We start from the raw sequence: 72,089 nt of genomic DNA, 5'->3' as shown, positions 1-72,089 counted from the left end.
TTTTGCTGCCCTTTTTTCCCTATTTTACTGACTTTTCCTTGACTATGGAAATATAAATTTAAGGGGTTTTTGTCAGGGTTTTTGTCGTGTCTTATTGCCGCTTTTTTCACGTTTCAATTTTCAATTTCGTGTTTAGGTTTTTTTAAGTTGGCAAGGGACCAAACCTTCACTTTTCTAATGTTGCAAAAATGACTGAAATGCCCTTCTTATACCCCACACGAAATTGTTTGGTGTTCAATCACCATGCGGGCATCCACCGTATATCATTGTGTGTGGACGGTGGATATACCTTGTGTAGCGTACACAACCGATCTTTGGAGTTTAGAATTTAGGAAGGGGCGAGGGTAAGTGTGGTAAATTCCTTTTCCCATATTAGCCAACTTTTTAAATGGAGAATGAGAGAGAGAGAGAGAGAGAGAGGAAGGATTCAAAAAGTGTAAAAATGAGGAATTTTTTGATGGGAGTATTTTATTTTACATATAATAGGAAAGTCCTTTGCGTGTCGTGAGAAGTAAGATATTTTTGATTGTTTAAATGTGACAAACCTGTACATGATTGCAGCAGTTCATTACATGGGATGACACTTTGTATAGTGCAACCATTTTATTCAAATATGGGTGCGGTTTGTATAGAGCCTAGGCTCTAAGCAATCAAATTAGAGCCTACCTTCAAATCTTTGTGATAGAACTTAAAATGTGGTTTTACTATCGGAAATCTTCTTAATAGCTTTAAAATACTTTTTTACATTTATTGATAAAGTTCAAAGTTTCAAAAATAGGGTTAATCAACGTATTTATGAAAATATTGAAAATTGACGGTCTGAAAATGTATTGCAAAATACACTAGTTTCAAACCTTGAAATCCATTTTTTTCTCATGTCTATACATCTTGATGTCAAGATGATCAATTTGAAGATATTTGGGCATCAAAACAACCACTTCTAATAAATGTTTTGAGATAGGCTCAAATTTGATTGTTTAGGGCCTCAGGCTCTATATAAACTTTTCCGGGTGATGAAAAATAAATTACGGGGAATGATATCAGGTCGTTGTGCTATTATAATATAAATACAACAATTCTATAAAACAATGTTTTTTTGCATTTGTACAATTCTAAAGCTTGCACAAACTTTCTATTCATCCTAATAATCAATCTCAAAAAAATAAAAATTCAATTTGCCCAGGTCAAAATAGGTCCCCTCCACTATCGAATCTAGACCATTCATTTGGTGATTTTCAACATCTAAGTTTTTACAAACTCAAATCATTTTTTCTTTAACATTGTTCATCTAATGATAATAATATCATTTAAAGAAATTGGAAAAGAAAACATCCTTCCAAAGCCTAGATATAAGTATCTTATCAAAATGGACGGTTTATGTTAATTGAGATAAAAAAAACACTTTCTAGATTGTGTTTTCAAATTTTGTTTTCAAACAGTTTTTGTAAATTGTTTCATTATATTACTATACAACCGTTGCATGCAATCACTCCCCAATAAATTAATGTTGCATATAAAGTTTGAAAATACAGGTTAAAAAATACGGTTCGATGACCGAGATTGGCCCTTTGGAAAATTGTTATGTATCATAAGATTGTGGTCTAAATACGCGATCCGACTTAGTAAACTGGCAAATAAATTTTTGAAAATAATGATGGAATAGAACATAAACAAATACTAAGAAGTTAAAGCAGGAACATTTCACTACCCGAAGTGGCTAGTTCTGTCATCGAACTGGCCGGTTTATGGGGACAATTGGCCGATTTAGTAGGATTTAGATCGGGCTGATCGATCTCAATTCATATCAGCCGGTTCCAATCTAGATCGCCGATTTTCAAACCCTGGTTATGTGAGTTGCTACAATAATGCAAAGACTCATACAACTAGAGAGGGAGTGAGAGGATTTGAAAGATACCAACAAAATGCACATTGGTTTCCTGATTCTAGAGAGAGAGAGAAAAGGAGAGAGATGAATAATGTGAAGCTTGTGTTCATTAGAGAGAGAAAGAGAGTTGAATAATATGAAACCTATTTTTGTTTCTTTGTTATTTAAGTTTTTAAAAGATGCAGCACATGGTAGTTTCCAGTGAGATGATGCCCCCAACCATTTGAAGCACAGTTGGCTCAGACATGACATTGCAATATTTGATCTTCCTTCTTTGGTTTATAAAAGGGCCAGGGAAAAGAAAGCTCAAAATATGAAAGTGGGGCGGGGCGGGGCCCTATGCAATTTTCTCACAGCCTTAAGCTTTATGAGGAATCTGAGAGAGATAAGAAGCTTTGAAAGATAGCCTTTTGAAAATTGGTGCCTCTCATGTGCTTTATTATTGTTTACTTGCACCACATTAGGGGGACCAAAGTTATCAAGTCTTTGGTACCAATACCTCCAAACTAGTAATTGCATGCCAACCCAGAGAACTGACCTGACCTACTTACAGGTTAAAATGAAACCATCAAGTGCTAGAAATGATTAAACCGTGTTGTTTTTAATTGAGACATTCGAAATTTCGAATTTGTCTTTCAATATCTAAATCCAAGTTCTAAGCCTGTTTTTCCTAACTGCTCTTTGGCATTGTCTACACTTCTACTTTCCAAAGATCAACAATGGAATTATCATCTCGTTCTTGTCGACAAAAGGCTCGTCCCTCTGCTACAGTTTGACGTGCTAGACTGCCAAATTTTACCTTCTTTCTTTTACTTCATGATTTGACAGAGTAGGGTTGTAAAAATATGATTCGTATTTCTTTAGCTTTATTAACGAAAAATGGGTAGGGGAGTGACAAATATGTAGCTCGATGAGTCAAAATCAAAGCTAGGATCCTCACTCGTAATCATGTGAAATGCTTTTGTTGAACAAAGTATTTTAAAATCCAGTGAGTTTCCATACATACTGTCGATCTGGATGGGAATTGGTTAGGACCGAACTAGTTTCGAGATGGCTTGGTTCCAATACAGTTCTCCCCTAAAACCTCATTATATATGACTATATTTTTTTTCTAAGCTTATTTAATGTTTTTTTAGGCACCCTCTGTATCCCTACCCCATAAATACCATTTAAATTTTTATTTCATTTTATTTATTTTTAATTTTTTTTTGGATCATCTATATAGAATGATCCAATATCGATTTGGATCATTGACCTAGCGATCTGACTTAGATATGTGGTTGAAAGATCTAGCCCAGCGATTTGGGTTTTGAAAGGCAAGTTGTACGTGTCAATGAATCACTTGAAGGAAAAGGTTTATATAAGGTTTCAACCTTATAATGTACAAGTAAGGTGCACCTAAGAAACCCACTAGAGAAGATTGTTCCTATGCTAGAAAACCCTCAAATCGGTAATCTCAACCTCAAGATTCATAGGCATGAAAAAAAAAAGATGATTTCTAGTGCTAAAAATAGTTCATCTTCTAACACATTGTTTGGACCGTCCAATTTCAAGATTGTCAAGAGTTTATAAATCTACTAGATCCTCACCATTTCTGGAACTTTAAATTTCATAATTAGGAGAAACAATAGATTTTCATATCACTGCAAGGCTTTGCGGCACCGAAACTGTATTTTCAGCATAGTTTTGAGGTACACATTACTTCAATAGTATATTGTTGATACCTCATACAAATCTCACCTTCACTTGAAAGGCCATTCATTTCTTGACATTGCTTTCCTAGCTCACAACTTTTGCTAGTTTTGTCATAATGGGGAAATGAAAAGATGGGAACATGTAGGTATCACAATATGATGTGTTGAGTTTTTTTTTGTGGTGAATTAGTGGGGATATCGGGCCCTACCCGTTTTATTAACAAACTAAGAATATGTTACATGATCAATTCTTATACAACCTTGGCAAGGGAACACTAGCAACATCAGATAAAATGAAAGGCGTGACAAAGTCTGGGGGGGCGAATTGTTGCTTCATTCATAGAAACCACTGCATTCACCAATGAATCACCAACCATGTTAGCCTCTCTATAAGCGTGTTGGATCCTCCGTTGATGATCAACAAAAGATGTAAGCTTAGATATACAATTAACCAACATTATACATAATCTCCAAGGAGGTTTGCAATGGCAATTCATAGAATAAAAAGCAAGCTTAGAGTCACTTATAATGACAAGAGGTACATAGTGCAAGTCCCTTGCCAGGGTAATCCCCTTTTCAAGTGCATGGAATTCAGCTATGTTATTAGAATTGTTACCCAACGGAGTTGCAAATGCCGCAATGAAACCGCCTGCATCATTTATAATGACACCAATACAACCAACATTACTTGGGTTATGCTCGGAAGCCCCATCAATGTTCAGCTTGAAAACGCCCAGAGGAAGAGGCAAACGGGCGACATGAATTTGAACAGGGGGGGATACCAAACTCCATTGCAGGTTAAGATTGACAGCTATATTAAATTCTAAGGATTGAAATGCCAAATTTTTAAATTTTGCTAATGATTTAACCAAATGGAAATACGACGTAGTAGTAGCTCCTTGGGTGTTTTTGCCCCATCATGGATTTGAGAATTCCGCTCGGTTCCAAATGGTAATGGAAAAAATGCAATGTGTTGAGTTCTATTCTCACCAAGTATATATAGCTAGAGAATCCTCTAACAAGTTAAATATTTAGAAAACAAAAATAGACGTGAGTTTGGGTTGAGGGAGAAATCTCTAACAAGTATTGTGGGGAAAGGGTCTCTTTTTGAGTTGAGGGACAGATCTCTAACGTGTATTGAAGGGAGACAAAGTTAGACAATCCTCTAATACGTGTTGCACAAATCAGTGTTCCCTTTGGCATTGGGTCACAATCACTTCTATAAAGTTTTAAACAAAGATATTTGAACTTTTGAGTGCTCAATAGCCCTCCTCCAATGGGTCCAACTATCTAATTTCACATTAACGGTTAAATAATTTAGGGGTTGTCTGGATCTCAAGAAAAAGATTATTAGGAAATAGTTTTTCAAGGAGATTGCTCATTTATGCAATTTGGATCCAAAATTGGGCGGAATATTTTTTATTGAAATTATTTCTCTATTTTTAGCGCAAAATAAGAAATGATTTTTCTTTCCACAGGGTAAAAAATTAATTTCCTCTCAAATTTTCCTATAGAGTCGAACACAAAAACAATATAAAATGCCCATATATCAAGTTGGAGCTCAAACAAAAAAGGGCAAACTCTCTTCCCATCTCTTTTCCTCATCCCATACCATCTTCTCATTCTAAAAAATTATTGTATATATATTTTTCTCGTATCTCTCTGTGTCTTTTCCCATTCATAAAAATCTCTTTCTGCTTCCATCTTGCTCTAGCCACTCCTCTCTATCTCTCCCTCTCTCTATTGTGTTTTCCTCTGGAGAGTTTCCTTGCATTTAACTCTTCTTTTCAGGTAGAAATATATTTTTTAGGTTACATCCATATGCTATTCAAATAGTAAAAGCATTTTCTTAAGAAATATTTTTCACAAGAAACGTAACCATAGGAAATATGTTTTTTGGGCAACCTTTTTAAGGGTTCAAACATGGTCGTATTGCTTACTTTTATTTAAGGATTACTTTTATTTAAGGACACTGTTAGCATGCGACTAATTTTTAGAGAATATATAATATTTAACATGGAGATCATGAATATCAAAAAATAAATAAATTTTGAAAACTAAAAATAATAATTATATTAAAAAAACATTTGAATCAGTTTCAATTGTTTTTAGATGGCCCACCTATTTGCATACATCTTTAAGATGAATGCTTTATACCTCTGGACTGTATATTGTACAAATGCGGTCCAGCCCGCATGAAACAATTGTTATTTATGTAATATTCACTCCATGAGGCCAGTTTCGGTCACTTTTGAGGAAGTTTTCCAGGTCTGCTGCGTGTTGGCCCAGAAAGAGAATTGCTCAACATTTGGCTCATTCCAGTGAAGATGCATGGAGGATTTATAAGCAAAGATTTTGGCAGTTCAAAGGTGCCCTAGTGACATTGGAATGGTGGACCATGAAAGCTAATCAGCCCATCTAAGTTATGGTTACACATTGAAGGCATCCCCAGACATGTCTAGACTAAGGAAGTTTCTAAAGTTCTGGCAAAGAAATGCAGTAAAGTAGTGGAGGTGGGTTGGTTCACTTCTGCTGGACCAGCACTTAATACGTCGGATTCCTCCTCTGATGATCTTTCCCCTACGTCCAAGAATTGGAAGGTCGACAAATCGACCAAGGTTGCAGATGTTCATGCCCAAGCTTGGGAGATGATCAAGGTTATGAATGTCTCCTTCCCGGGCTCAATCGAGGTAGTGAAAGCCTGTGAGAGAATCAATGTCAAGAGAACCTGAGAAACAAAAGGAACAAATCGAACATAATGAGAGAGGCGAAGCAGTTAGTTGCTGAGGGGCCAGTGATCTCTTCTCTGCCTGACTCGTGGGGGACTAGGAAAGTTTCTATTACTTCCAACGATATTAATTTGCTACATAATGCAGAACAACAAAGTGGGGGACTCTCCGACGATCAAAAAGCTACTAGAGATGAGTACAAAATGGAATTAGAGAGAATTTTACTGTTGGAAGAAAGCTTTTGGTTTCAAAGATCTCACTCAAAATGGATTAAAAAAGGTGAAAATAATTCTCAATATTTTTATCCAACATCAAATTCGAGAAGAAAAACCAGTAACATCTGTGATATCTCCATTTCCAAGGATTTGAGAGGATTCTTGAGAAGAAAGGGAGTTAGCTTTACATCAATGCCATGCTTACCTTTTTCCATTGATGACCTTCCTTTCAAGAAACTCTCAGATAACAGTATTGTGAATTTGGAGAGTGAGTTCACTTTAGAAGTGATAAGAGGAGGCAATTTTTAGCCTTCCAAGGGATAAAGCCCCGGGGCTGGATGGTTTTCTACAACCTTCTCTTAAGGATTTCAGGATATTGTCAACGATGAACTAATGATCTTATTTCAAGAATTTTACCATGATGGGATAATCAACAAGGCCTTGACTCCACTTATTGCTTTGGTGCCTACAAAACAAAAAATTTCTCTGAGACATTAGAGCTATTGGCCTCCTCTAATCCACATAAAAGATACTTGCGAAGGTACTTACAAATGGACTTAAGAAAGTCTAGACTGAAGTAATACATGGCCCTCAAACTACTTTTATTGGAGGTAGGTAAATTATGGATGGTATTTTATAGCCCAAGAAGAAATAAACAACCTACTTTCTGGTAAAAAGGCATTCTTTGCAAGTTTAATTTTGAAACGTATATGACAAAGTAGAATGAGATTATCTTCCAAATGAAATCATGGGACTCATGGGCTTTGTATCCTTAGTGCACTTTTCCAACCTCATAAATGGCAAGTCCTGCGAGTATGTTTGATCCCCTAGGGGCATGTGTGAAAGAGACCTCCTCTCCCGTTTTCGCATGCTATGGTTGCAGAATCGTTCACACACCTACAATATGCTACTGACACTCTACTCCTAGTTGAGCCATATTGGACCAAGTTCAATAACTTGGGTTTTTCTGCAAGTGTTATGAACTGATTTCTAGGGCAAAGATCAACATGGTCAAGACTAAAATGATGGGTGTCAATTGCACTAAGGAAGAATTCCAGAGCTAGGCATACTGAATGGGCTATGGTGTAGGATCATTATAAAAGAACCCTGGTCAATCTTCCCTTATATTACTTCTATTCTCTTTCAAGCCCCTACGTACTTGGTGAAGTGACTTTAAGCTATTATAATAAATTTCTTTTCGAGTGGCTCAAAATAAGAAGTTCAATTTAGTCAAGTGGGGCATTGCATGCCTTCCAAAGAACAATGGAGGCTTGGGAATCTAAATGTCAAAATTCATTATTGAATCTTTGCTCATCAAATGATGGTGGAGGCTAAGTCAAAGCCCTGATCAACTGGGATGTTCTATTTTTCTAGGAAAATATGGCAAAGATGACAGTGGATTCATTACAATAAAGCTTTCAAGTGGGGTCTCGGCTTCATTCTTATGGAGCAATATAGAATCCATCAGATATTTTGGCCTTTAACAGGGCATTGGTTTATAACCGGGCTAGAATAACACTAAGGTCCAACAAGTGGATAGCAGATAGACCATTGAAGACCCCATTCCGTGAACATTATTCGCAAGCAGCACAAAAACATAACCTTTTAATTCCTTTTAATTGATGAAGTGAGAAACTTAGTGTGGAATATTGGACTAAGTTATAGGAAAATAGAAGTTGTGGTGAAGAGAAAACTGATGTTTCAAGGGTTCTTCTTCTTCTCCAGGAGAGAAGACAGATTAGTGTGAGAACTCATCCTTTGTGGACATTACTTTTTTAAATCTCTTTATGATCACATAATCAGGGATAGATAGTTTCTAGGTAAGCTGAGCTTGTCAAAGTTTGGTCCTTTAAAGTTTCTTCTAAGGTAAGTGCGTTTATGGGGCTTCTACGTCAGGTTAGATTTCTCTCTATTGAACAACTATGGAAGCATGGAATGATCCTAAGTAATAGTTGTCTACTGTACAAAATGGATATTGAGTCAAATCCCATTATCTGCTCCTTTTAGTGGAAGATACAAGAACAGATAATCTCCATCTCTCAGTGGAACTTGGTCCTTCTTGTTTCTTTGGATCACTTCTTTGAGCAGAGTGTGTCCCCCTTTTCTTTTCATACTGCATAATGTTGTGGAGGATTACCATGGCAGTAGCTTGTTGTCACCTTTGGAAGGAGATGAACATCTGGACATTTGATGCAAAAGTAAGGAACCTCCAACAAACAAAAAACTCATTAATTCGATGATTAGCCCTACAGGTACAGCAATGGAGCATTGCACGGGTATGGGGTCTATTCAGGGACAACAATGGAGCTACCCTATGCACCTATTAGGGGCATTTGCATCTGTGTAGAGTTAATGAAGCTGAGATTTGGACTTGAAGTATGGAGTCTTGAAGTCAAGAGCATCACAATGTCATCATTGAGGGTAACTTTGCTAATGTTGTTGAATAGTGTAACCATCCTCACTTGACCCCATGGATTTGGAGCCCCATAATGGATGAGATCCTTTTTTAATTTTCTGGAAGAGTGGCTATCTTCATGCATTTTAATAGAGAAAGTAATCAAGAGGCAGACGCTTTGGCCAAAGAAGCAACGGACCCATTGTCATAGCTCAACTTGTGGTTTGCTTATACTTGTGGAATTCCTTTTATTTTTTGTTTTGTTGTTCATTATACATTTCATCAGTACTCTTTCATTTACTCAATGAAATACAGTTAACACTTCAGTTTATAATCGAAAATGTCGGTAGGGAACTCGATTCCCAGCCTTGGTTTCAGGTGTAAACGGGTCAAAGAATTGATAGAAAAAGGGTCCCGTCAAATTAATTCCCAAGCGAGAGTACCGTATCTAGCTCGGACCGCCGGTAAAGCCAGCTTTCCGTAGACCTTAGCCTTAGAGTTCAAGAGGAGTTTTAAAATGGTTTAATGAAGAGAGAGAGATTTTAATGAAGATCTTTTTAGAAATAGAAAAAGTTACCACAATAACTGACAAATCAAAGCAAACCGAGCTAAGCTAAGAAATATTTAAATCATACTTATAAATAATGATAGAAGCATTAAAGATGGAGATGGATGAACCTTATGAATGTTTAAATTCAAAGTAAAAGGAGGGAGGGAAAATAATGTAACCTTTAATGGAAAATGTTAGAGAGAGAGAGATAGAGAGAGAGTGTGTGTTTAATGAGACCTTAAATGCTCATTAATGGAAAATAGAAAAAATATATGGATGACATGATTTAAAGTTAAAAAAAAGGAGATGAGGAACCTTAGGCCCGACACCCAGAGTCGGCGACGATTCAAAGCCGATAATTGCATGGTTGGACCCAATCATTCAGCTTAGGCAGAGCAAGTGAATATGGAGAAAATATGGCTTGGAAGGTCAAATTATCCGGGTTGCCTTCGGATTAAAATATTGTTACATGGGTTAAAAGTTCAAGTTTAAAAACATCGGTAAAAGTTCGGGTTTCATCTAAGTTGATTTGGGAAGAGCTTACGCATTTAATACGCAAAAATTACACACTTAACCTAAGGTCAATTGCCTTATTTATTGGCAAATCAGGCTCAAGATCACCATTGGATCGTTTTTTTGGTGCAATCTTGATTATCCATCTCTCGGTGCTAGTTGGAAAACCTCTAACGCCACTGGCAATGGTGCTGGAGTCATAATTACTTAGCATTAAATACATCCTCCAAAATTAAATGCTGCCTTAATTGCTATATAATCCATCTAATTGTTTTCAAATCAGGATGACTGGATTGGGTTCAAGTGTGTCAGGAACTGGGTGTCACTGGCAATGGCACCGATGCCATTTGGACTTACTCCACGAGCCAAAATGCCACATGTTGTGTTTTGAATACTTTGCCATACGAGGGATCAAGATGCATCGCTGCTTGGAACTCCTCTAGCAACATTTTGAGTGGTGACAGTGTCAAATGGCTGGTTGGGCCTGGATCTACCTCGCCCGGGCTCCCTCGGGGACCTGGGTTCGATTGACCCCCTCTCGAACAATTGCCTTGACCTCACGCGCGGATATGTATATCCAACTATGAGAGGATTTTAATGCGATGACGAGATGGACTCAAGCACCTAACTCACTGTGGTTTTGAGTTCGTGCGATAAGCCCGGGCAATTTGTCCTCTTAGATCAAATGAAAGCTCTCCGGCTATCCGGCAACGTGATTTGGATACGACCCCCTCTCTAAACTCAACACCTCACTTGGACTCTCACTTGAAAACTACTAATGAAATCCTAATGTAATATACTCCTCTTTGATGGGCTTTATGGTTTAATGGCTTTAGTTTGGGATATAGTGGAGTAGTAGAAGAAACAAGTAAGACAGAGAAGAAAGAAGATAATGAGAATAAGAACTTGCTGAGGACTTAGTTTAGAAGGGAAAAAGAGAAAAGATGAAGAAGCCAAAGTAAAAAAAATAAAGGGTGACCCAAAGAAAATTGGGCAGCCTCCCGACTTAACCTCTCCCAAGAGGTATAACCGGAAACAAGAAAAAGTACCAGGCACGAACCCTTGGTACCCATATGATTTGGAAAGTGGAGTTATAAGACTAAGCCTATAACTATGTCACTAAACCAAAGAGCCCCCTGAATGTGATCAAGAGAGAGAAGAAAGCGAGAGAGAGAGAAGAGAGATGAAAGCCTCTCACAACCCAAACATTGTGTGACTTAATGGTTAGAGTAGTGAAAGGGTTAGAACGCTAAAAAAAGGTAAGTCAGGATGACCTCAACCTGAGTGACCGAGTGTAAGAGAGTCAGTGTCTCTTATGACCCGACTTCACTATACAAGCTGATGGTTAGAGTCGCAATTTGAGAGCTAAAACCCTAGGGCACTATCTTAGGACTGCCCCAAATCGAGTGCTCAAGAGGTGAAAGAAGCCATGAGTAATGAGATAAATAAAAGAATAATGAAGTAAAAATGAATGATAAGTTGAGGTATGATTTAGAGAGAGAAGAGAGTGTTTAAAAGTGAGAGAGAATGGAGAAACAATGAAATGAAATGGAAATAGTTGAATGAGAAGTGAGTGTCAATTAAAAAATAGAGAAAAGGAGGAGGATAAGGTAAAAGAGGTGAAGAAGTGGTGAACCTGCCTTAGGTGAGGACTCAGGGGGACAAGAGAGGATGAGAGAAAATAAGTGTAGAGAGGGGGGAAGATGGACCCGCCTATGGCGCGGGTTCGTCAACTAATGGGGTAGAGAGGGGGGAAGATGGACCCGCCTATGGCGCGGGTTCGTCAACTAATGGGGTAGAGAGGCAGATATGATAAGAGAATAGAGAGGGAAGAGATGGACTCGCCTATGGCACGGGTCCGTTAACTAATGGGGGAGAGAGAGATGATGAGAGAATAGAGAGGGGGGAAGATGGACCTGCATATGGCGCGGGCCGTCAACTAATGGCGTAGAAGATACGATGAGAGAATAGAGAGGGAAGAGATGGACCTGCCTATGGAGGGGGTCCGTCAACTAATGGGGGAGAGAGAGAGAGAGATGATGAGAGAATAGAGAGGGGAGAGATGGACTTGCTTATGGGGTGGGTCCGTGAACTGGAAGAGAGGGGCGAGATGGACCCGCTTATGGGGCGGGTCCGTGAACTGGAAGAGAGGGGAGAGAGAACATAAGAGAGAAATAGAGAGAGGGGTAAGCCGGACCCGCCCTAGGTGCTGGTCTGTGAGAGAGAATGAGAAAGTAAAGAGAGAGAAGAAAGAGTGAGAGGCTCAAACCCACCTTGGGTCTGAGTGAAGAGAGAGAGAGGAGAGGAAGCTCAGACCTGCCTTGGGTCCGAGTAAAGAGAGAAACAAAGAGAGGAGAGAGAGGGATGAGAAAAAATAAGAAGAATGAAGGAGCAAGAAAGAGAGAAGGAAGAGAGAGGAGAGAGAAAGAGAGAAAGAAGAGGGAAGGAGAGAGAAAAAAAAGAGCGAGAGAAAGAGAAAGTGGACCTAGAATGAGCTTGAGCTTAGGTGCGCCTTCATTAGTCCCTTTGCATGCGCATGAGAGAGAGGTCATGGTCTTGGTGGGTCAAGACTAGGGTCCAAGGCTTAGGTATATGGTTGTAAGTAGGTTAGGTTGAGGTATGGTTTATAGGAACTAGTATGTATGGTATAGGGTAAGGTGTAGGATAACTAAGGTGTATATGATAAGCTAAGGCGTATGATGCATATGGTGTATGGTGTAGGGTAAGATGTAGGTAAGTCAAGATGGGTTGTATGGTGTATGGAGTAGGATTGGAAGCTAGGAGTTTTAGGGTGTATGGAGGCTAGGAGTTCTAGGGAGTATGAGATTGAGAATTATGAATCCTAAAGGTAGTTGGAATTTTGGAATACAAGGAAGTTTGGGGTAGTAGGGGTATTTTGTCTCTCCTCTCACTTTGAGTCTTGAACTTGAAAGCAAAGTAAAAGAACAAGCTCCAAATGCTTAAGTGTTCAAGAGTTTGATTACAAATAACCAAGAGTCCAAGATATAGAGCAACCACAAAACAAGGGTGGAATGCTCAAAAACACCTAAAATCATCAAAAAATACACATTTTATGAATTAAAATATTAATCTCATTTTTGGACCAAATGACCAAAATATCCCTAGAAACTTTTCAACAAATGATAAAACCATGAAGAGCCTCTTGCCATTATAAGGCCTCTTGCCATAGTTAGGCATCTGGAGCTTTTTTGGACGCTTACAGTGGTAATTCGGGCGATCAACCATCGTAGAATCGATGCTTGAAATATTGTGCACATTTCCATAGCCTTTGAAACAAATGTTTAAGGAAGAACCCAAAATTTGATCAAGTCCATAAACTTTTTAATTCTTCGACCATTAATCGGGCACGATCTATGACGTTCCAAGCCTTCATTTTTAATCCCAAATTGAAGACGACATTATCACGATCATTTTGTGATAAATTTCGTCCATTGTAGTCTCCGTTTGAGCACGTTCCAAGTTTAGGAAGTCGTTGGAAAATGAGATTCTGATGACCAGAAAAGTATGCCTTTTTTTACCTCAAAATTTGTTTCATCCGGCATCCAATCATACATAAAAGTTGTATCAAACTGTAGCTCTTCGAAGCACGGTCGCAACAAATCCATACTTGCGACGATATGTCATCGGGATCTTGAGTTATGACATCTCAAAGAATTGGATGATCTTATTTATAAAATCTGAATTTTTATGCTTCAAACCCTTTTTTCTCTAGAAATTCTTTCGTTTCAAGTCATGTCATGACACGTGCCATATGTTGAAACGAGTGGGTCATCGAGATCTAGCTCATGTCCGAATCTGAGCTTGATTGGACTTAAAACGAGCGAGTTATGAGCATTTGAAAATCATCTCGAAATGAGAAAATACTTTATGAAAATTGGTTTGTCGAGGTTGCATCGCAATAGTATAAAACACACCATTTTATGGTATGTTACGCCCAGAATGGTCTCGAAGGGTCCAATTGAGCCGAAATTTGATAAACGGGGGTTTTTAGACTTTACAGATCCAATGGAAGTGGTCGAATATTGTTTTGAGACCCATAAAATAGGTCTATAGTTATAGGGTCTATTTTCAGCATGATAGGAACTGGATTTGAAAACCAATTTCGTCCCGATCATGTCAAACTCGTCAAAACACAACGAAACTTTATGCGTATCGTTAGGGTATCCAAAACTACCCTCTCATGCAATTTGAGGCCATTTTGACACTTCTTCAAAGGTCGCTTAATTTTAAGCTTATTGCTACAGTGTTTATGTGGTCAAGCGGCTTCTTGAGCATTGACGAGACCAGGTTACCACCAGTTTTCTCATTATTCGCTTGGAGGATACAAATACGTAAAAGGTAACGTATAACAGTAACTATTTTGGAGCATCATACGGTCACCAACTAAAAGTCGACACGCATGTCTGCATTGGCATTAGGGGACATGTCTGTACGTCTTGATAGGTGCCATCTGTACTGACAAACATGATCACACAACTTTAAGTCACTTTCACAGACTACCGTCGTTTTTGAGGTCCTTCTTATATGGTGACAGTTCAAGGGGTGTCGATGCTACTGTGAATGGCACAGACCCTTCACTCTTCATTCGGGCTATTGCTTCTTCTTGTTATGTGGTTCACCTCTATGTCACCATTGCGAGTGGTTCTGGTGCCACTGGGAGTGACGCCGAGTCTCTGTGCTTCTGGATTGTGCTTCAGCTTGACTGCCTTGATGTCGGTTCTGATTTATCTCGCTTTTCAAGTGCCTTTGGCTTTGCTCAAATGCACAAAGGGCTTGTGGAGCCTAGTTTGCGGTTGGGTTAAGGTGGGTATGAGTGGTTCAAGAGTTGAGGTAGCTTGCCCAAGGTGTTTTGGTCCACTGTAATTTCCTCAATCGAGATCGGGGTGTTTACACATTCATAGAAAAAGAAAAAAAAGAAAGAAACTACCTCTACTATGACTAATTGACAACAAAATTTGGGCTCTTCTTCATTTTCATTTGTTCTTTTTGCCTCATTTAACTTAGTTGCTGATAAGGTCCACAGTTGAAGCTCCCTTATGCATCATCTTCCTACGACAGAGAATTATATGATCATTTTTTTTTGGGAAAATATCTGTATAGACATTATTTTCAACTTTTATTTTTGCATTGATCTAAGGTTGCAAAACCTATCTTACTACATAGAAATTTACTTTATTATAACTTCTCACCCTCTAAACATATTTTATTTATTTATTATTAATTTTTTTGGCTTAAATAATTAAAAAAGAAACATTAGTTTTAAACCCCTCTATCTCTTGAAATGATTCCCTTACTCTCAACTAATGGTTTAAAAAACGGATCGATGACCCGGATCGGGCACCCAAAAAAACGATCCGGATCGGCGAATCGGCGATCGTATCGGGAATCGGGTGAATCGGTCAGAATAAAGCTTAAAAAAAATCCGAAAAATTTATTAAAATTCATTATAAATATTGTTTTTTAGGAATTCAATAAGAAATGAGGGTACTCCATTAAGAATTTTCATGTTTTTGAATGAATATGCGAATATTGATATGTTCTTTCTCTGCATGAACCGCCATTCAGCATTTAATTTACATCACACAAAAGGATAAACATAGAATTATCATGGAATAAGTATATCAACATACATGGACTACAATAAAGCATAAAATTAGTAACATATGATCTAAAAATAAAATGATAGACGACGTTATTGTTCTTCTTGGTCACGCTGGTGCCATTGATTGAATTCGTTTAACAATTCATTGATTCGATCTAAAAACAAATCATCGATATTAGCAGGCGTCTGACTATTCTCAAATCCCTGAGTGTTAGTGTTTTGTTGTGTTTCCAATCTAAAATCCTCGAAGCTTGTCCATCCTTCATGCTCACCTGCACTGTCGTGCTCATCCCTACACTGTTGCTGTTGGGACTCGATAAGTGAATAATATGACTGGGATAGGGTAGCCTCAGAATCATCATCTCTCTCATTTTCTCTTTGCATAATATGGATTAAAAAAAAAAATTAACAAATTTTCAGTAAAATCGATCATGGATTAAAAAAAAAAAATCACAAATTTTCAAAAAATTCTATCATGGATTACAAAAAAAATTCGATCATGGATTAAAAAAAAAAAAAACAAATTTTCCAAAAATTCTATCATGGATTACAAAAAAAAAATCGATCATGGATTTAAAAAAAAAATCACAAATTTTCAAAAAATTCAATCATGGATTACAAAAAATTCGATCATGGATTACAAAAAATTCGATCATGGATTACAAAAAACTCGATCATGGATTACATAAAATTCGATCATGGATTACATAAAATTCGATCATGGATTACAAAAAAAAAAAAACATAAAAAAACATAAAATTCCATCGTGAATTACAAAAAAAGAAAAAAACAATTCGATCATGGATTACAAAAATTCAATCATGGATTACAAAAAATTCTATCATGGGTTACAAAAAAAACAAAAAATTCTATCATGGATTACAAGAAAAAAAACAAACACTTCGATCATGGATTACAAAAAATTCGATCATGGATTACAAAAAATTCTATCATGGATTACAAAAAATTCGATCATGGATTACATAAAATTCGATCATGGATTACATAAAATTCGATCATGGATTACAAAAAAAAGCAAACAAAAAAACACAAAAAATTCGATCGTGGATTACAAAAAAAGAAAAAAACAATTTGATCATGGATTACAAAAAATTCAATCATGGATTACAAAAAACTCTATCATGGGTTACAAAAAAAACAAAAAACAAAAAATTCGATCATGGATTACAAAAAAAAAAACAAATATTTCGATCATGGATTACAAAAAAAAAACAAACATTTCGATCATGGATTACAAAACATTCTAGGTTACAAAAAAAAAAAAAAAATTCAATCATGGATTACAAGAAAAAAAAACAAACATTTCGATCATGGATTACAAAAAATTCGATCATGGATTACAAAAAATTCTATCATGGGTTACAAAAAAAAACAAAAACAAAAAATTCGATCATGGATTACAAAAAAAAAAAAAAAAAAAAAAACCATACGGGACTCGCCGATTCACTGTACAGGGGACTCGCCGATTTGGTACAGTGAAATCGACGAGCTACTGTACAGAATCGTCTAGTTCTCTCTAAAACCAGACAATTCCCGTTTTTTCGCCGATTCGATCCGTGTATGGCGATTCCCGAGTCGAACCGGTTTTTTTAAACACTCCTCTCAAACCCCCAAACCCCTCTCTGTCTCTATCTCCCCCAACTCTCTCTCTCTTTTCTATTTTCCCCATCCCGTCAATCTCTCTCTCCACCCAAGAACGTCTCTCTTTTCTATTTTTCCCATCCCGTCTATCTCTCTCTCCACCCAAGAACGCCGCCCTGCTCCAAATCTGGCAAACCCTTGATGGGTTCTCCCTGTTTTTTCCCATTGTTCTCTGCTAAATCTGACTCCCCACTCTCAAAATAACGAGAGAGCTTCCAATTATGAGCAGGCCAATATCAGGAGAGCAAATGCTATGAGGCCAAGCATACCAACAAGGCCCCCAAACAAATAAGGCACATGACAGTGCCATGGAGAATGCACTGCTGAAGCAGCCGTGGTATTAAAGCTATTATCAGGACTCATTTCAGTAGAGAGAAAAAGTAGGGAGAGAGTTTTTCATAATAGTAGAGAGAGAAGGGAAAGGAATTGAACGAGAGAGAGAGAGAGAGGGAGAGAGAGAGAGAGAGAAAAGGAACAGACTCAAATAGGAGTACCCACTGAAATGCTCTCCCTTAAGTCCACATTGAAGCTCATGTATAGAAATTCAGCGACTTTCTTCTGTATTCATGTCGCTTCAACCCCAATTTCTATGACTTTTTACCAGCTCAGTGTGGCCTCTGGACATGTAAGTTCTCAGAGAAAGAACCCATGAATCCTCTTCTTTGTTTCTTGGTGGGTCATTTTTGTTTCTAATAATCAAATCCCTATGCTTTTTCTTACGTTTTTTGGATGCAGATGAATAATTTTTATCGGAGGAGAAAGAGCTAGAGAGCTGTCAATGTTGTGGTGGAAGGAAAGAGGATTCCTTTACATGGAGGAGGTTCTGGTTTGAGCAGCTCGGGAACAACAAAAACCAGTGTGGGTTTGAATATAACTTTTGAAGTGAGATCAATAGCCTATGTTTTGGGGAAATTGGTGAAACCCAAGTTCTATACTGAGGTTCAGTGCTGTGCGGTTCTTGATCAAAACAAATTGGGGACCCCTTTCTCTCTCAAGAATTCTTGTCACTATGATGACTAATTGAAAAGTTAACCTCTCTCTAAAAGCACAGTCGGAGCATCTCAACCCCACAAAGAGAGAGTGAGAGTTTTTAAAGAGAAATTTTGAAGATGCCATGGCTTTTCTTGTATCTGGTGGGGTTAACAGACTGGGCACGGGACAATTGGACTTTTTAGAGAGAAAAACTACGAGTTATGGTGTTTTTTTTCCATGTAATCTTTTTCTCGAGGCTGGATTTAGTTAAGTCTTTGTCGCTGATTCGGAGATTTTTTTTTTTTTTTTTTGGGAATAAAGATTTATTTATTGTTTCTACTTGGCCTCTTAGCTGGTCTTGTAGACCCACAGAACACATAATTATCAATCTTCATGTCATGTTTAAATATGTTCAGACTCTGGGGAAGCACGAGAGAGACAGAGAGGGTGGAGAAAAAGAACGAGAGAGAGGGGTTTGGGGAAGTAGAGAGAGAGAGAGGGGTTTGGAAGATTTACGTGGGGAGAGATTGAAACAAGTGAGGAGAGTGAGAGTTGGAAAAAAAGATGTTCGTTAAAATTTGTTTGAATTAAAAGTTAGAATAAAAATGGCCAGTTATTTGGGGAGTTTGAAGATAGGTTTAGAAAGTTTGGGTTAAAGAAGAAATAGAAGTTGAAAATAGGGTTTATGGTGATATTTTTTCTTTTTTTTTTTTCTTTTACAAACTTACAGTTTGCTCAATGAATAATGTATAACAGTAAATTAGTAGTTAGGATTTTGTGGCTTTTTAAATGTTAATGTTTTTTTTATTTTTTTATATGAACATAATATAGTACTTGCGACTAACAATAAAATATTGAATCTTCGTTGTTTTAGTAGGAGTGTTAAGCTCTATGAGATTTAAGGTGGCTTATTGGCAATGCCAAATCTAGCAGGCTCTCTAAAGTGCGAAAATTCTTCATGAATAGAGCTTGATTAACATACTCTATAGTGGCTTTTGATAACAGTTTCTCTTAAAAGCACCCCTACTGCTGACTTTCTTGAATTTTAGGCGATAGGTAAAAATTGGTAGCATGAAAGCTAGAAATTATGTTTGATGTGTGGTGCAAATAATATCACCTTTGGGCATTGGGAAAGCTGGAAACTGTTCATTTTTGTATTTCATTAATATGATGTTTAGAGTGTAATTTTTAAATAACGTTTTGTAAATAAATAAGGTTCCTTCCATCCATCCAATATAATACCAGGCATGTAAATAGATTCAAGGAAGACTTTATTATGCTTGGATATCTAATAAAAATATCAACCCCCTATGATGCTACCAACATTTACATAAATAATAAACGAAATTGATTTTCTTACTATCAAAATTTCACTCAATGCATAGACAACCTTCAAAAGCAAAAATATTTCAACTATTTAAGAAACATATATTTAAGAGTTTCAAAGCTAACCATTATATGTCGGGGTGATGACATTTTAATGGCACCTAAATTTACATTCATTTTAAACAGAAACAAACGATTACAACTACAACAATACTTTGTTCGTATTTTCAGCTTAACGTGGTTAATGAACAAGTGAAAAAATAATTGAACAAGTGAAATTCAATTCAACTATGGCAGCATGTGAGTTGGCAACTGGTTAATAATTGAGGTGAGTAGATCAAGTCACTGCAAATCCTTGCACTCGCCAAGTTGCATGACAGATACAATTACTTTCAAGAACAAAATACCAAACTACATCTCAATATGAAATGGCAACTATGCAATTTATTTTTAGTTGGGTAAGCAGCCAACCAAATTCACATAAACTTAACTACCTAGAATCATTTCACAGTTAAAACCATAGAAAATTGCTAATGGAGTTACTGACATGGCTATGGACATACGAAAAGACTTTCATGTAACAACCAACATTTCAATAATTTTCAACAATTTGCATAACAATCACAAGCATCAGAACACACAGAGCATGTGTATTATTTTCTTTGATAACACGATTTTTAAATTCAAGTACTCTGGAATGACATATCTTTATAATAACCAAGAATTTCATACAAAATTAAAACTAATAGATATAGACCATACAATTGTGAGTGAGAACTATTTTCAAATAAACAATAAAGTCAAGAAGTTTTTAAAGAGGTGGTTGACCTCTGCACTACTTTTGAGAGTGGAATATCTTTAGATACTAGAAGAGATGACATGTAAATCACTTGTGCCAGAGGAAAATGAATTTTCTATACATAATTTGCGCAGCACCAGGAAAAGCACAAAAAAGAAAAAAGAAAAAAGAAAAAAGAAAAATTTAAAATCCTCAGCATTTATAAACAGCCCTAACCAGCATTTGAAGATACAACATTGAAGAAAAAGAGCATGGCAAGCCACTAATGGAGAAGAGCACAGAATTATAGATTCTAAATTTGCTAAGGATTCTAAAGTTATATGATTGATAAATCAGTGGAAAATAGGGAGGGAAAAAAAAAAATCTTATTGGAAACAAACTGATGGAACAAACGATATGGCTACCAGAACCACTAATAGAGAAGAGCATAGAATTATATTGAATTACTTATACAATATATAACATCAACCTACTCAGAGGGAGTATCAAGTAGTGAAGACACAACACTCAAAATAGTAAAATTTCCAGAGTCTATGTGACCTCTGAAATTTTCACAGCAAAATTTCCACAGGACTATATCTTTTAGATCAGGCAAGAAGAGTAGTAATATATTTTAAAAGGGACCCAAAGCACTTTAGTATCCCCATTTGTTTTCTAATAGAGTTGGATTCATGCTATAAGTTTAGTTTAGGTCATAGTCCCGTCCCTACACAAATCTTACTGGAAGGGATTTCATGGGGCCCCTGTTGAGGCCACTGTTATTCTAATATGGTTAAATGGTTGAACCAGATGATGTATATGCCCTTGTGGATGGGGGCTTGTAAATACAATGGCTTAAAAACCTCAACACTATCATCCTTCAAGAATGCACATGCCTACGGATTAGTTAGTGGTCTAAGTTCCAGCCTTCATATGCTAGAGAGAGGACCCCCATCTCCTATATTGGTTCTTGAAAGTAGTAGGTAAAAGCCATCACTAGATATTGGCCGGAACGTGACTTGTCCTTCAGGATGCACCTATAATCCAAGGTAAACTTATGGACTATTTACATCTTTCTCAAGAGAGACGTGTGGGTCATGGGTTGTCGTCTTAGGAGGGTAGGTCATGAATGCAAAACTTTCAAAACTCGCAACGGGAAATGATGTTTTTAGTCCCATAACATGCTTGCATTTTTTTCAATGATATTTATAATGAACTTTTAGAAGTTTCATGGAAAATAAATAGTTTTTGGGGGTTTGTTGTAGTATTGTAATTAATGAAAGTTTTAATTAACAGGGGAAATCTTTCTTGTGCACTGGAACGCACTATGAGAAAGAATAAGAGGCAGATATGTGAGAATGTATCTAGTAAAGTATATGCTTTGTGCATAGAAGCATACTAAGACATAGCATAGGAGATGCGGTCTACCTGAGTGCATCTAGAGTATATGAAGGGAAAGGTTTATTAGCAATAAAGACTATCATGGCGTAAATTATATGCTGAGCCCCTAGACTATAGGACTGTCTTAGTATTGAACAATATATTATGGGCTCAATACTTAAGTTTCTATCTCGCATGAATGTGCCTGGTTCGCTTGTTGGGTGTGTTTTTGAGTCGTGATGCAAGGGCAATCACACTCGAAAAGCTTCACAAGTGAACTCGAGAGTGATATTTAAAGATAGAAGTCGAGTAGAACTAAGTCATATACGCTTGACAGATGATCGCTCATGATACAAGACCATGATTTCATGATATATTTGCAAGATAGACTTCAAATATAATAACAGGGTGTAACAAAACATGGACTTTCCATACAAGACACTAATATTACACTAATATGCCTCGAGAGCCTTGACAACCATATACATCTCGATGATCAAATGATCATAAAAAATACCAGACCATTTCAATTTGACACCAAACTTTAGGAATCATATTCCCATGACCCCTATATATATGTCTACACAATATTAGAGGAGTTTGGATACAACTTGATATGTCTTAAGATCTATCATAAATCAAAGAGGGGTTTCGAGAATTGATTCAAAACTTTTGGAAAATCATATATGGGGACGTGGTAACCCTCTCCGTAAAGTCTCTGGTTGTTTGGAGATGATTTGACCCATCGTCTGTACATGTTGGCAGGCAAGACTTATATCTATCATCTGTCAGGCGCATATTTTGTAGCCAGATGACCTCCAGTCACTAAAATTGAGATTTCTTCCAATCTACAGCGCGTTCTCTCATAGAATTAGGCCATCGTATTTTTTACTCAAAGCCTTATCTACTATTGGAGGGTGGTATCCTATGGGTCCTCCATACGAAAGTGGTAAACTTTGCAACAATAACCATAAAGCTGTGCTAAAGCTTGACTGCCAGTCCTAAATATCTCCTAAGATATTGCGCATTCTACCACTAAATTGTGTGGAGATGTGCATCATCGGCTCCTCTTCAAGATTATCAAGCTCCCAAGGTCAATAATCCCTTGAGAACAAGGTAGTTATGTATGAATGCTCAGATCTACTGTCACCATTTATAGCAAAAATATCTCAAATTCGACAGTCCATATCTCTTTTGTTACTAATTTATTTAAAGTGAGACTTGGACCATTGGATTTATATTTGAGTTATCTATCACCATCAAAGTTTAGGCTAAATGATTCATCATCAAGGAGCAGTATCAGACGGGCTCAGACATGCTAGGACTATAAACTGTCTTGACCGACGATAGAGCCTCGATAACTACCTTCCCTCGATTTTATCCTACAATCTCATGGAAAATGTTGTTGGTTTCGAGATAAATTCAAAAATCAGGATGTTTTGAGTTCAAATCAGATGGAATCTTATTAACATCATTTAGAGATATTTTGGATTTAAATTACAAAAGAAGCTCATCTCATTGAACCACTCTGCATGAGAGAGTTGGTTCTAGCCAGCGATTTGGATAAGCACCATGGTTATCATTTCCTAATATCTACTTAAACCCCACTTGTCCAGTGGAGATGGGGACTGATCTAGACTCACTTGAAGTCTAGAGCTTGAGAAGTAGCAGAGCTCAGGTAGTACCCCAGCATATATCTAAGTATATAGGTATGATATGCCTCTTGGCACTGATATTTTCTGTATTTTATCTATGTTTCCTTTCTTAAAGATTTGTGTATGCTTCAAGGCCAAATCAAAGGTGTTCAGCCTCGTATAGAAGTCTGATGTAAATGGAACATGAATTGAGAGTTCCTAGGACACTTCAAGAACCCTAGTTATATGTTAAAAAACCTATTATTTCTAATACATGAGATTTAACTGGAGAATTTCCCCTGGTTCCTTGTCTATGTTTTGAAGTGACGATATCATAATCTTCCTTGACACATTTTTAAGCGACCATCGCCTTAAATGTATTTTTGAAGTGGGTTTAGTCTTTATCAAAAATAGATTAGAACATGGTTCTGTTGAAAAACCACATAAATAGTAGTTTGTTGGACAAAGTTACTGTTGATCAAATAGAGAAGACGACGCGGTTAAGAAAGGATATTAAATAGTTCAATTTTGTGTAGTTGATATGGGACAATTCTCATAGCTTAATTGTCGCATTGAATGAGCATGGGCCATCAATGAGAGGGATATGTGCTCGGCATTAAATTTTATGATAAAACAAAGTATTAAAAATAATAATTGATTAATAGGGCCCACCACCCCTATCTTCCATAAAAAAAAAATTGAAATTTTCTTACCAAAAAATCAAAATAAAGAGACTCATACTATTAGGCTATTATCTCATAAGATTATTTCATTATATGATTAATATTATGCTATTAGTTAATTAGAATTAAAAAAAAATAGTACTAGTTCATAGGATATTAATAAAAGCAAAAAATAATACTAATATTAATTTATTAAATATTTTAAAAAAATTAGTTTATGGGATATTTTAAGAGAGAAAAATAACAAAAACTTATAACCCTAAAAATTAATTTTTAAGTTACTTTATCATTTACCTCACATTGCAAGTATGAATTATTATTTTTTTTTAATTTTATTAAAATATAATTGTAAATTTATATTTTTAAATTCTATATTTCTATCCATAGTAGTTATTTTATATTAGATTTATTTATTTGTGAGGGTCATATCCATGTTTTCTGAATCACGTTTATTATAATATTGTAATTAATAATTATACTAATTACAATGATAACCAAGTCTTATATTTGATTTATTAATTTATTTACATTATAAATTATACAATGTATTATTTTTTGTTATAGTTTTAAATTAGATTTTTTTAAATTAGATGATATTATGAGACAAATTTCAATTTTATTCTTATTTGTATAGTAAAATGATGATAAAATCATAAAATACAAACCAATAATTATAATTTCAATGTATAATATTGTATTTAGTTATGTTTTAATAAATGTTTGATGAGAATCTTCATACATGGAAAGAATATCTCAATATTAGCATATTGATGAAAAAAATAAAAGTTATTACTGCAGTGGGCAATGATTTCATGCAACCAGCTGTATAGTAATATGATGCAACAACCTTAAAAAACCATCTTATGGCCATTTCCTTGATCCAAATTTTGCAATATACACTTTTTTCATTCTAATGAACAATCACAAAAAAGGAAAAATTTGAAAACACAACCTAGAAAGTATTTTTCAGCCCAATTAACATAGGCCGTTCATTTTGGTGACATGCTTAGATCTAGGCCTTAGAAGGATTTTTTTTTATTTCCAATTTTTCTGGATGGCTTTATTAGCATTAGATGAACAATGTTAAATAAGAAAAAAATGATTTTGAGTTTATAAATGCCAAGATCTTGAAATTCACAAAGTGAATAGTCTAGATTCGTATTTGGAGGCGACTCATTTTGATCATATCTAGGGTTCAAATTGAACAATTTTTTGTTTGGGATTGATTATTGAGATGAAAAGAGTGTGTGTCAAATTTGAGCCCATACAAATACCGCAAACATGATTTTTTAAAAGTGTCGTTGCATTATACTATGATACAACTGTTGCATTATATCATTGCTCTAATGTAGTACCTTCATTTTTTTTATTGGATTATTTAAAAACAACATTTATAATGATTTTTAATAATTTTTTGATTTTTTTTAAAAACAAGAAGTCGACCGATTCAGCCGATTCCCGATCTGAAATGCCGATTCACCGATCCAGATAGATTTTTGGGTTAAACCCCTGGCTGCAATCCCATATAAAATTATTTTGTTATTTATTTTTTAATTTATAATCCCATGTACTAGTTTTAAATTAATTGAATCTCTATGGCAAGTGAACCGAAATGAGCATAAAACATCCGGAGCTTCACCCTTCACTGCCAATTAAAACCCCAACACCTGAAAAAATAAGAATCACAACCGCCCCAAAAAATTAGGATAAAGAGAAAGAAAAGAAAATAAGTGAAAAATAAAAGTGCGGGAAAGGATTTGCTCAAACCTCAAAGTAGAGGGTGTTGTGGATCCAACGTGGATGCTTCATCCACCTCCTCTCGTCAAAATGATGGGGCCCACCCCCTACCCAAACCGGTAAACCAAATCCCATATATCCATACACAGCGGCGAATTGCAGAGAGAGAGAGAGAGAGCAGTTAGGAGAGAGAAACTGAGTCTCAAAGCGAACACGCAAGCTCTTTCTCTCTCTACATGCGATCCTGCAACTGCAAAATACTCAACCCATGTGAGAGAATAACTACAGTACACCAGGAAGGGGGAGAATAACGACCTCTCTTTCTCTCTTAACATGCAACCTTTGAACACCAAGCACCATCTCTCCTACCATGTTTACCACCATTGTTACCCTTCTCCCCTAAAAAAATGGAGCAAAAACCAGATCCAATTCAAATCTCGCCGGCATCATTTCATTCAAAGAAAACCCATTAGGTTTCAGCCGATTTTGAGCAGGAATACGGGAGAGAAAACGGAAGGAATACATGCTTTTGAAGATGAAAAGTATATTGTTAATGGAATTTGCAGGCGCCAAGCAATTCTCAAGCCATTGCTCGCTGTGGGTTTTTGTTTTTTGCACTCCAAAGTGAGAGCAGAGGAAGCCCCATTAACTGGTTCGGCTACAAAGCAGGAAAGCGATCGGAAGGAAGCTCCATTAACTGGCTCCACTGTAAAACCAGAGAGCAATAGAAAGGAAGAAACCTTAAATTCAAGGATATATGATGCCAATGTAATTGGGGAGCCTCTGGCTCTTGGTAAAGATAAGAGCAGGGTTTGGGATAAGTTGCTCAATTCTCGAATAGTTTATTTGGGGGAGGCCGAGCAAGTTCCTGTTCGAGATGATAAGGTACCTTCTCTCTCCTCTTTCCAATATGTGAAGTGGGATATTGGTTTTTGTTCTTTTGGTGGTTATTGTTTGTTATGATGATTATTATTATTTTTTGGCTTGGGTTTGTCGAGGTCTTGGAGATTATGAGAACTGTGGGAATTTGTTTTCAAATTCTAATATTTAGAAACGTGCTTTGATCATTTTCATGTTTTGTTTTTCTGTGTGGACTTGTATAATGAGAATTATGCTTGTTGAAACAATTGAATACTGTTTCGGGCTGAGGGTCAGTTAGTTTTGCTTATTTTGCATGATACTTTCATAATTTCAAATAATTGGAATTCAGATGGATGTTAAAACTGAGGAATTATGATATAAGCCAGTTTCATTATCACATAAATGAATAGGCATGACTTCAGCAATATGGGTTCTGTGTAGATTTTGGTGCTTCTAGGCATGAACGTTCTAGCATGATGCTTATTGGGAAATTCGTCTTTTTCTTTGTGGTGGTCTAAATGAACTTAAATTAGGTTTGTTGTTAAGCTATGCTCAAATTTCTCTGCTAGTTTTTATAGGTTGGTCACCCCAAAGGACAAATGGTCTGCCTTTTCTTCTATCTACGTGCTGGCAATTTGCCGCGCTTAAGGTCCTATTAACTGGACTAGAGATCATTTTGAGGCAAACATTCCAAATAGTGAAATTAAATTATGGCATTTCATGTGTATAGAAACCTCTTGTTGTGTCAATGAAGGTTTCCCATGATCCTTGTTTCCTATTCTGAGGGCTAAGCACAACAATAGGTAATAAAGGAGGTGTTTTAAGGTTCATGAGTGAGGTTTGCTACAATTCTGAGGAATGCATGTACATTTGCTACCTGCATGTGTTGATCCTTGTATTTCATGATCTTGGCAGGGCTATTTCTCTCTGTTTTGGTAATATGATCGCAAAACCTCATGAAATTTATTTCATATGCATTTGTGGCTTGATAATAGGTTATGAAATTCTCTATTGGTTGATTTCTAAACTTGGAGGTGGTCTGGCACACATATTATTTGCTTCAAACTCATATGTCCTTTCAAAAGAAAAAGAAAAGAAAAATCACAGATATTCCTTAAATGTCATCTGGATTGCTTGAAGGTTCTGAATGTTTCCTTATAGTTGGAACTGATGCATTAGATGTAAAAGTTTGCACATATGTAATTGCTTATGTAGATTGTCTTGTACGCTCTTTTCACATATATGCCATAAAATCGAGCACACCATATGTCTCATGGAGGAATTAATGGTGGCATATTTTGAATTTCTTCTTAGGATGACTATCTTGTAATACTGTGATTGCATATTGGACTCAGGATCTAGAATTGGAGATTGTAAAAAATCTCAGAAACAAATGCTTTGAGCAACAACGTCCTATTTCTCTGGCTCTAGAGGCTTTTCCATGTGACATACAAGAGCAGCTGAACCAATATATGAGTAAAAGGTTTGTCCATTTGAACCTTAATCTCTTGTTTGATTTGTAGAATTAACATTAATGACTTCAAATGGTGGTCACATAAGTCAAATATGCCTAAAAAATACGCAATACTTGGCTGTTGAACTATATGAGTCAATTCAAGTTAGTGAATGCCCTTAATTGATCAACTTGGAGAGATATGAATGGCTTCATATATAATATGTTAAGTCATATAGTTACTTCTTTCTGATTATTTAGAGCTATTCTCTACTATTGTTTATAGGATTGATGGTGAAACCTTGAAATCATTCGTTCCTCATTGGCCACCTGAGCGTTGGCCGGAATATGAACCACTTTTGCGGTATTGCTGTGACAATGGAGTACGCCTTGTTGCTTGTGGAACACCACTTGAGGTAATTCACAGTAACAAATTACATATTATATTGTACATATGGTTTACTATTTATTCTTATCCTTGTTTTACTCTCTTCCATTGTGATAGGTAGTTAAGTGGTTTTGTCTTCTGATATTTTGTGTGTAATCTCATCATGTGAAACTACATTTCTAATATTTCAAATTTACATATTTTGTGTATTCATACGTGTATATGCCATCACAAATAGAGATATCCAGATCTCCATAATGAGAGATAGATATGTGTAGATAATCTCTCTTTCTCTCTCTCTCTCTCTCTCTCTCTCTATATATATATATATATATATATATATATATATATATATATATATATATCTATAAAACACTACAAACACCTGTAGGTGAAGTTCTATAGTACTTCACCTACACCTCATCACCATCCAAAGTTTATCACACGGTCATAGATGTCTGATAGCGTTTGAATTTTAATATTTATTTTACAAACCATAATGATCTGAAATTTTGTAGGTGTGTTAGCCTTAGTGAGATGCACATGAATAAAATATAAAACACATAATTTGAATAATAAAAATTATGCAAAATACCCCTATAAAGTTTCAGGGGTAATTTCATCATTTTATTTTATGTCTGTTATTTTTTTAATATTTTATTTTGGTGCGACTTGGTTATATGTACACAAGCCCCAAATTTTAGATAAATCTGATTAGTACAATAAATATAAAAATTCAAATGCTTCCAGACAACTGTGATTGTGTGATGAACTTTGGACAGTGATGAGGTATGGTGAAGTACTGTAAAACTTCACTTATAAGCGTTTTGTAGATGCTATATATATATATATATATATATATATATATATATATATATATATATATATATATATATATATATATATATATATATATACACTACATTATTAAGCCAAAGTTAAGGGGCACACACATGTCGTGAAAATAAGTAGGGACCCTAATTCTATAGAGATTGTAGGGCACATTCCCAACTTTAGGGGAAGAGAGAGAGAGAATATGCACCTGCTTTAGAATAACTAAGTTTGAGAGAGAGAGAGAAACAATGATTACGCACAAGATAGAGATTTCCATATCGATCCTTATCTCAACATTATTTTCATATCTTAATTTTAGAGAGAGAGAGAGAGAGAGAGAGAGAGAGAGAGAGAGAGAGAGAGATTTCCATATTGATGTTTATCTTGACATTGTTTCCATATCTTAATTTGAGAGAGAGAGTACACATAAGAGAGAGAGAGAGGAAGAGAGAGAAAGAGAGAGAAAGAGATTTCCATATCCATCCTTATCTCAACATTTTTTTCATATCTTAATTTGAGAGAGAGAGTATGTGCAATCTAAAATTTGAAAGAGGGTGGTACCATGTTTTGAAGTAATCTATGAAATTGATCCTTATCTAAAATCGTTCTAATAATCTAATTCATTGAGAAAGATGCTTACCATATTTAGGGGAAGAGAGAGAGAGAGAGTAAACACCTGTTTTATATTTTAGTAAACATATATAGGAGAACTAAGAAGTTAACTTATTTTATTATAATCCTATATATAGAAAAATAAAATTTATCTTTTTTATATATATATATATATATATATATATATATATATATATATAAATGTATGGGAAAACTCTTAAAAATATCTATGGGCGAATTTGAATTGTGTTTCGCCCCACAATATGTAAACATTAACCGTTCTCATTTCATTTGGTTTCCTTCTAGTCAATCAACAATTGATCGAAAATTGTAATTAATTGCAATCGGATCGATTGAATTTTGAGGCTCTTGTGGAGCCATTGCGGTTTATACTGAAAAACCGCAACGGCTCTACGACAGCCGTGGCGGAATCCCATGAATTTTGCATGAAGAAACAACCATAACGGACATGCTATGTCCGTTGCAATCGTTTTATCCACGCCTTCCAAAAATGTCGGACGGCGTATAGCCTTTGGGCAAAAATACTGTTCTTTTTTGCCCAATGGTATTGTATAGTGGCTTCCATAATGTATACACACACACACACATATGCCGCATGTGACCATTATATATGGATGTAAAACTTGTCCTTTGAAGCTGTTTACTTTACTTATATTCTAGGTTCTAAGGACTGTTCAAGCTGAAGGTATGCGAGGTCTATCTAAAGCAGACCGCAATAAGTATGCACCACCTAATGGTGCTGGTTTCATAAATGGTTTTACTTCCATCTCTCGAAGGTCACCAATCGACATGATTTCACCAAACCCATCTCTCTCTTTTGGTCCAAGTTCTTATCTATCTGCTCAGGCTCGAGTCATTGATGACTACACGATGTCCCAAGCTATCACTCAGGCAATGCAAGATGGTGGATCAGTGGGTGTTCTAGTTGTGGTAACAGGGGCAAGCCATGTTTTATATGGTTCAAGAGGAGTCGGCTTGCCTGCTAGAATTTCAAAGCAGCTACTGAAAAAGAACCAGTCGGTTATATTGCTTAATCCAGAAAGGCAACACATTCGAAAAGAGGGAGAAGCACCAGTGGCTGATTTCCTTTGGTATTCAGCTGCTAGGCCATGTAGCAGGAATTGTTTTGATCGTGCTGAAATTGCTCGGGTGATGAATGCAGCTGGTAGGAGGCGGGATGCTTTGCCCCAGGTTTGTTCCATAGGATTGTTTTTGGGTTTTCTGGTGTGTTTGATCTATTTCCCTTGCTTATATCAAAGTTTTTTATTTCTCTTTGCTTATATCATAGTTTATTTGAATCATTTTATAACTACATTGCTTATGGTTCAAAATTGATTTCTTCCTTTGGATGGATATTAGAATTGTGGCTACTACATATTACAATTTTCAAAAATTTCTTATCGTGAACAATATAACATCTACACATGACCCTGTATTGTCTGATATATTTATGACAACCAACACCTGCAACACACATCCCTGTTTGGATGCCTGGATACGCCACCACACAAGGCAGGCTTATCTGCTGTTGAGGCAAAAAGCCTTTTCAATGAAATGACCAAATTGTCGATATAGCCCTATTTGCACACAAAACTGAGGGAGATCTGTTGTTTTTGTTGGTAAAAATATGCCATGGAACTGCCAGCACGTATAAGCCTGTTTTATTGGTGTGTATACGCTCATACAGATAGGCCTACATCTTTTGTTCTAAAGAGTACCAAAGGATACTTGGTTCATGGCCTGCTTTGTGCTTTAGATCTTCAATTTGTGTAGATTGAATTCAAATGTAAAATTGGCCTGATTTATGAATCTGCTCCTTGGGGGCTTCTATGAATTGGCTACTGTCACATAGCTTTCTGATTGCTAAACTACATAATGTCTAAACTCATGGTTTGCTGTCTTGCAATACTTAGAAATTCAGCATAGGTGCGAACTTGAGACTGGAGTGGGGAAGTTGCCATGTTTAGATCTAGTTAAATGCAAAATTCACATTCAATTTAATTTATGACAGTAAAATATGATTTGTACTATGGATGGTCAGTGCCTTAAGCTGCTGATTCTATACATCGAGAACTAGCATGTTTTACTGGGTGTATGTGAGCTTGCATTTGAAATAAGTAGGAAAATGTTGGACTTTCAAATGGATAAGTAGGTCAGCTCATAGTTGTTCGAGGCGGGGGCACGTTCGGGAGTGGGATCAGCTCAGGGCACGCCGAACCACCATAGGATGGAAGCTCCTTGGGGCTAGGATAGATCTCCATACATTCAACAAGTTAAGGAGCTAGAACCTAGGAGATCTGAAGCAAGATCCTATGTCAGGTTTTGACTTGAGGGATCTAAGCTCAACTATACATAAAACGAGATAAATTAACGGTATATGATATAATTAGGATCAAGCTGATGCCTGCTCGATCCATCATTATACACCTTAGCTTTTTACCAATGCTAGAGTTATAGTACTCCAATTTACTACAATAATACAGTTCAATAATAACATAAATTGGCTTACTATGATATTAAACAGTAGTTTTTTTAATACCATAATTCTAGAATACCACAATATGATATGCACACAATTTAGCATATATTTTAAAGAAATAAATCCATAATACTAAGAAGAGGAACAGTAGTTCATGAGTATAGCTCCTCTCCTTGGACGGATCCTATGAGCATGTCCGAGATCCCATTTTATTTTGAGCAAGAGCCCTATTTCTCTAAACCCAGCTCCCTCTACGATCCCTTAGAGGAACCGTGGGATCGTGGCCTTAACACCAAGGTTCCCGCAACTATGGGTATGGTAGACCGCATCTCCTCTAAGAATTGTTTTGCAACAATTTATTGCATTGAGAAAGTCGAAATTGATCCTCTGAATTATTACCATTGCAAGCCTCGTCCATCCAAAGCAACAATGTGGAACAGGTATCCATATTTCTATTTAGTGTTCTGACATCTTTTTGGTGAAAAAAATTCCAATCTTATAATAAGTAAGATTTATCATTTTCATTATCCATGAATATTTTATTATAGCTTGGGGTCCCCATCGAAACTTGTGCTACTTCACCCAAAAGACATATTGTCATGTGGATTCGGGTTTTTTGCTGAAAGGGTTTCAAGAGGAAATGTGTTTGCACGATCTTCTGAATAGGAAATGTAAATCAATTGACTTACCCAGCAATGAGAAGTTGAACTGGAATAGATAAACTCCAAAGCATTATGAAGTTGGAACTTAAAACAAAACCTAATTGACTATCGATTGATTTTTGAGTAGCCGTGAAACATTAAATGTAAAGGAGAACATGTTCGCATCATGTTACATAACATTATATGAAAGTGAAACTCTTTTGGGATGTAAACCCATACATGTGGAACATCTATTAGTGGAGAGAGACAAGATCTTTGATATCAGCTCTGCTTTATCACACCTTTAGCCAAGATGCTCTAGCCCTGTTGGCCTACAAGAGGATTGGTGAAAGTATATTGCCAAACACCACCCTGACCCCAAATAGTTGGGATAGGGCTTGGATGATGATGACGACAATGATGATGATGATGATGATGATATTACCAAAAACCTGTTATATTAGTATGAGATCATATTTGTGGTGAAATAAATCACCTGATGCATTGAACATAATATATGTCAAGTTCCGGAGATAAAGTTACTAAAGATAAATTTGATTATATTTTGAGTGTTAATGTGATTAATGTTTCTCTTTAACGTTTAAAGGGATTAATGTTTCTCTCTTTAACGTATTTTACCAGGATATTCAAAAGGGACTGGATCTTGGTGTGGTTTCACCAGAAGTATTGCAAAGTTTTTTTGATCTAGAGCAGTATCCTCTTATTTCAGAACTCACTCACCGATTTCAGGTAAATAATGCACTGGTTCGTCCCCTCTTACCAAGAGCCATTTCCCTGTATCTCGACAACTACATCCATGTTTTTGCACTACATGTGTCTTTGTTGCTAAAGTAAAAGGGGATATTTCCATGCAATTGGTTATTCCTCTTTTATCAATATCCATTTTGCTTGATCTATAGAAGTAATTCAGCATTTGGCTCTAAAGATATTGGTCAGAGAAAGGGAATATTGGCAATTAAATGGTTAATACCTACCCATTTCCCATTATCTGAAAAGTACCTCAGCATCTTGCACCATGCATAGGTACTAAAGAAATAGGGATATTCATATTTAATTCTCTGTATGATAATGCAGGGTTTTCGGGAAAGATTATTAGCAGACCCCAAATTTCTTCACAGGCTAGCCATAGAGGAAGCCATATCAATAACAACCACTCTCTTAGCACAATATGAAAGGCGCAAAGAGAACTTTTTCGAAGAGCTTGACTATGTCATTACTGACACACTTAGGGGCTCTGTTGTTGATTTCTTCACCGTTTGGCTTCCTGCCCCAACACTCTCTTTCCTTAGTGTTGATGAGAACGTCACAACACCTGAAAATCTAGAAATCTTGAAAGGTTTTTTTGGGTCTATCCCTGATAATGCTTTTCAAAAGAGTAGCATTGCTAAAGACTGGAACTTGAGTCAGAGGTTTGCATCGGTGCTCATTGGGGGTCTGAAGCTCACCATTGTTGGGTTTATATCAAGCATAGGAGCTGTTACTTCGTCGAATATGTTGTTTAATGCTCGTCGTGTTTTTAATCCAGCTCTAGAAGTGACTGTCAAGCAAAAACGATCCCCAATCTTCAAGACGGCGCTTGTATATGGATCTTTCCTTGGAGTATCGGCAAATCTCCGTTATCAGGTTTAGAAAATGTCACTTTTAAGTTTAGTAGCTATTGGGAGAGTAGACTGTCTTCCAATGAACTATGACATATGGTATTGGCGTACCTTATGCCATTGTCAATAGGCTAGTGATATTATTTCCCTGGGAATAAATAGTTAATATACGTCTGAAATTCATTTTATGTGCAGATTGTGTAATAGCTGCTTATTAACTGCCCATTATGCTTGTTGGATGCTTGGTAAACCTGGTCACTGTAACCCAGGTTGTTTCATCTGTGGATTTCCATATGTTATCCCTTTACCTGTCCAGTTTAACTGTCCGCAAGCATGATGGATAGTTTAAGGTGCAGGTGCACACTACTACTTCGCAGTTTGCAGAAAGAATATGGTCTCTGTTAATAATTTGTTATTACCTTTTTCCCAGCTTAATTGTGCCAAAATTTATCTACTTTATTTCATATTTCATTTTGTGTTCTGAGCCTATAAGAACAGAAATAATTTTTATTTGTTTCTTTTGATTACATATTTCTTTTTTTTTTGTTAAAAGGTTTTGTAAAAAAAGATCTCTTGGATATAGGTTATTGCTGGCATTGTGGAACATCGGATTTCGGATGAGTTTCTGTCTTCCAAGCCCGTTCTGGTTAATATGTTATCATTCGCTGTGCGCACAGTGAACTCATATTGGGGAACTCAGGTTAGATCTCTGTCAATTTTTTTCTCATTAGTGTCGTGGCAATCTTTTCTTTTTGGATGTATCTTGCTTGTGAAAGGCAGAATTCGCTGAAATGTAGGTCTTCTTTTCTCATGCTGCTTATGCATAAAGGATCTCTCTCTCTCTCTCTCTCTCTCTCTCTCTCTCTCACATTATTCTAGGCTACAACATTCAAATGGTGAATCTAGAATTTCTTACTCCAAAACTTTTGACCATAAAATACCTCGTTCGTCTAGGCTGCAACATTCAAATGGTGAATCTAGAATTTCTTACTCCAAAACTTTTGACCATAAAATACACTTACAAAACTAGAAATTACATGAGGAATAGCTTGTATGAAAATTTTGCAACATGGTTCTGTGACTTGGCCGAGTCTACTCGGACTCGGCTGTGTTACTCCAACTTTCCCTATGAGCGAGTCCCCGTTGTGTGTGCAACTCCAGGCAGATAAAAAATTTGAAAAAATTAAAAAAAATTGTAAAAGATATGTGAATAGTATATAAATTTTTTATATGATTTGGATGTTGATGGAAATGATTGGTGAGCGTTTTTTGCCATAATCCATATTTTTATATTTTACTTTTTGGAATTTTAAAATCCCCCCATCTATAAATCAACTTTTTTGAGATCCAATTCTTTTTTATTTATTTTTTAGCTTATTTGGACTTTTAAAGTTGCTTTTAGTTTTATTTTACTTTTGCTACATTCATTATATTTTTTTATATATATTTTTTAATTTTTCCGGGGCTGTTTTTGCCCTGTAGAGGACTCAGGCAAGTCCACTTGGACGTGTCCAAGTCACTCGGCTTGGCCAAGTGCCGAGCAGCTTGGCTGAGTCAAGTTTTTTGAAAACTGTTTTATAATTTTAAGTTGCTTCAAAAAAATCAAAATTTTAGAAGTCAAAAGAATCTTTTTAAAATTTGAAGTTGATTTTTGGAGGGATTTTGAAATGATTGAAATACCTTTCCTAAAATACGAGATCGATGTATAATCAAACATCATTTTTGAAAATATGAGTATTTTGTGGCAAAAAATTCTGGAGAAGGAACTTCTAAGTTCATCATTAGTGTGGTGTAACCTAGAATAACAAACCCCCCACCCAACAACCAACAGAAACAAACAAACAAACAAAAAAATAAAAAAAAAAGGTGGAAAACAAAACATGTGTGTGTATATGTAAAAGGTTTTCAAAACTTTAAAATGGTAGTCTGGTCATTTTGAAGTGTGGTTGATAATTTCAGCAGAATGCATGAACATGTTCTTTGAGGATCTACTATTATTCTTATGTATTTTTCGATGACATATGCCCAACTTAAATATAGAATATCTTTCGTAGTGGTCATTTTGAAGTGCGGTTGATAATTTCACTTCAATGCATGAACATGTTCTTGGAGGATGCTACCATTATTATTTTCTAATGTTATGTTATCTTTTTCTAGATTCATGATGACATATGCGCAACTTAAATAGAGAGTATCTTTCGTAGTGTTTATGAGCGAGCATACATAAAGGGGATGTTCATGGACATTCTGGAAAGAGAAGTGCTATTTTTTATTTTTATTTTCCTTGAAAGCCTAAAATCTTCATTACCATGGCATTTATTTCTCATTTTTGGAATTCATCTTAATATAATCACTAAATAAGAACGATGACCCTGTTTTCTTTCACACTTTGACAACTTTCGTTATGTCGAGCTATCTTTGTTATGTTAAAGGGAAACTATGCCACACGCCTGTGGTGTGTGGTATATGGTACGTTGTAATCCACTCTCCATTCCTGACAGCTGACTGTGGAGATAATGGTACCTAGGTGATCACCGGTCATCAGGAATTTATGGTTAAGGTCATCAGTCTATCACCTGGAAGGAATGTAGGTGTCCTGATATACCATATACCATATGACACATGTATACTTAGTATTTCTAATGCTATATCTGTGGGGATAGATTGTCTAATTGCATGATGGAGGAAAGCAACCACCTTCAATTCTATGATTGTGTTATCCGCACATGTTTCCTCATTGTCAAGCTATTCTCACTCTAATTTTATTTTTCATTCTTTTTGGCAGCAATGGATAGATCTTGCAAGAGCAACAGGAATACAAACGCGTAATAAAATTAACGACCTCCCTTATGAAGCTCAGGACATTCCAGTTCCCTCTACATTGGAAAGCAGTGCTGCCCAAGCCAGCAATGTTGAAGAAGCTAACAACAATGCAGGTGACAATTCTGTGAAATAATATGCGCAAATTTTGTACCAATGCCACTTGAAAGCAAAGGGAGAAAATTTAAGAAATGTATCTATAACCCATTGCTAAGGGCTGTGAAAAGGTCGGGTCTTTCCTTTTTCTTTTGAGGGGTTTGGAGGGGAGAAAGAAAAATCTGTAGCGTAAGAGCAGTTAAAAAGTTCTCATCAGAAGAAAAGTCGGTCGAGGGTTAAGATATGCTTATGATGGGATAGCTTAACTTATTTCAGTCACGAGATAACATGCCTGGCATTAGCTCTGGTCATTTGTTGAGGCATTGAAGGTATCTCTAATTGGTTCATTTTAAAGAGGGACATACAACTAAGATCGGGGTAAAGCAAAACCTACAGAAAGAGATCAGAAAGTGCATCGGAGGTATGTTGTCCTCTCTGTCTCTCTCTCAACATCACTGCTTGAAAGAGTTTCAAACGGTGCAGGTGCATCAATTTATTAATTGATATAAATATGAATATTTTATCATGACCACAACAAATTCTTTTTGATTAGGTAAATCAATTGCCGATAGTGTGAATGTTGTTTCCTTTAAGTTTCATAATTATGTTTTTTGTTTTTGTTTGTTCAGTTGCCATCAGAATATGGATTTGTTTGTTCAATAGCCGTCAGAATGGGCCTTGGTTGGGTTTAGGCCAGTTCTGTATGACTTGAGAAGTTTTATTATTCTTATGTGAAACTGAGATGGTCTTGGGCATGGGTCTAGCCTTGATAAATCTTGATGGAGTTAAACCTTTAACTTCTGATTAATTAACTTTTGATGATTTCACCTGTCCAAACTAAAAGTTTATTCTAAGGCTTGTTGTCCTTAGAAAGAAAGATTGTGTAAAGTTTTCTTTTAGTTCCTTTTCATCAAACACCAATTCTTGCATCATCTGAATAAAACAAAGAGTAACTTGACATTCACTGTTATTGTTGTGAATTAAATAACTGAAAAATGCGTAATCTATACTTCGTCAACTTCACTAACGGTCTAATTACTCTCATGCTTCTTATCCCTGAGAAACTTTGTTGTCACTGCGTCAAGTGCATGGTCCTTATCCTTGAGCAACTTTGTTTTTACTGCTTCAATTGCATGCTCCAATCTCAGCCACTGCACCAGAGTTATTGTTTCAATATGCAGCTTCACATGAGAGAGAGAGAGAGAGAGAGAGAGAGAGAGAGAGAGTACCTCTTGGATTGCAAACCTATTATGGTTGAACAGGCCAGAATAGAGATCGAAACTGTCCTTCATTGTATTATCTCTCTGCTAGAGCGAACCAGAATAGTGAGGTAACGCCACAAAGGAGATTAAAATACAGCTTACTTTCAAGGAGCGAAAAATTACCAGAGCTAGAAGTGATTGAAAGCCTTTTGTATCAACTGGGGTAGGCTTAATATCCAATTCTGACAAAATCCTACAAGAAAATGTAATCTATTGTGCACTCCTTTGTGGGTAATTAATGAAGCCATTGAAAATCTGTTGAAAAATAAAAAAGAAGGCGTTCTATTGATGCAAACAAAAAGAAGATAATGTTGCCAACTTGACAAATAATAAATCCAAATAAATACTTGATTATTTGAAGCCCAATTTAGTTGTATCAAAACTTATGGAGATAATGTCCCTCATTTTGAATTCCCAACATAAGTCTCAATAAATAAGTTTACTACCTGCCCATAGTGTGAGTAATAAATTGTGTTTGAGCAGCCAATTGATCATGTTCCTCGCAAGACATTTCCACCATTCTGCAACCCTGCAAATGCTACCATCACCCTCTTAGAACCCCACGACACTTTAATAAACCAACAAACAAAAATGGCCTCGATTTGGACAACATCCTATATGTTCTGAACTAGACTTCAGAGCTGCTTTTACATGTTAGATTTTATACTCTTAAGATACAAAAGGAAGCTATAAACACACAAGTACACATTACATATGGTGGCCACATATCCTCATCCATGTTTTTGCTAGCAGACCTTTGATATTTCTGCACATGTTTTGGATGAAAATACAAAAAACAGACTGACTTAGGAGCCCTGAATATGTGTGCTTGAACGCGTTTTAGCTGGGACTTGAACTCAAAACTAAGTGAAAAGGCTGAATGTGAAGTAAAACTAATCATAGTGCTTGAATATCATGTGGGTGTTCTTCCAAATGTATTTCTTGATTGTGTCAGTGAAGAGCTTCCATAAGAATGGACATCTTTTTATTTCTTCTCTATATTTTCCTCCTTAAACAAGGACTTGTTGTTATTGCTCTACCATTTCTTTTATTCATTTTTCTTCAAAAACAGGACTTCTTGTTTTTGCTCTACAGGGTTGGATCTAGTCCCTCTGCTCAAAAGCTCAGCACTCCACATGTAAACACTCTACATGTAAAACACGAAAACCTTAAGCTTCATGTGAATCATGAAAAATAACATTTGAGATTAGCTGAAACGGCCATTTTTCATATACACTTTTCTCCAAAAATTTTTACCTCCAATTTGAATATATGAAGGAAATCATCACAAATCTTTGATCGATGGTCGTCTTTGCTGATCCGGACTTTATCAAACATGAAAGGTAGACCACTCCACCCATTCCGCCCGCTCTCTGGGCCGAACATGGGATGGGTGCATAAAATATCGAATTCTTGAGACAAAACCTACATTTAAACAACATATAAATCATTAATAAATGTGGACTTTTTTTGTTCGACAAATCATTGATTTGGGTCGATGCAGGCCCACAAAAATAGCAAAAAAAGCTCAAGACTATAACGATAATGAATTCAAGAGTTAAATGGAAGGTTTGTGTTCAAGCTTGAGACTCGGGTGTTTTCATGCACGTGCATATTCGACTTTTATTCTCTAGGTTGGTGGCAATAGGTTGAGTGGGTTTCATTACTAATTGTAGCTAGGTTTTCGATTCCGAGAGTGAGTGTACAATTTTACCTTGTAACATAATGGAATAGGTATTATCAGTATTATCATTTTTAATTCCGAACTCCATGCAAGAAAGATCAAATAAATGTTATAAAACCCGGTAATTTCCTATCTGGATCCGATTTGGATGGGATTGAACAGTTCCAGGATGGTATGGTGTAGACCCAATACAATACCTATTAAGGGGTGTAAGTTAGTTCAAGTGGAAGACTAAAAAAAACAACGAGTAGGTCTAAAAGAACATGGTTGGAAGTAATAACAGAAATAGAGATTTATGACATTATTGACGGTATGACTCTTAATAGAGCAGAATATCGGATCTTGACTCATGTAGTCAATCTTAATTAGTTGGAAAAAAGCTTTGACGATGATAACAATGAATCTTATTTAGGATAGAGAGAGGCTGTGGAAGAGAAGTAGTGCTCAAAGGTTCACTTCACTTTAGTTCTACGCTTCTTTGGTTCCTTTGAGAAAAATAGAGAAAGTGAAAATAATGCGGTAGTATCACTTGAGCCTCAATTAAAAATCACAATCACTAGCGCTTTTAAAAAATTAACTCTCTCCCCTCCCCTAAAAATAAAAAATAAAAATAAAAAAAGAAAAAGAAAAATTTACCTGTAAGAAGTGATCGCGAGGGAACTCCTTTACGGAGAGCACGTCCACCATGAGCATTGGCTTTGGTATACAATGGAATGGGATTAAATTTAGCATGTCCCCAAACGAAAGGATGGATGTGGAGATGAGGATCACATCGTGCTCAACCATACAAAATTGATCAATTTCTCTATAAAAAATTGTCCATGTAACATACAGCATGATTAATCACCATACACGGTAAATACAATGCACAACTCCTATTTTCAATTCCGACCTAAAAGGTGAATTTTGTAAAAAAATAAAATAAAATAATACATCATTACTTTTTGTCATAAAGTTATAATTACTACTAACTGTTAAATATGAAACCGAGTGGTTAGAAATGTGGCATTGGAAAAGTTTATACAAGGTTGCACCCTTAAAATGGAGAATTACAGATGCGCCTCAAAAATCTATCAAAAATGTTGTTTTAATGTTGAAAACCCTTTATTTGATCATCTCGACATCAAGATGTATGAAAATAAAAAATAAAAATTTGAGTCTCAAAAATAGTGCATCTTGTAACACATTATCTAGGTCGTCCATTTTCAAGATTTTCATATACTTATAGATCTCATTGATTTTAACTATTTTTGGAGTTTAAAATTTTCTAATTAGATATGAAAATAAATTTTAAGATAATCCTAAGAATTTTTTACAACAAAATTACATGATAAAATTTGGAGATGCGCTTTAATTGGATTGTTTAAGGTTGCAACCTTATAGAAACCCCACCCTTAATAAAATCTTCAAAATGAATTTGTCCAAGCCTTTGACGTATTTCTACCTGCCAATTTTCACATTCAATGTCTAGGGGTGATTTTGACTGTCTTGTACAAAAAGTAACGAATCATAGTACACATCCCAAAAATATCCCAATAGCATTATAACAGTTCTTTTCTCTAAACATTAAAGCCATGTTTGTTGGGATTGTCTATATAAGAGACCATTTATCTTTTATATAGGGAGGTTATAACCATTATTGTCCTTTAAATTTCAAAATAAGTGGTAGTAAGAGTATCATTAAATAGACATAACGTTACAAATTTTTTTTTAGTTTAAAATATCTAATTTAACATCTAATGAGTGAGTGAGAATAATTGTGACCTTCTTGTACAAAAGAAAAATGGTCTCTTTATAAACAACCCCGTGTTTGTTTACCAAAAAGTTGTGGTTTCTATCACTATTACACTTCGCACATTTGTTTTCGGAAGTGGGTCATTATTTTAGAAGCAGCATCTGAGCAATATATTTTGGGGAAGCCACGGCTTCCAAAGCCTCCAAACAAATGCACCCTAAGGTCCTTATTCATGACCTCTTTTATGGAATAATGCGAACTCACGATGGTAAACGATTGTAAGAATATAGAATAACACCCTTTACAATACAAAGGTCACAATTACTTTTAGTCATGAAATTATATTTTTGATTTTGTACCCAATCAATGATACACCACTAGCTATCCGATTTCACATTTAAATATTGATGTAACTTCCTTATACTGAAATGTAAATTGTTATATTATATATATTTGCTAAATATCAGCATTTAAAAAAACAAATTGGTGACACGAATTGGTTACCCCAAAAACTAGGTCAAATCGATGGTTTGGCGATTCTAACGGGTGAATTGGCTAGTTTGGGCCTAAAAAAATCACTAAAAATCCATAAAATTAGTGTTTTTTGAGTTCCAAAAAATTGGGGATAATGCATTATATATTTTTGTTATTTTGTAAAAATACGTGAAAATAGAGACCGTTTCTTGTGTGTATCTATTGATTTTAGTTTTAATACTATTTTTATACTAATTTGATATAATACCTTTACAACTAATATTGTTTTTGTAATTTGGCTCGACACAATTAAGCATGCCACATTATCAAAATGTCCTAAATTGTTACATATCCCATCCCTGAGAATTTTAATTTTTTTAACAATTTCAAGGAAGTATCTTTATGAAATAAGACTTAAAAATAAATTTGAAAATTGGAGGAGCAGTTTGATCATCTATTTTTACATAAAATAATTTTATTTTATTTTTTTTAGGTTTGCACTAATTTTCTGATGGTGTGCCCAAAGTTTCATCAAAAAATGTTTTGTAGAAAAAAACAAAAAATGAAATAATGTTTGACGTTACATTGTGCTATGGATATTCATAGTCGTTTGATTCAAATCAGCTAAGAAGTAGGGTCGCGTATAATTTATATGCAGTTGGTCACATAGAAACATTTCCCTCTTTTAAAAACTTGAACAATACATCGTGATGGAGAGAGGGTGAGACCCACCATTAAAGTCGAGATTCAATATGGGCCGTAGGCATTTACCGTAGCAATATGCACCTGAGTACACATCTTTTCCCATATATATATATATATATATATATATATATATATAGTAATGATCCTATAGGATCCATCCTCCCCCATCACGTAGGACTTCAAAGGATCACTATTAAAATTGGCACAGATCTTTAAAAAAATTATCAAATGGGTGTGGGACTTGATTTTTCTATAGATCCATGCCAAATAAGACAATTTCTCTCATATATATATATATATATATATATATATATATATATATATATATATATATATATATATATATATATATAAATAAAAGAATTTCTACTTCCGGCACTTAACTCCATTTTTTTTCGACTTCCAGCACTTAACTCCATTTTTTTCTCATATTTATACATCTTGATGTCTAGACGAATTTGAGGATTTTTGGCATCCAAATGAATTTTTTAGGCACCTCTAAATTTGATTGTTGGATTTGACCAGTTGCCGATATTTTGTGAGAACTGGATAGGCCTTACCGATTCTTGGTCACATAGAAACATTTCCCTCTTTTGAAACTTTGTTAAATATAGCAAACTATACACCATGATGAGAGAGAGGGGGTCGAGTCATCCTTATCTCTCTAATCAACGGACCATGGTTTTTCCACGGTGGTTATGGACCTTACTTTTTCCTTTGTTGAAACTTCAAACCAGAAGAAAAAAATGGCGAAAAGTTCTCCCCATCTGGAGAGGGAGAGAGAGAGAGAGAGGTTGAAGATGTTATCCCCATTTGTGGCGAGAGAGAGAGAGAGAGCCCGAAGCATATAATCCTTTTCCGAAAAGAGAGACAGAGAAAAGGCCCCTTTTGATAGGGAGAGAGGGAGAGAGAGTACCTGAAGTATGTTATCCCCATTTGTGAGCAGATCAGAGAGTAATCAGATCTCGAATAAGCAGAGAGAGAATGGCCCTGTTTTACAAGAGTCTTCGCAATGAATTGACCGAATGCGCCAAAACCTACTATCCCAATCCTTAAAGAACATGGAGATGAGCAGGAAGAAGATGAAGAATTTGGCGATGAAGAGAGAGAAGCAGCCATGAGAGTCTCCAATGAACCTGATGCATGCATATGGTTTCTCAACAACTCCACCGCACCGAAAAGGTATTTAAAGGATAAGCTTAAAAAACACGCAAAAAAATAGCAAGAGTGGGGTTGTAGGGGGGAGTTGGTCCTGTCCCGTAATGATTCCTTCCTAAAATTGCTTGTGGGCTTACTCCTTGTCAAAAAAACTGCATTGACGATTCTCCATTCACTTCATCTAGTTTAAAATGCTTAACATAACTACTATTTAAAAACCGTATTGGTTGATCCTGCATACATCAATCATGAACCGGATCTGCTTGATCATTGATCTAGCAATAATATATATATATATATATATATATATATATATATATATATATATATATATATATATATATATATATATATATATATATATATAGGTATGGTTTCGTTGCAGCTTTAAAAGAAAAATGAAACACTACCGGACAATTGTAATCATGCGATGAAGTTTTGATGGTGATAAAAGCAGGCAAAATCACTGTTTATTTTCGCCTATAGGAGTTTTGTAGTATCTTCCTTTATTTATATATATATATATATATATATAAAGTTTTGTAGTATCTTCCTTTATTTATATATATATATATATATATATATATATATATATATATATATATATATATATATATATATATATATATATATATATATATATATAAGTGCTAGAGTAAGCCAGTGGGCCTACAATACTTATGAGTCCAATGACCTAGATTCACTTGAAATTTTAAGTGTCTATTCTTCTCACCAAGGTGCACTTAATAAAAATATTTAAAAAACATTCGTAATATATAAATTAACCAAAATACCCCTAAAAAGTTTTGGGTGGTCAATTTATTTCTCACGAATATTTTTTTGATATTTTTATTGATTATCCTATTTTTAAAGAACTCATGTACAAAATTTCAAGTGATTTGAATTTATATAAAAGAATTAAAATTAAAATACGAAATGCAATCGTGGTCATTTGATCTGACGATATTCAATCTGGGCTATTGGACTCAAAATCATTTTTTTCTATTTTAACATTGTTCATATGATGATAATAAAGTCATCTAAAAAAATTAGAAAAGAAAAAAAATCATTCTAAAGCTTAGATCTAAGCATCTTATCAAAATGGATGGCTTATGTTAATAGGGTTAAAAACATACTTTTGAGGTTGCATTTTCAAATTTATTTATTTATTTGTGATTGTTCATTAGAATAAAAAGAGTATATATTTTAAAATTTGGATCAAACAAATGGCCTTAACATGATTTTTGAAGATTGTATTAGATGAATAGGGCATATGTGCACAAGGGGGTTGAGTAGTTTTCTTAGCATAGGTTGCTCATGAAGGATTAGTTAAGACCCTCAATCTGGTGCGGCCAAATGTGGTTAAGGCAAGTTGAAGTATTTTTTAATAAGAGATGAGTTGTTCTATGCTAATTTAATGAAGTATTAATGTGGTTTTCTCTACAGGGATGCATTGCTCCTTAAGGTCTCATGGTGCATTTCAAGATAGAGTATAAGAGTCTTTTCGTATTTTGATATATCACTCGATGATAAATATTTGGACAAATATATGGTTTTGTGTACCCATTTCGTGAGATGTTGGATTTGGAGCCCACTTCTTGCGGGTACAGGGACCTCAATGAAAGTTGCAACATTCTTAATAGCTAACACAGAGAAGGATGTCCATGGTATTGCTGAACTTGGTCATGGTTAAGAGAGAAAAAACGGGACTTCCATGTCATATGGAATTCCTAATTGAGGATAAAGTTGACTAAAAGGAGTATTATCCAAAGTGAAAAAATAACTCATCGTTTGGATGTAATTTCTTCATAAGATAGTCTTATATGAAGGGCGAAGAGCAAAAAAAAAAAAAGGAAAAGAGTAGAGATTTCCTAATTGGATTTACATGCCTGTCAAACAGGGTTTCTCTCTACACCTAAAGCCTCCCCACATACTATTATTTTTCTCTATATAGAAACCCTAGACTAAAAAAACTCATATTGATGATTCAAGAGTTCTAAATCTCTCCATCAAATATTCAGATTTGCATGGTACATACGATACTTTTAGTTCTTATAACTAATAGTCGCCATGAGGTTGTAGACATCGAACTCTCGATCCAGAGGAGTCTTGTGCAAAACGAATAGAAAGATAGCACCAACTGCAAAAAGGAAAATTGAATTAGAAAAATGTATATAATCTATATCCGATCCAAATATTTTTGTTTCTTCACAGCATTGGGATTCACCGATGAATCGAAAACATATTTAGCAAGGAGAGAGGTAAAAGACGCATATGAGCCATTAAAGAATGTGTTAGAAGGGAAAGTCTTCTGGGGTATTTGATTTTTGGAAGTGACGGTTTTTGATACCTCCACCTCTTAGTACTGTAGCATTTATCTGGTTAATAATGGGGAGTGCTACACATTTTTTTGGGAGTCATTGTAACCACAGCACCAAAAACAACATTAAAGTCAGGAAGACGCGGCTTCTATAAGGGACCATGTAACAAATTCCGCATCCTTGGAAGATACAGTTTCCACAGCCATGTGCTCCAAGAGTCAAACACGCCCTTCGTGTTTCTAATTTGAATGTGCAGGAGAACGACATATTATGTTACCATTGTTCATTTCACAGAGTATAGCAGCCAGGTCAATTCTGTAGTGTTCTTTGATGCACATCAATTTTGTAATATCTCTCGATGAACAACTTTAATTACCAATGAACTTATGTTGATATAAAAAATGCAATCTCTGTATCACTTTCAATGTATCTTGTAGCTTAACTCCAGTGCTTACACCTTAACTGCGAACCATCAGTTAAGCCTTAACTGCAAACCATCACTTTCAATGTTAAGTCTTAACTCCAGTGCTGACACCTTAACTGCAAACCATCACTTTCAATGTATCCACTATGAGAAATGTACATTCTTAGCAACAGGATAAATGGTAACCCCTTGTTCACTGCAGATGACAATAAAGAACACGGGTTTCGACTTGAGAATCGGGCTCATACCTTATCTCAAAATGAACACAAGGTTCAGAATAAGCTTAAAACTTGAACTTTCCAATATGAACAGAGGCTCAAAAAGGAGAGAAGAACTCAGACTTCTCCAAAAATATAGCAAAACGACTATGATTGACCTAGAGGCATGAGATGTTCATTCTATTGAAGATATCAAATGCCCTTGACTTGAATTACCATTATGATATGCCCTTGACTTGAATTACCAATATGTCTATGGGTTTCTTCATGAGCATACCACCAGAATACAATGAAGCCCAGTGAAATGCTGTAAATTCTTCTCTGATTTGCTTTATCAGACATGCTTCAAGATAATACAGGACCATATTTATTTACCTTCTAAGATAGATTAAATTTGAACATGAGAAGGAATTGATGAGATTAGGGCAAAAAAACATTGTTTTTAGTTAATGTAGATGAAAATGGAGCAAAAAAAAAATGGGTGCGGTTTGTATAGAGCCTAGGCTCTAAACAATCAAATTAGAGCCTACCTTCAAATAGTATCGAGAAATGTGGTTTAATGTTGGAAATATTTATGATAGCCTTAAAATATATTTTTATTTTTATTTGTAAAGTTTAAAGCTTCAACTATAGTGTAGATCAACATATATATGAAAATTTGAAAATTGACTGTCCAAAAATGCGTTATAAAATACACTATTTCCAAAACTTCCAATCCATTTTTTTTCTTATGTCCACGTATCTTGATGTCGCGATGATCAATTTGAAGATATTTGGGCATCAAAAGAACCTCCTCTAGTGAAATTTTTGAGGTAGGCTCAAATTTGATTGTTTAGAGCCTCTCTATATTTAACTTTTCCCAAAAAAATATATAGGTGAGTTTGCTCTCTTATATACCTTCCCAAGGTCTAAAATGATTTCTATTGATGGTTGAAGGCTAGGGATACAAGTGACATTTAGATCACCTTAAACACAATTATGAGACCATTTATTTTTGGTACAAGAAGGTCACAATCTTATTTAGCTTTTGGATGTGAAATCCCAAAGCTGAAATTGTATCACAATATTCGAGAAATTTTGTTTTGGACTTTGTGCCTAAACAATGACACAACTTCAACCACCCGATTTCAAATCCAATGGTTAATAAGAGCATAAATAAATTTGCAATCACGACATAAGTTTTTTTTTTCTCTATATCTGCATTTTTTATAACTGCAAACCATCGGTTTAAAGGTCCAACTGTCCCAAATATGTGAAAGCCTTCGCCCTATCTAATGTCCTTTATTTTCTAAGAGGTCGAAAAGATATTCTACTCCTCGGTTAAAACCCCAATTAGGATTAGTTTTAGGATCATAAATTTTGGGGATATAACATCTAATCTCTTTAACACAGATTAACCTCAATAACTTTTTTTTTCCTAATTGCACATTTTAATCATTTGAAAAAAAATAATGTCTTCAGATTAAATAGAAACCATCCAAAATTTTCAGGGTGAGATCTAAATATTAAAAAAACCCAAATTTTTATTTTTATTGTTTTTTATAATAATCATCTAGCAATTATGAGCGTTCACAAAAATTTTAAATTGAAAAAATCCTCTCAAATAGGCCATTTGAGAGAGGGAATAGAAGTAAACAATGCTCTCAAAGGAGCATAGTATTCATGCTCTTCACTGAATAAAAAACAAAGCCCATGGCCATGAGTGAATATTAGAAAATCAAACCAAAATCCAGCATTCTCAGAGTATATACAACATTCAAAGAAATATTCATAACACACAGAAAAAAAGAATGAAGAAATAAAGAGGTAAACCAATTACAATACAATGTTATTTAGATGTAAGCCTGGCGCGTTAGCTTGTAGCCAGAAATTAGTGCAGAGATGGCAAGAGCTGTGAAAGCAAAGAATGCCATACTTATGGAAGCACTAGACATGTCTGTGAACAGATTATCCACATTTTTTCTCATACTGTTGGTGAGGGGTATTGCAGCCGAGCATGCAGAAATAAGTAAATACGCCATCACCTGCTCCAAAAGTATCATATGAAAAACATAATTCCAGTGAAAAACTACATGCATATTTTATAGTATTGGAATTGCTGCGGCAGCGTTGAATAGTACAGTCTGATTTATGGAATCGGATGACTTTCGCCGTAAATTTTCCTTATTTGGCCCATTGAATGGATTTCGACCAAGATGGTACCACAATAATCACCCTCTGTTCCAGGAGGAATTTCCACATCCAATAAAACAGAAGCGAAAGCATCATTACAAGGTGTATATTTTTTTTTTCAGAGAACTGCATCCAGGAGTGGGTATTGATGGAGAGTCGATTAAGGTCATCATATAGTATAAAGGGGAGCAAATACATAGAGGATGAAGATTTAAAATTAGGCCAAGTTGACTCGGACTCGGTTGAATAACTCAGCCCCGGTACCCTACCAGGTAGTAGCGCACGTACTCGGGAGCATGGGCACATGTTCTATACTTGTGCAAGAACTGTACGGACACGCCTGAGTATTGCAGAATTCTTGCAAACATGCAAGAATTCTAAACCACTCGGGCAAGTTTGTATGGTACTCGCCTGAGTACTATTCACATGAAAATCCGGCCTCAATTTATTGATTTCCTTAACCATTTTTGCCTCAGAACCCTTACTTTGATCCAAGTTTATGAAATAACGGAGAAAATTATTTGATCTACAAATTAGAAATGATGAAAATAGAACCCTAGCCTTATCTTTCTTTTACTTGATCCCTTGTCTTTGTTTTCTTGATCCCACAAGTTGGTTGTTCCAAAGGTGAAAAAAAAAGACCATCAAATTTTATAGATTTTATATTCAGATTTTCTATTAATATAAAAATTTGAGAGCCTTGGATCCCTAAGATACGAAGACAGAACCAAAATTTGTTTTGGAGGTTTTGTTTGGGGCTGCATAAGGTAGCTTTGGCAAGGATTTTAAGTCAAACAAATCCAGAAATTGGTCCACAAATCCAGAAATTGGTCAAGAAATTTTAGAGCTTGTGTTCCACTTGGTGTGACAGTAAAAAATCTCAGGTAGCCAATGACCAAGGGCGGTCACTTAGTGCATAAAAAGTCAAAGATTAAGACCGTTTCTATCTCATCCCTCTTAGCCTTTTTATTTCAAAGCCATTATGCACACGATATTTAGCATTACCTTTTAATCATTCGTATTACTTTTTTTACATGATTATATTTTCTGATTTTCACTCCAAATTTCACCCTTTTTAATTGAATAATCCCTAGCACTTGGTGGACCCAAGACATATCCATTCAAACTCACCCTAGTAACTCGTCTCAGACAAGACCTGAGTCCCAAGCCCGAGCTAAGTTTCCGCGCATTGGGCCAAAGAATGTGTTCGAAAGCAACATGGCTAAACATTGCACTAGGAGACAGACCGGTTTAGTTAGTCAATAGGTTTTGAACGATTTATAGTACTCTTGACATCTCGTGTACAACTAAAATTTAAAAGTATTAATGAAAAAAAAAAAAAAGAAAAAAAAAGAGGGAACCAAAGTACTTGCCTGATCGCCAACAAAGTCAACATAAAAAGACGATGGTCGTGTGATTATGTCTTTTCCGGTGAGAAGCCGATGAATATCTCGTGCAACCTGACATGCGGTGTACAAACATGCCAGAATTGCAATTCCCAAAATGTACCTGCAGGCCATCACCACATCATCATACACAAATTCAGTGTTCACAACCAGGACGGGATTGGGCTCATGCCTGGGAGGAGTAACTCGGGCCAAGTTAAAGTTACTCGGCCCGAGTTGGGTAAGGTCCTCGCTAATCCAAAAAGTGTTAAGAAATAAAAAAAGTACAAAAAAACCCAAATAAATAGAAAAAATAATAAAATTAAACAAAATACATCTAAAGAAGTTAAAAAAATAGTGAAAATATAGATTTTGAAAAAAATCAATTTGTGACGTGAGTATTTTAGAAATAATCTAAAACGAAGGAAAAAAATCTAAAAAACAGTATTTATAGGCAAAACACTTCTCAATCTTTGTCAAAATAATAGAAAACATTTAAAAAAAAAACCAAATTAATTTCTTATTTTTTGTTTTTTTTTAATATTTTTTTTTATATCCCCACCAAACTCTTGGCTACTCGCCTCACCAGAAGGATGAGTCAAGTTACTCAAGCGAATCCGAATTGGCTCTCCTGACTTTTTAAATATTACACAAAATAACCAACAATAAATAGAGAGAGAGAGAGGGAGAGGTGGATGAGACGGTACACTCACCAACGAGAGATGAAAAAGTTAATGGGAAAAAAAAACAAACGGGTGAGTGAGACCTCTCCATATACAAAAGATAAACAATCTTTTTATCAAAAAATCCCATATACTTTTCCACATGAGAATAGTACAAGAGAATCATGCTGAATAAAGGTGTGGTTTCTATAAAGTTGCAATCTTAAACAATTCAATTACGGCGCACCTCCGAATTTTGTCATAACATGTAATTTTGGTGTACAAAATTATTAGGATCATCTCAAAATCTATTTTCATATCTTACTACAAAATTTTAAAATCCAAAAGCGGTTAAAATCAAGTAGATCTATAAGAAAATATTAAAAATGGATGGTCTAGATAATGTGTTGCAAGATGTACTATTTTTTAGATGCAAAATCATTTGTTTTTTCAAATGCATATATTTCGATATCGACATGATCAATTAGAGGGTTTTTCAATATTAAAATAACTTTTTTCGATGGATTTTTGAATTGCACCTATAATTCTACATTGAAAAGTTGCAACCTTATATAAACTTCTTCCGCTACATAAAGATATGTACATGTCTACATCTAGGAAGGAAGAGAAGTAAGAAGGTCAGTTTTCATGTATCCCATTACGATCCTCTTACATTTGCAGACAACCGGAGTCATGTTCAAAGATAAGAAGTGATTCGCTAGGGAGAGATACTTTATCATCATCAATGCAGTCACGGGCACCCCAATGCGATGCAATCTCTTAGTGTTAGATGTAGTGGTTTAAACTTGGGATATGGTGTATAATAAAATAATATTTCGTTGTTGCATGTATAATAATTGGGAGAAAATTACTTAACATTCATTTTCCAAAAGGGAAAGCATTGATACAAGTGGTCACATTAATCTTGACTATTGGATGTGAAATTGGGTGGCTGTAATTATTTTATCGACTAAGCTCGAACTTCAAAAGAAATTTTTTCAAACTTTGTGACACATTCAAGCTATCAAATTTCATATCAAATGGTTGTAAGGAATTGTGACCACGTTGTATCAAATATGAATGATCTCATTGTATACAATCCTTATTCAAACTTATTATGCAATTTACTATGAGGTCTTTTTTTGTGATAGATTTTTTTTTTTTCTTGAAATGCCATTAGTTAGTTTGGTACTTAAAAGGTTGGAAAGACATTAATTTTTAAAAATTTGGTCCAACACTCAAAACTACCTTACCCACTTCTTCATAATATTGTTGGTCTTTATCCCAAGTGCTTGGCCAACCTTTGACAAGTCGTCAAAAGTCGGTTTGACACTTGAATTACAACCTTGAAGACTTAAAGGGCAAAAAAAATAGTATGTAAGTGGGAATTTGATCTCCGATCTGTTGATGAGAATGGAACCAGAAACTTCATTTTAGAACTCGTTGGTACTACTACCAAAACCGACTCAAAGAAATACTCAAAGAAATAGAAGCTTAATTGTGATTGAGCTTTGTTTGTCTTGGTAGGCTTTAGAGAGAGAAAAAAAAAAAAAAAAAAGAGGAGGTCGGACCCAACTTATGGCAAAAAAAAAACTTGCCAAAGGTCAGCCCGTGTTGAACTGACATTACTCTAGAGAAGTTGCTACAAGTGTCTGGCCCACTTCAAGTATTAGGCAATTAGGGTGAAAAATTGCCTGACAAAGAAAAAGGACCTCGACATAAAATTCATAAATATTGGGATTGGTTTTGAATTATGAAAATAGAATGTTTAAATGAATTTCCCTGATAATAAATACAGTCATATGTTGAGGGCACAACGATAGCCTGCATGAATGGACATAGGATGACAAGGCAAAGGATTCATTTGTGAGGTTGGGAATGGGCCGGGTGGCGGAGCCCGACAAACTAGGGCCTACACCGACATCACCGAGCTAAAGGCCAAGGCGCTAGATATATATTGGAATCACAAAGACGGACTAAAAATCTCGAAACTTGCAAAGAGGGAGTATAAGAAAACAGCAGTGGGGAGAGGAGAGAGAATACGTCGAAATCCACATACCATTCATTCCATATGCCAAAACTTAGAAAACAGAGAAGTACCATTACAAATGTAATTTTAGATTATCGGAGAAATCAGTGCCAAAACTTAGAAAACACAGAAAACAGGGGACTATTGCAAGATGATTAAGAATAAACATAACTATTTAGAGGAAAATAGGATGCACAAATTGTGAGTTACAGAGAGAGTGGCAGAAATTTTCCCAAGGTAAATAGTTGACAAGTAATTCATATGATGTACATTTCTCCACTTGCGATTTGCAAAGGGAAAGGGAAAGACTTCAAATTGCAGCTTGCAGGCCACGGAATGAGAATGACAGAGGGCGAATTAATTAAAATTAAGAGAAGCATAATCTGTAATGCGTATGAGAAAGTCGGATCAAATGTTAAAAGATATCAGCGAACAAAAGAGAGAGAGAGAGGAGACAGACCTGTACTCGTCGTAATGGTCGAATTCCATCCAACCCCCATGTTGGTTGGTGGCCATGATCAAGAAGGAGAGCAAGGCGAATAATAGAGCTAAACCCCTTAACACAAGCCCACTTCTCTTTATCAAATCCTCTCTCTCCCATCTGCTCAGAATCGAAGAAACGGCAGTCGAACCCCGAATTTCAGTGTCAGTGGCCGGAGCTGGGGTTGATGCCTCAGATTCTGTGCCTTTCTCCGATAAAGGGGGTAATTTTCCGGCTGTTTCATCGCCGGAATTCGCCATCCAGAATTTTGGAGGGAGAGAGGGGAGCGCGTGGAGAGAAAATTGGGAAAACACTCTGTCCGGCCTTCCCCGACTTAGAGAGAGAGAGAGAGAGAGAGAGAGAGCAGTTGGGAACTGGAACCAGAGAGGAGAGAGAGAGCCTGGCTGGCTTTCGACTTGGTTTAGAGAGAGAAAGAGGGGGGTTTGGTCAAATAACCCAATGCGTCGGTAGATCCTATACTTGGGCCTAAGACACCTTGCCTCGCGATGAATCCCATGCCTCTGCTGCGCGGAAAGTATAATAAGAGAGTTAGACTTGGAATGAATGATGTATGAGAGATTTTAGGACCAATTGGAAAGGATGAATTCTGTGAAGGAAAATTTTTTTATAGAGGCGCGAGGCTTTAAATAATTAAATTATATCCTACCTCAAAAATTTCATTAGAAGAGGTTGTTTTGATGCTCAAATATCTTCAAATCGATCATCTCGACATCAAGTTGCATGGACTTCATAAGAAAATGGATTTTAAGTTTTAAAAATAGCGCATCTTGTAATTCATTTTTTTACCGTCAATTTTCAAGATTTTCAAGTTTGTATACATATTCTTTATCTACACTGTTTTTGAAGATTTAAATTTTATAATTAATGATAAAAATATATTTTAAGGCTATCACAAAGATTTTGAATGTTGAAACCACATTTTCGACACTAGTTAAAGGTGGGCTCTACTTTGATTGTTTAGAGCCTTAGCTCTATGCAAACCGCACCCTTCTAGAAATACAAATTTTAGGTAGGGGTGGTAATGGACCCGGACCCGACTCGGGACCCTGTGGTTATACCCAACACGGGTTCGGGTATGGATCCAACATTTGGACCCACGGGTCGGGTTGGGTCCAAAACCTGGACCCAAATACTATTCGGGTCTGGGTCCAGTTGGACCCGACCCGTACCCGTAAATTGTTGGAGATACAATACTTCAAGCCCCATTCGTTTGGATGTATTAAGGATCATATACAATAATAATTTGTAGTCATCCTTAGCCATTAGACAACAAATCAAATGGTTAGCAGGTGATTGTGACATTGTTGTCAATATTATGAGTATAAGATATTAAAAATAACAAAAAAAAAAAAAAAAAAACTCATAGTAATGGTTACAATGGATCCAATGAGATAAACCCGAGACCCGACGGATATAGGTTCAACTTTGGGACCCGACAGATCAGGTACGAGTTCAAAACATGGACTCAAATGCATTCGGATATGGGTCTGGCTCCGAATCCGAATATTGCCCATTGCCACCCCTAATTTGAAGGGATAGAGAGGGAGGAGACGGTATAAAATGGGGAATTCTACAACTGAATGACTAGGTGAGAGAGAGGCAATGTTACATAGAGAGGCATGGTTCCTAAGTCTTGGATAACATGATATGAGATCCAGGAATCTAACGAGCTGTAGAGGGAAAGGTGAAAAACTCTCGTGCTAGCAGGAGAGAAATTTATGGAATCCGTGACCACGGGAGAGATGCTAGGAATCTAATGAAAAAGGAGTATAGACTTGTGTCATTATATTTGCACATCTCGGTCAAGTGTTGTATACGCAATGAAGTTGTAGAACATTACGAAGAATAAAGTCATAAATCCTTCATTCATAAATATAATGGACAACAATTCACATGAATATAAAGGACAAAGAGAGGGAGAATTCGTTGTTGGAACTTTGTGGTACTATAATCACCCATTTTGAAATTTAATAGATAAGAGTTATTGGTGTCTTTGTATAAAAGACAAAGGCTGCCGTTTATATAGAGTCGAAGTTCTACACTATTAAAATAAAGTGCACTTTGAAATGATGTCGAGAAATGCGATTTTAATACAGGAAAACTTTGTGATAACCTTAAAATATAGTTTCATTTTTATTTATAAAATTTAAAACTTAAAAAATAGTGTAGATCGAGTAGATCTATGAAATCTTGAAAATTGATGGTAAAAAAATATAGTACAAGTGCATATTGATGTCGAGATCTTCAATTTGAGAATATTTGGGCATCAAAACAACCTGTTTTAGTGAAATTTCGAAAGTGCACTCTAATTTGATTGTTTACAGCCTCAGCTCTATATAAACTTTTTCCAAAGATAAATGGTCTCTTTCTATATATACTGGACTGCATTTCCGCAAGTCCAGAGGTACAAAGCATCCATCTTGGTCTATCTAAAAACAATTGCAATTAACAGTCCAAATGTTTGCTTAATGTAATTATTATTTTTAATTTTCAATTTTCTTTTCTTTCATATTCCTGTTCTCCACGTTAAATATTATATATACTCTGAAAATTAGGATCAAAATATTTTTTAAAATATAATTATTGTCATGCTCGTATTTCTACAATATACGGGTTGGCCCCACGCTAATCGCGTCCTATATATATGTAAAGAGCTAACAAAACTCTTGGCAGCTATAATGAAAACTAATATAGGTAGAATCTCTGTTGTCAGATTTTCATTGGGTTGTTCAAAATACATATCACTACATGAATTTCAATCTTTTTTGTAGAAATTTGATCATGATGAAATTTTGGGCATGTGTACTAAAAAATAGGGTGTGAAAGAAAATATATAAAACAAGTATTTTATAAAAAATAAAATGACCAAAATATCCTTAAAAATGACAAGGGTAATTTGGTCATTTAAAATTTAAAAATATTTTATATATATATATATATATATACGAGAAGATTCTCAATTAGGCCAATGGAAAGAAAAATTTATTGCTGGTCTACCCTATTTATTTGCAGAAAAAGTCAAAGATAGACTTAGAAAGAAACATAATGGAATTATAGTATATTCAGCCTATACACTTGGAGAACTCTCTGCAGCAATATGTGCTGAAGGATTAGCTTTATGTACTAATCTTAAACTCAAAAAACAGTTAGATAAACAACAAATTACCAAGCGTAAAAAACTTGGTGATTTCTGTGAACAATTTGGATACCATATAGATAGGAAAAATATGCCTGAAAAGTTATATAAGAAAAAGAAAAAATATAAAAAAAACAAATATAAATCCAAATCAAATAAAGTACATAAACAATATAAAAAGTCTAAACAAAAATTTATAAATAAATTTTCTCCAAATACAAAGAATAAAAAGAAACTTCCAGTATGTTATAAATGTGGAAAAGTTGGTCATTACAAACACCAATGCAAATTAAAAAAGAAAATAGAATCATTACATTTAGATGATTCAATTAAATCAAAATTATATAATATAATCAACTATGATTCAATATCTTCAGATTCTACTGACTCACATATAGTACATATTCAGGATGATGACCTTTTATGGACAGAATCATCTGATTCTTCAGATTCTTCGACAGACACAGAATCATCCAATTCAATAAAAGATACTAATTGTAGTTGCCCTATACCTACACATAATCTTCATATGCTTACTCATGAAGATAATTTAATATTAGATATTATTGAGAAAATTACAGATCCAGAGGAAAAAAGATTTGTAATCACTAAATTTATTACAATAGCTAAAACAAAAGCAAAGACACCTCCAATAAATAAAACACCTGATGAATACAATTTTGCTTCTATTATGAAAAGAGTAAGTGAACAACATACTTCTCAACAAAAAGAACCTTCTATTTCAGACTTAAATCAAAAAATCAAAGAAGTTAAAAAAGAAGTATTTCAATTAAAAAATAGTTAAATATAACAGTTTAATATTCACATACTTACTCTAAACAATTACAATAATTAATCAAATATTTGCTTACTTGTTATAGAATAGTTGGTTCAAATTCACTGTAGATCTGGGCGCGTTTTGGCATAGATCAACATATCAAACATATTAATACTTTTATTCATGCAGTCCAGAATGCTGGATTAGTTGTATCAGCAAAAAAGATAACTTTATTCAAAACTAATATTAGGTTTTTAGGACATATGATTCATCATGGCACCATTATTCCCATAGATCGATCTATACAATTTGCTGATAAATTCCCTGATCAGATACTCGATAAGAAAGAACTTCAAAGGTTCTTAGGATGTTTAAACTATGTGAGTGATTTCTATCCAAATCTCGCCATAGATGCTAAACCTTTACATAATAGATTAAAAAAGCATCCTTTACCATGGACAAATATTCATACTAAAGCAGTTCAACTCATTAAACAAAAGGTAAAAACTCTTGTTTGCCTTTCCCTTCCTCATCCTACTGCTTTCAAGATCATAGAGTGTGATGCCTTTGAAATAGGCTTGGGGTGGTATTCTCAAGCAACGCATTGATAACCAGGAACAACTACTCAGGTATACCTCTAAAGCCTGGAACCCAACCCAAAAAAACTATTCCATGGTCAAAAAAGAATTACTGGCCATTGTTCATTGTGTTACAAAATTTCAGAGTGATATTCTCAATCAACAATTTCTCATACGAACTGATTGCAAAGCTGCTAAAGATATTCTGTAAAAAAATGTTCAAAATCTTGTTACTAAACAAATTGTTCCTGTACTTTTTGGAAAGCAGGAGGTAAAATTAAAGTAGTTGATCCCCAAACTAAAAACTAATTTTTAAACCAGTTGGGGAATCGTTCGAAAATAGGTAATCTGAACTGGATATACCAGCTATGAGTATTGTTTGGATTTTGATAATAAAACATTTCATGCCAGGCTTCTATATATTCGGCATATTTATAATATTTGTATGAAAAATCAGGGTTATGCAATTTCTTTCCTTGAGCAGGATTGCTACCCCACTCATCATAAGAGAGTAATTTCTTAATCTGGACTTTGGAGTAAGCAATGACTCTAGTATTCTATTGGTAGTAATGGACAACAAATATGGATCCTGTTTCCATGAGAATTGCTTCATAATATTCTCTGGTTTTGACTCCATTGGTTGGATTTAAATGATTTATCAAATATAACGGAGCGAGTTTGATGGGGTCCATATTTGTATGATGGTCATCAATGGTGATGTCCATAAGGTAGACTCTTTTAATGTATGAAGACCTAGGCAAATTAGGTCTCTGATTGGATTTAGACTGTGCTTGAGAATAAGCAGGAGTCGATGTATTAGCATCTGGATAAGTAATTTGGTGAATAGGAGAATTGGAAGGTGAAAGGGTTGCCAAAGGCGGGAATTCACCTTCAAATGGTATTATATTCAGTGGGCGTTTTTCGTTGCGAGAATTGCTACGAGAACCCATGAGATTAGGTGGATGTGATAGAGTAGTAATATTTCTATTAGCTGCAAAGAGCTGTAGTGCAAGTGAAAGTGGTGATTCTTCGTTGTTGGCGTCAGTGTTGCCCCCTGCAAAAATTCACGGGTAAGAAAATCAAGAAGAGAATTGGAAGACCCGGGAAGATGTTCAATAGTAAAATCAAAGGCAGACAAGATAGCCTGCCAGCGGGCAAAAATTTGTTTAGCAACAAGATTTTGAACATCTTTTTACAGAATATCTTTAGCAGCTTTGCAATCAGTTCGTATGAGAAATTGTTGATTGAGAATATCACTCTGAAATTTTGTAACACAATGAACAATGGCCAATAATTCTTTTTTGACCATGGAATAGTTTTTCTAAGTTGGGTTCCAGGCTTTAGAGGTATACCTGAGTAGTTGTTCCTGGTTATCAATGCGTTGCTTGAGAATACCACCCAAGCCTATTTCAGAGGCATCAAACTCTATGATCTTGAAAGCAGTAGGATGAGGAAGGGAAAGGCAAACAAGAGTTTTTACCTTTTGTTTAATGAGTTGAACTGCTTTAGTATGAATATTTGTCCATGGTAAAGGATGCTTTTTTAATCTATTATGTAAAGGTTTAGCATCTATCGCGAGATTTGGATAGAAATCACTTACATAGTTTAAACATCCTAAGAACCTTTGAAGTTCTTTCTTATCGAGTATCTGATCAGGGAATTTATCAGCAAATTGTATAGCTTGATCTATGGGAATAATGGTGCCATGATGAATCATATGTCCTAAAAACCTAATATTAGTTTTGAATAAAGTTATCTTTTTTGCTGATACGACTAATCCAGCATTCTGGACTGCATGAATAAAAGTATTAATATGTTTGATATGTTGATATATAGATTTTGAAAAGATAAAAACATCATCAATATAAACTATCATGAATTGATAATAAGTATTAAAGACATCATTCATTATTTTCTGAAATTCTGATGGAGCATTTTTAAAACCAAATAGCATTACATTCCATTCATATTGTCCAAATGGTACATTAAATACTGTTTTATATTTATCTTGTTCTTGAATTTGTATTTGCCAATATCCAGATTTCATAACGAATTTGGAAAAGATACAAGCATTGGCTACTCTATCTAATAAATCTTTCTTATTGGGGATCGGATATCTAATCCATCTTAAAACTTTATTAAGAGGTTTATAGTTAATAACTAATCGAGGGACTCCTCGTTCTTTTTCAGCATTTTTATTGACATAAAAAGCTGCACGACTCCAAGGTGATGAGCTTGGCCGTATTAGCTTTTTTATTTGGAGGTCATTAATTTATTTTCTACACATGTCTAATAAAGTAGTATTCATTTGTATTGGTCTAGCTTTTATAGGTATTTGTTTTTCATCAAATCCTTGTTCATATGGTAGACTAATACTGTGTTTTTTCCTTTCCCAAAAAGCATTGGGATGCTCACTACTTATAGAGGTTTCTATCTGTTGTTGAATTGATTGAATCTTTTGTTGGATCAAAGGATCTTGTATTTGTTCTTCTATATACTTATATTTGATTTCTTGTTTTAAAGTACAAAGAAATTTTTCTTTATTCTGTAACTGACTTTTGACATTATTGATTTCCTTTAATTTTGGTTTATGAATAAAGTCAAAGTGTATTGGTACAATTTGATAATTCGAAGATATTCCTGTTTGATCTATTGATAAAGGATATAGAAGTGTAAGAAATGGGACTCCAAGTATAACTGCTTGACTTAATCCTTTGACCATAATAAATGGTGTATTAATACATTGAAGGTTATTACAGACAGAAGCATTAGATAATTTATAATTGATAAAGAGTCTACTACCATCTGCTGTATTTAAGATTTGAGTTGTTTTGTCAAAATATTTTGAAGGTACTAAACCTTCATTGATGCAATTAAGGTCAGCCCCTGAATCTATTAAGGCTGAGGTGTGAAAGCTATAATCTTTTGTTATAATTATCTTGACTTGAACAAACCATTTTTGAATCATAATTTTATCTATTAGATTAACAGAGGGTATTGTTACCAGATGAGGTTTGGCTTCTGAGGTTTCTGGTATATCTTCTGGTGGATCAGGATCATAAGCCATAAGCTGATCGAATTCTATTTCATCTGTTTCTGTTTCTGGTTGAGATAGATGTTGTAATTCTAAAGTTTTGATCCTATTTTTTAATTGAAATACTTCTTTTTTAACTTCTTTGATTTCTTGATTTAAGTCTGAAATAGAAGGTTCTTTTTGTTGAGAAATATGTTGTTCACTTACTCTTTTCATAATAGAAGCAAAATTGTATTCATCAGGTGTTTTATTTATTGGAGGTGTCTTTGCTTTTGTTTTAGCTATTGTAATAAATTTAGTGATTACAAATCTTTTTTCCTCTGGATCTGTAATTTTCTCAATAATATCTAATATTAAATTATCTTCTTGAGTAAGCATATGAAGATTATGTGTAGGTATAAGGCAACTACAATTAGTATCTTTTATTGGATTGGATGATTCTGTGTCTGTCGAAGAATCTGAAGAATCAGATGATTCTGTCCATAAAAGGTCATCATCCTGAATATGTTTTATATGTGAGTCAGTAGAATCTGAAGATATTGAATCATAGTTGATTATATTATATAATTTTGATTTAATTGAATCATCTAAATGTAATGATTCTATTTTCTTTTTTAATTTGCATTGGTGTTTGTAATGACCAGCTTTTCTACATTTATAACATATTGGAAGTTTCATATTGGAAGTTTCTTTTTATTCTTTGTATTTGGAGAAAATTTATTTATAAATTTTTGTTTAGACTTTTTATATTGTTTATGTACTTTATTTGATTTGGATTTATATTTGTCTTTTTTATATATATTTTTTTTCTTATATAACTTTTCAAGCATATTTTTCCTATCTATATGGTATCCAAATTGTTCACAGAAATCACCAAGTTCTTTATGCTTGGTAATTTGTTGTTTATCTAACTGTCTTTTGAGTTTAAGATCAGTACATAAAGCTAATCCTTCAGCACATATTTCTGCTGAGAGTTCTCCAAGTGTATAAGCTGAATATACTATAATTCCATTATGTTTCTTTCTAAGTCTATCTTTGACTTTTTCTGCAAATAAATAGGGTAGACCAGCAATAAATTTTTCTTTCCAATGGTCTAATTGACAATCTTCTCGTATTAATAATCTTGAGAAAAAGATATCTTTATACCATTTATAATGGGATAATGTAGGACAACGAAGATTAGATAGCAGATCTTCTGATCTTGCTGCTAATAATGCCGTACTTCCTACAAAATGAAGTGTAATTGTATATATTAAGGTGTTTACTGCATCGCTTTTAGTATAAATTATTTCTTGATTTTGTTCATTCCTGGCGGTCCATTGTCTTGTATTAGTAAGGATTCTATTTTTAGTTTCATCATCAACATAGAAATCCCACCATCCTCTTAACCAGCCAGTGAATCCATTAACTATTGCTTTAGCAACCTCTTAGTCTGGGTTGCCTGCCATTTTGTTTGCAGACGCAAACATTATCATGTGTCTCATGACATCTAATATTTTTAATTCAATTAAACCATCTATTGTCCAATTAACTATTGATCTTCCTGAATAGGAAACAACTTGTTGTATGGCATCTTCTTCAAGTTGGACATCAACATGTGTAGGTCTCTTATAGTATGGTAAAGCTGTTATTGGTTTCCAAGTTTTACCATAGGCTATTCTGTTTATATCAATAGGTATAGTATCCATAAAAGCATTTTCTTGGTTTTGTATAGTATCTTCAATAATTGGTTCTACTTCTTGGAGCATCATTGTTTCATGCTCTGGTATTTTGGATTTTCCTTTATCTGAAGATTCTGGTAATGGAACAGGTATATTTGGTGTGGGAATACTGAGTTTGGGAGAAGGAATTCCTTTTATGTCTAATTGAGATAATTTGGCTATTAACTGATCCATTAAGGTTTTATTATTTTCATCAATATGAAATTTAATTTTATTCAGCTCTGGAGGTGGTTTTAACAGAACTGCTTTAGGAAAGGAAGGAGTTACCTCCTTCGAGACTAATCTCTCTATACGTTCTGCCTGTTTTCCTAAAGACTGCATATATAGATTAGTATAATTATTTTGTTCCACAATATGGGGAATAAGTTTCTGTTTTTTACCTATTTCTTTGGATAATACTTTATATGATGTGGCAATTATATCATATAAAGATTGTGGTGGTTCTCCTTTACTTGATAGGGTTACTCCTTTGAGTATTATACTTTTTTCAGGAGGGTGTGTACTAGCAGTAATAGTACCATTCGTGCTGATATATGTTTTTTCTTCTAAAGTTTGAAGATTATCGAATGAAGGAATATTTATTTTATATTGAATACATATTTCTTTTAACCATATAAAAAATATATTTGTTTCTCTTTCTTTTTTGAGAAATTTATTGTATTTTTTATGCATTAATTCTATTAATCTAGGTTGAAAGGTTTGAAGATACCATTTTCTAATATTTTGATTTTCTACAGAAAGATAATCTTTTTTAAGATACTCAATATTGATTTTCTTCTTTTTTCGTTCTAATTTAGCGGCTAAATATGCTGCTATATATTCATCATCATATGTATTATTAGTATTTATCTCTTCTTCTATGTCATCTTCTATTTGTAATGTTAGTATTTGAAATTCCTCTATATTAGGTTCAGAAATATATGTAGGAAGAACTACATGATCAACCGTTCTTCTTACTCCTTGTAGTTGAAATTCTGAAGATGGTGTAGGTTGTGAAGTAGAAGGAAGTATGATGACAGGATTTTCTAGCAGGTATTAATGGTTTTTTATTTCTTTTCCTATTAATATCTATATCAACCTTGACTTTAGATTGGTGGAATTTTATTTCAATATTTCCAGCTGGATGTTCAATTATTTGGTTTGGAATATTATTTCTAGGTGCTTCTTGGGGTTGGTTTGCATGTTGTAATGCCCAAGACTGGGGTAAAATAATATCGGACCAAGTAATTGTTTTGGGTACAGTTGTATGTGATTTTTCTATATTTGTTTGAAATAATATAGTTTGATCTTTTTTATCAACTTGCATAATATTAGGACAAAGGGTATTCATTACTTTGTAATAAATTCTATATACTATTGCTAAATTCTGAGAACCATGCATCATACTAAATCCATGAGTTTTCAAATTTATAGATAATATATCTAATATGTTTAGATCTGTTAAAGAAACAGAAAAATTTGGAAAACAATTTAAATATACTACATAGGCTGGATTCTACCATACCTAGAAGTGAATCTGCAAAGTTATTGTGTCTTGTATCTCTTAGGTATACAAGCACAGAAGTGTTTAACCCTAGTCGGGTTAAAGGTTTAATGGCTATTTGGATTAACCCAATGTGTAAATATTTATAATTCTTGTCTTTATGTTTTTCAATAATTTTTCTCGATAGTAGTTGAAAGTCTTCTTGATTCTGAGTTACTGATAGACTTTCTTCTACTGTTTTTATAGCATAACCTAATTTAAATTTAAATGATCCTTTTTGATAAATATCTTTTATTGGTACCTTAATAATATTCCAATTTTGGATATGATCTTCAATATCATTTATAATAATTTGTTCCTTATTTTTAACTCTTAATGTTTGAGGTTGAGTTGCAGTATTACCTTTAAGATTCCTAATTAAATTTGCCATCTGTAGGTTGCGGATAATGACAATCTGGACGATCAAGGGTCCAGCGTGTTCCCCTAAGCGGCTCTTCCTGGCCTTGGCGGGTACTTTGCCTAGACTTGTCTTTTCGTCTCTTACCTTAACTCTCGGACCAACTTTCTTAGATGTAAATTTAAGTAGGTTTCTACAGTAATATTGTAACTTTAACTCTACACAGTGTACTGTTGGCTCTGATACCAAAACGCGCCCAGATCTACAGTGAATTTGAACCAACTATTCTGTAACAAGTAAGCAAACATTTGATTAATTCTTGTAATTGTTTAGAGTAAGTATGTGAATATTAAACTGTTATATTTAACTATTTCTTGTAAAATTTTGTAAAAGTTTAGACAGAATAGAATTATGCAGATGAAAGGTAGGATTGATATATCGATGACTAACCACTGTGTGTGGTTGAAATCTCCTATTTTAAAACTAAACACTATTTTGAATTGCATAACATTAATATTTCATTCTTATAGAAATTGTTCATATAGAAAAGAAAACAATCTGTAACATTACAAAAAACGAACTGTATTCAAACTGATACAAATAGATTACAAAGGGAACTGTCTGTAATTGAAAAAATAACACACTTACTGTTTACATATGCAATAACTGGAAAATAGTTTCCAGTGTTGAGGGCAATAGGAAGGAAGAGAGTGAAGATTGCAATCACACATGCTAGGTATAAAGAAAAAGGAGGAAAGATAGAACCTGGTAATTAAAGTGACCTGGTATTCATGAGCTATGAGGTCAAGATAGCTGTTGTATAGCAGAGTATCTTCGGGGAGAGAGAGAAAAGAGAGGGAGAGCCAAGAAGTAGAGAAGAAGGAGAGCAGAGAAGTAGAAAAGAAGCTCGGAGAGACTTGCGTTCTTAGAGAAGGAGAGACTTGCGACCTGAGAGAAATGGGAGAGAGCCTTCCCTTTTTATAGGCAAAGGAGGAGGAGATTGCTTCGTTCCGAAGGAAAAGGTGAGATGACCTGATGACCTGATGTGACGAAAAGGAAGGGAAAAGACAAAAAGCAGAAGGGAAAACGACAAAAACGGAAAAAGAAGATACTTAAAGAAGCATCTTGTACAATGACATTTTGTTTTCTTATGTCGGTGGCTACAGTGAAAAGGCATCTGTGAACAGTATCCTTTTGTCTTCTTATGTTGGTGGCTACAGTGACAGTTATCAAGTATTTGTCGTATATGTCGGCAGCATAGTGAAAGGCATCATTCAAGCATTTGTCGTATATGTCGGCAGCATAGTGAAAGGCATAATATCTTGAGGTGACAGGTGATCTGGTACTGTTATGGTCTTTGGCTGAATTCATTTGGGTCTTCTTCTTCTTCTGGATCTGTTTCTTCTTCTGGATCTGCTTCTTCAAGTGGGAAGTATTTGTTGGCGTGCAATGGTGAAGATTGTACTGTTTCATCTGATGAGACCGGTTTTCTTCCTGCTTCTGCAAAGATCTCTTTCATTTGTTGTTCTAACATTTCTTTGGAAGCATTGGGGTTTGATTGGAGCATATTTCGTAAATATGTGGGAAAGTCAAATGAAGTATTGGTTGTATTATGGTCACTTGGACTTGGGTTATATATGGGTTTTTGAGGAGGTATTCTTTTGGGAACTATAGTTGTGGGATCCATATTAAAGATGTCCCACCATTTAACTAAGATGGTTTTTCCCAGTCTCGGAATATAGGTATGGTCGGCTGTATTATTAACAGAGATGGTATATTCCCATTTCATTATCCATGGCAGTTGGTATAGTGCCACAAAGTATAAGTGATTGTCAGTATTATTATCACTATTATTGAACTGCACAAATACAACTCTTTGCAACTAATAGAAATAATACTACTCTATCACATCCACCTAATCTCATGGGTTCTCGTAGCAATTCTCGCAACGAAAAACTCCCACTGAATATAATACCATTTGAAGGTGAATTCCCGCCTTTGGCAACCCTTTCACCTTCCAATTCTCCTATTCACCAAATTACTTACCCATATGCTAATACATCGACTCCTGCTTATTCTCAAGCACAGTCTAAATCCAATCAGAGACCTAATTTGCCTAGGTCTTCATACATTGAAAGAGCATACCTTATGGACATCACCATTGATGACCATCATACAAATATGGACCCCATCAAACTCGCTCCGTTATATTTGATAAACCATTTAAATCCAACCAATGGAGTCAAAACCAGAGAATATTATGAAGCAATTCTCATGGAAACAGGATCCATATCTGTTGTCCATTACTACCAACAGAATACTAGAGTCATTGCTTACTCCAAAGTCCAGATTAAGGAATTACTCTCTTATGATGAGTGAGGTTGCAATCCTGCTCAAGGAAAGAAGTTGCATAACCCTGGTTTTTCATACAAATATTATAAATATGCCGAATATATAGAAGCCTGGCATAAAATGTTTTATTATCAAAATTCAAACAATACTCATAGCTGGTATATCCAGTTCAGATTACCTATTTTCGAACGATTCCCCAATTGGTTTAAAAATTGGTTTTTAGTTTGGGGATCAACTACTTCAATTTTACCTCCTGCTTTCCAAAAAGTGCAGGAACAATTTGTGTAGTTCAATAATAGTGATAATAATACTGACAATCACTTATACTTTGTGGCACTATACCAACTCCCATGGATAATGACATGGCAATATACTATCTCTGTTAATAATACAGCCAACCATACCTATATTCCCAGACTGGGAAAAACCATCTCAATTAAATGGTGGGACATCTTTAATATGGATCCCACAACTATAGTTCCCAAAAGAATACCTCCTCAAAAACCCATACAAAACCCAAGTCCAAGTGACCATAATACATGAGTTTTCAAATTTATAGATAATATATCTAATATGTTTGGATCTGTTAAAGAAACAGAAAAATTTGGAAAACAATTAAAATATATTGATCCACTACATAAGCTGGATTCTACCATACTTAGGAGTGAATCTGTAAAGTTATTGTGTCTTGTATCTCTTAGGCATACAAGCACAGAAGTGTTTAACCCTAGTCGGGTTAAAGGTTTAATGGCTATTTGGATTAACCCAATGTGTAAATATTTATAATTATTGTCTTTATATTTTTCAATAATTTTTTTTTATAGTAGTTGAAAGTCTTCTTGATTCTGAGTTACTGATAGACTTTCTTCTACTGTTTTTATAGCATAACCTAATTTAAATTTAAGTGATCCTTTTTGATAAATATCTTTTATTGGTACCTTAGGAATTTTCCAATTTTGGATATGATCTTCAATATCATTTATAATAATTTGCTCCTTATTTTTAACTCTTAATGTTTGAGGTTAAGTTGCAGTATTACCTTTAAGATTCCTAATTAAATTTGCCATCTGTAGGTTGCGGATAATGACAATCTGGACGATCAAGGGTCCAGCGTGTTCCCCTAAGCGGCTCTTCCTGGCCTTGGCGGGTACTTTGCCTAGACTTGTCCATTCGTCTCTTGCCTTAACTCTCGGACCAACTTTCTTAGATGTAAATTTAAGTAGGTTTCTACAGTAATATTGTAACTTTAACTCTACACAGTGTACGGTTGGCTTTGATACCAAAACGAAGGATTAAGTCAAGCAGTTATACTTGGAGTCTCATTTCTTACACTTCTATATCCTTTATCAATAGATCAAACAGGAATATCTTCGAATTATCAAAATGTACCAATACACTTTGACTTTATCCATAAACCAAAATTAAAGGAAATCAATAATGTCAAAAGTCAATTACAGAATAAAGAAAATTTTCTTTGTACTTTAAAACAAGAAATCAAATATAAGTATATAGAAGAACAAATACAAGATCCTTTGATCCAACAAAAGATTCAATCAATTCAACAACAGATAGAAACCTCTATATGTAGTGAGCATCCCAATGCTTTTGGGAAAGGAAAAAACATAGTATTGTAATGAATACCCTTTGTCCTAATATTATGCAAGTTGATAAAAAAGATCAAACTATATTATTTCAAACAAATATAGAAAAATCACATACAATTGTACCCAAAACAATTACTTGGCCCGATATTATTTTACCCTAGTCTTGGGCATTACAACATGCAAACCAACCCCAAGAAGCACCTAGAAATAATATTCCAAACCAAATAATTGAACATCCAGATGGAAATATTGAAATAAAATTCCAACAATCTAAAGTCAAGGATGATATAGATATTAAGTCAAGATGGGCAATGGGTGTCCACGTGGGCCCATTGCCCATTGCCCACATTTTAAGTGTGGATTTTTTATGAACACAGTCAAGGACACCCATTGCCCATTGCCCACAAATCCACAAATCCTATGTGCACTCACCACAATTGAAACTCCATCGAGGCAGAGGTTGATCATAAGGCTTCAAGGTGTTGAAATTGTGTGAGGTTATCATCCTTCCTCCTTCAACCTTGAAGCAATCCACGGTTGTAAACTATCATTTACATCAAGGTATTTCTATATCCTTGTTCTTCATTTGAAGATGTTTTGATCTTAGATTGATCTATGTGTTTAAGGCTATGATCTATGGTTAATTGTTTTGGTTTTGAAGGGAATTTTTTTTGTATTTTATAAGCTTTAATTGACTGATTTTTTCTGATATTTTCAATCAATTAGAACTCATTATCAAGGGGAGACTATGGCGATTGTTTTCCATGCCTTGCCTTCGTAATTTGAGCTTGACATAGTAATTTTAAGCCTCCATTTCTCCCATAATTTTCCCACTTGTTTGGATCCCAATTTTGGAAGGTCCTTTCACATATAAAAATATAAATCAAAGACGTTATTGCCTCCCATTGTGTTTGATGGTGTGAATTTAGCCTTAATTGTTAGATTTTCCATCACGTCACTCTGGTACATATGTAAGACCTTAACCATGAACTGGCAATGAGAGCTCTCAAGGCTTTCCATCATCATTCTATTTTGAGTACCTGAGCGTACACATGTTTATAAAGTGGAGATTTGAAGTAGTACCAGGGACTTCATGCAAGGTGTACATAATAAAAAATTTCAATTCATTTCGCGAAGAGCTTACAAACCCTTAGGGAAATCCCCACAATTACTACAAAATAGGAAACTTACTAGGATACTTGTCTTCCACTAAATAACTTTCAATTAGAACTTTACAACGATGAGGCTTGCTATGTTACAACAGTTTTCAAATCACAATATCCTGAGAAAAATAAAAGTTGAATATGATCAAGTGTGCATAATTTTGATATAACTTTGGGAAGCTAATTTAATTCTCAATCACCGTGCGTCTACCGCAACAGTTTCAGTAGAACTTTGTTATCGCTCCCAATTGATAGCGCAAGAGGGATGACATATATCTGATCTTCGAAAGCATAAACACTATGCCTCGCTAACCAACATTTATGGGCCAAAATGAACCTCATGTGGGACACATGATGAGAGCTTTAGGTGGGAGAAACACGACTGAAATTGGCTCAAATGGTGTAGTTTAGGAACTACAGTTTGCACAAGGTGTCCATATACCAAATGAGAACAAAGGTGCACGAGCGAGTATTTGAGGAACATCTTGAGCTCTATATTATGCATGTAAATGGCGTATATTATTTGAGTTTGGAAATAGAATGCTCAAAACTACACCATGGACATATAACATAAAAGACCTTTAAATACTACAATCAATGAACTTTAAAAGAGAAAAGATAAGGTCAATACGCTTATTGTTATGATCACTTACAACAGAAAACTCTCTCCCAAAACAGAAGGTCGGTGTGTAGGGTCTTGATGAGGCTCAATGCTTTCAATGATAGAATTAAGAGTACACCTTTTCTTTCATCAAAGGGTGTTTTAAAGGCTTAAGATAAAAGAAGGTGATATATGAGAGTGGGGTGTGGCTCTTTAAGGGAGGCTCGCAAAATGAACAAAAGGGGTGATAGAGAAATAGCGTAAATGAGGCCGGGTATGACACCTTTTTATAGAGGTTTCAATTGTGGGCATTATCATAGATTAGATCTTGGTCATCCATTGAGCAATCCAAGGATTGAGAGAGGCTAAAGGCCTAGCCTAATCAATTATTATTGGTATTTATCATGTAAATGGTGATTATCAAACAAACCTTGTTTACGATGCAAATCGGAGAGATCTTCAGAGAAAAATCCCTCAAAACTGTACCACAAACGGATTTTTTTTAAAAGAGTGATAGAGAGTGGGAAAAATCAAATTATAATCTGAGGCCATATCTATTAAAAAATGAATAGATCCGCTCTCAGATTAGTGGCAGAGACAACATAGATCCAAAAAATACGAAATATTGAATGAAATATGAATAAAAACCTAGATCTAACAAATAACTGAAAAATAAAAGAAAAGATGGTGAGAAATCCAAAAGCACAAAATATTGAATGAAATAAGCATAAAAACCTAGATCTAACAAAATAACTGAAAAATAAAGGAAAAGATGATGAGAAAAATACCTGGCCGGGCCAGTCAACCTTGCAAAGCCGAGGCTTCAAAGCCTCGCTTATATCAGAACTGGCTGAGTTTATGACGTGCATCCTCTTTGTCTCTTTTCATGTTTTGACCAGGCCTTGGCTTGA

The 72,089-nt window shown here is 34.9% G+C and overlaps 3 protein-coding genes and 2 long non-coding RNA genes across 18 annotated transcripts; 3 read left to right on the top strand and 2 right to left on the bottom strand.

The window, feature by feature from the left end:
- The first annotated feature begins 17,780 nt into the window (after window positions 1–17,780).
- On the top strand, window positions 17,781–18,577 carry LOC148781048 (uncharacterized). Its single transcript, XR_016061083.1, has 2 exons — window positions 17,781–17,891; window positions 18,002–18,577. It is a non-coding gene; the product is annotated as an uncharacterized LOC148781048 (long non-coding RNA).
- Window positions 18,578–25,941: 7,364 nt separating this feature from the next.
- LOC18423491 (DUF399 family protein, putative (DUF399 and DUF3411)) lies at window positions 25,942–38,355 on the top strand. 7 transcript variants are annotated; one of them, XR_966999.3, is made up of 9 exons: window positions 25,942–26,661; window positions 27,993–28,120; window positions 28,377–28,506; window positions 30,606–31,136; window positions 33,708–33,815; window positions 34,161–34,709; window positions 35,268–35,384; window positions 37,470–38,021; window positions 38,230–38,355. XR_966999.3 is itself a non-coding variant. In XM_011628789.3 (8 exons), the coding sequence occupies exons 1-8, from the start codon at window positions 26,110–26,112 to the stop codon at window positions 37,638–37,640; spliced, it is 2,286 nt and encodes a 761-aa protein (XP_011627091.1). In that variant the 5' UTR covers window positions 25,942–26,109; the 3' UTR covers window positions 37,641–38,355. The 7 variants fall into 7 exon arrangements, 2 of the variants coding, with proteins under 2 accessions (XP_011627091.1, XP_088730357.1); XR_016061077.1 differs by having other exon boundaries at window positions 35,238–35,384; XR_016061075.1 differs by having other exon boundaries at window positions 35,238–35,384; window positions 37,470–38,355.
- Window positions 38,356–38,479: 124 nt separating this feature from the next.
- Window positions 38,480–44,879, bottom strand: LOC18423492 (arogenate dehydrogenase 1, chloroplastic). 8 transcript variants are annotated; one of them, XR_016061081.1, is made up of 7 exons: window positions 44,377–44,802; window positions 41,183–41,351; window positions 40,120–40,287; window positions 39,309–39,391; window positions 38,986–39,117; window positions 38,830–38,904; window positions 38,480–38,751 (listed from the first exon to the last, which is right to left on the bottom strand). XR_016061081.1 is itself a non-coding variant. In XM_011628784.3 (7 exons), the coding sequence occupies exons 1-7, from the start codon at window positions 44,607–44,609 to the stop codon at window positions 38,632–38,634; spliced, it is 918 nt and encodes a 305-aa protein (XP_011627086.1). In that variant the 5' UTR covers window positions 44,610–44,879; the 3' UTR covers window positions 38,480–38,631. The 8 variants fall into 8 exon arrangements, 6 of the variants coding, with proteins under 6 accessions (XP_011627086.1, XP_088730358.1, XP_088730359.1 ...); XR_016061080.1 differs by having other exon boundaries at window positions 38,830–38,907; window positions 44,377–44,795; XM_011628784.3 differs by having other exon boundaries at window positions 38,986–39,055; window positions 44,377–44,879.
- On the top strand, window positions 44,198–46,508 carry LOC110008127 (uncharacterized). Its single transcript, XR_002282668.2, has 2 exons — window positions 44,198–44,642; window positions 46,065–46,508. It is a non-coding gene; the product is annotated as an uncharacterized LOC110008127 (long non-coding RNA).
- Window positions 46,509–49,254: 2,746 nt separating this feature from the next.
- On the bottom strand, window positions 49,255–54,928 carry LOC18423493 (CASP-like protein 4B1). The gene is made up of 3 exons (XM_006828094.4): window positions 54,290–54,928; window positions 51,127–51,262; window positions 49,255–49,605 (listed from the first exon to the last, which is right to left on the bottom strand). The coding sequence occupies exons 1-3, from the start codon at window positions 54,568–54,570 to the stop codon at window positions 49,414–49,416; spliced, it is 609 nt and encodes a 202-aa protein (XP_006828157.1). The 5' UTR covers window positions 54,571–54,928; the 3' UTR covers window positions 49,255–49,413.
- Window positions 54,929–72,089: the final 17,161 nt, after the last annotated feature.

This window comes from Amborella trichopoda, chromosome 8, assembly GCF_054954075.1.
Source record: "Amborella trichopoda isolate Santa Cruz 75 chromosome 8, AtrichopodaSantaCruz75HAP2 v2.0, whole genome shotgun sequence".
Taxonomy (NCBI): domain Eukaryota; kingdom Viridiplantae; phylum Streptophyta; class Magnoliopsida; order Amborellales; family Amborellaceae; genus Amborella; species Amborella trichopoda.
This window is presented reverse-complemented; position numbering and strand designations above follow the sequence as displayed.

Bases quoted from the DNA above. Each gene is read 5' to 3' on its own strand.
- LOC18423491 (XM_011628789.3), top strand. From the start codon at position 26,110: ATGCAACCTTTGAACACCAAGCACCATCTCTCCTACCATGTTTACCAC. The intron at 26,662-27,992 runs GTACCTTCTCTC...TATTGGACTCAG, and splicing joins TTCCTGTTCGAGATGATAAG to GATCTAGAATTGGAGATTGT. The intron at 33,816-34,160 runs GTAAATAATGCA...ATGATAATGCAG, and splicing joins AACTCACTCACCGATTTCAG to GGTTTTCGGGAAAGATTATT.
- LOC18423492 (XM_088874232.1), bottom strand. From the start codon at position 44,609: ATGCATGCATCAGGTTCATTGGAGACTCTCATGGCTGCTTCTCTCTCT. The intron at 41,352-44,376 runs GTACTCTCTCTC...AATTTTTTATAG, and splicing joins ATGGGGATAACATACTTCAG to AGAAATTGATCAATTTTGTA. The intron at 39,056-39,308 runs GTAGTAAACTTA...ATTTTCTTGTAG, and splicing joins ATTACTCACACTATGGGCAG to GATTTTGTCAGAATTGGATA.
- LOC18423493 (XM_006828094.4), bottom strand. From the start codon at position 54,570: ATGGCGAATTCCGGCGATGAAACAGCCGGAAAATTACCCCCTTTATCG. The intron at 51,263-54,289 runs GTCTGTCTCCTC...GATGGCCTGCAG, and splicing joins GACCATTACGACGAGTACAG to GTACATTTTGGGAATTGCAA. The intron at 49,606-51,126 runs GCAAGTACTTTG...CTTTTGGAGCAG, and splicing joins TTGACTTTGTTGGCGATCAG to GTGATGGCGTATTTACTTAT.